This window comes from Pleurodeles waltl, chromosome 1_1 (assembly GCF_031143425.1).
Source record: "Pleurodeles waltl isolate 20211129_DDA chromosome 1_1, aPleWal1.hap1.20221129, whole genome shotgun sequence".
Lineage (NCBI taxonomy): Eukaryota > Metazoa > Chordata > Amphibia > Caudata > Salamandridae > Pleurodeles > Pleurodeles waltl.
Genome location: NC_090436.1, coordinates 450,405,063 through 450,477,151, shown reverse-complemented (window position 1 = coordinate 450,477,151; position 72,089 = coordinate 450,405,063).

Here is a 72,089-nt window from a genome sequence, read left to right as displayed (position 1 = left end):
TTTAGGGGGAGATCTCTCCCCATAATAGCCAGGGTCAACTGGTTCAGAAAGTCTGAGTGTTTCAAGTTCAGTGCATAGATTGCCATCAGCGGGAGGAGATCTCTATCCAAGTGTCCCTCTAATACCACATATTGGCCCTCTGGGTCAATTTTGCATGACACTTCTACATAGGAGACCCCTGGGGAAATTAAGGTTAGGACCCTCTTGCAAAAGCAGAATACACTGTGCCACGTACTCTCTTCCTTCATTTTCTCTGCACTTTCTGCATATCAGTGGCTTCCAAGAATGTCTCAGGTAAGCAAGCTCTATGAATGTGGTGGCATCTGAGATATGCATACACCTCATGCCTTTTCCTAGGTGTTGCCTTGCCCGAATGTTTCAAGTCAGGAAATTATACGTTGGGACCAGTGTCTGTATGTTGTCTCCCATCTAACCATTCCTCAATAAGCCTCCAGTCCCAAAGATAGTCCCACAATGTGTCCAGCTGCTGTCCCTCATTGAGCACCCATTGTATGTGACCTGGTCCAATCTCTGACTCAGCAACAACTTAAGTAAGCACATTTCCAACCCCCGCCACTCCCAACTGGGCACTTATTAGGTACCCTGCCACTAAAATCAAAGGCATCTTCAACTGTGTGTGTATCCATAGGAAACGAGTAAATGTACCTTGCAGTAAATGTGATACAGTGAGGGTACCTTCATAGTGGTCTGGTAGAACTGGCTCCCACCTCCCCCAATGACCACCTGCCTCGCCAGGATCCCCTGACCCCAAGGTGTGCCCAGAATCTGCTATGAATGGCTGGTTCACAAGTGTTTCGTGTATGTTAAAGGTCCAACCTGTTTCATGCAATGTCATCCACCGATCATGGAGTGAGAGCTGGACCATGAACTTCTCCTCCTCCCGAGGCACTTGAACCATTCGTGCCGGTATGAGTCTGAACCACAATCTAATGATAGAACAGTGAAGGGGTTCTTGCTGTGGTGCAACACATCTGCCACTACTTGTTCTCTTTCTTTGGTGGCCTGTTTTGAGGATGGGCTGCTTCCCCTCTTCCAGTTGTGTCTCTGCATCCATGTCTCCCAGCTTCCCTCACGGGAGACTGTCCCTATCCAAGGCAACTTGCCCTTTTCCTGTAACCAGGCCCATACATCCTCTGATGTCTGAAAGGAATGAGTCTCCTCAACCCCTATCACCTGTAGTTTTGTGATGAAGAGGAGGGCATATTTGAGGTTCCTGAGACGGAGTTGCTGTTTGACAGCTGCATGTGCATGTGAGCAGCTGCTGTATCTGTGCTGTGTAGTCTAGGTAAGCTGTAACAGTGGATCCTTCATATTTCCATGGGCCTTTCATTATGAATAGCTGTAAAATAAGATCTGCCTCTATAATTCAGTAGTCTTGCAGTTACTGGGTGGGGGGGTGACATCCCGGGGTGCAGTGTGCTGTTTCAGTAACCAAGAATTTCGGTACCTTCCTGCAAGCACCCCATCTATCAGCTAGCATTCAAAGAACAACTCCATGTTTTGACCCTGTGAGTTTTGGTAATCCTGTGAAACGCATATTATTCCATCTTAACTGCCCGTTGGTGTCTTCTGCTCTCTGTTGTAGGCGCTCTAGTTCCGCTTTCATTGTTTGCATTTGGGAATGCACCTCCCTGAGGGTGGGACGCATTGCAGTTATAGCAGTTTCGACATCATCTCCCCTGTCAGACAACTTTCTGTGGTCTGCACGCAGTAAGGGGACTCCCTGGGGAAAATCTTCATGCCCTGACTTGCCTGTAAGATTTTGTCCAACTTCTCTGGGTGCTTTGTCAAGGTAGTCTCCAGTTGATTCAGTGGACCATCTCCCTTCAACATGTGTGGATGGTGCCCTTTGTGTTTGCACCATGCTGTGGCGTAAGAGAAGGCCTCCGACCAATCCATTGAGGTTACGGCACGCTGGTCCCTCAAAAGCCACACTCAGTCCTCAGCAGCACCTGTCCATCTACGTTGTCACTGATAAGCCATCTGCCATGGTAAAAAGCACAACCTGCTAGTGCTTTAACCAATGGGAGCTGTGCCAGGTCTTCACCTGCCCAGTGTTGTCAGGGGAGTCAGAGTCCTTCCTGGGTCATCACACCAGCAGGAGTGTTTCCCCAAGAGCCGCAGTCACTATTGCCCATTCTGTGCCAAGGCAAACTTTTGCGAGGGAGGTAAGGTACAATGCAGGTATCACAGTTGGCCCTGCTCCCTTGCCTAACAGCATGTTTCCTCAAGGGCCCACCCCTCTAGAACCAGTGCCTAATCACTGTGGTGTAAAAACAACAAGTGATGGACAGAATGCAGAACATTGTCAAACACTCACCCCCAGTCATAGATCTGGGTTTAATCCACCGTTCTTTTGCTCACCATGCCACCCCAGTTTGGACCCAGCCATATGCAAATCAGTCTTGGCCCTGTTCCTCATGGGAACAGTCCAGACCGAACTGCCAAGCCAGGTCCTCACTGGACCGGAAACAAGCATCCTGGGACCGGTTTCGGGGTTTCACCCCTCATCAGCCAGGCTAGCTTGAATCCAGTGGCATGGGAAGCACGGGACCCACGTCTGGGCATACCCGTCCCACTTAGGGCGACAAAGCAAAAACAGCAAGTGGTTGATGAGGGGTGAAACCCCGAAACCGGTCCCAGGATGCTTGTTTCAGGTCCAGTGAGGACCTGGCTTGGCAGTTCGGTCTGGACTGTTCCCATGAGGAACAGGGCCAAGACTGATTTGCATATGGCTGGGTCCAAACTGGGGTGGCATGGTGAGCAAAAGAACGGTGGATTAAACCCAGATCTATGACTGGGGGTGAGTGTTTGACAATGTTCTGCATTCCGTCCATCACTTGTTGTTTTTGCATTAATCACTGTGGTGTGCCATAGAGCTTTACTTGTGGGGCAGCACCACTGCCAGCGAGATCCTTGCAGCACAGCCCCACTCAGGTCTGGATGGCCATAGTGCTGGTGGATCCGATGGCAGCAGTGTGTCTCAGTGTCCTGGGCGTTCCCACCACACACCATTTATTGGTGGGCTCACCCACCATTGATTTTACCACTGGGGGCCCCCATCTCCAGGCATGGAGCTCCCGAATTCGTGGCTTGTCATAGCTTGGGCCCCCAGCCACGGTTGGCAGCAGCCCACACAGCAGCCCCAATATGCTGATCCACGCTGAGTCATTCTTGCAGTCCTCCGCTCAGGCCTGTGATGCCCAGGACACAGCAGGGGATGTATGCTCCTGGGGAACAAAGAAGATGGGGTGATTAAGGTAGGATGATGGAGGAACAACCAGGACAATGACCGGAACTCAGAACTACATGCCTGTCACGGCTGCCATCTTGACCACGCCCCCAGCTAACTGTAACTTTGCACCACTGTCACTCCCTGTTTATGACCTTGCATATTATATCACTGACGACATGTTAAATTACATCATTGTGATGACATAATTGGTCATATCTCAAATGATATTGATGGCATCACTTATGACATAATCCATCAATTGTGGCAGTGTGCTATATGGTTTGTGGACTGGAAGTAATTCAACAACCTAAACCTGTGCCTGATCTTTTATAGCTATTCAACTGATAATGGTTATAGCCTTTGGCATTATGCAGGATACATGGTATTTTTGTCAACTCACCCACGTTTACTGTATCTCAGCTTTTTTGTACAGTTATTCACTCACCTAACAAACAAAATGTCTCTGAATTTTAATGAGGTCACTCACCTTTTAAACTATGAACTATCTAAAAAAGTGTTTTTTCTCTGTTCACATTGAGGGGGTCACACACATGAGCTGCTATTTTGAGTCAATAGGTTGACTGGGTATGTATTAGCCACTGAAAAGACTCCTCTAGGCAATCCCTAGGGACAATCCTCCAACGTTTGGTAAAATACACTACACACATTCTTGAAGTTAGCAGATTGGCATGCAGCCTTAGAGCATTGCTTACAATCACTCTGAGTTCAGCCATTTTAAAGAGGGTTATCCGTACATTGTATGCTCTTTAGCAATGTGGAATGCACCAAAATCCTCTGAGTAGTTCTGCAAATAAATGATCAGACTTTACAGACTTCACATACAAATTATCTTCAGCACAGTAAAACAGCTATTTAACATGAGTATATGCTACAAGAGCAGCCCATAAACATAATAAAACTAGAGAAATGTAAATGATAAGGACAAGTGTCCAGTTATGTAACCTAGTATATTAATTTTAAAAAATGTGTTACTAAAATATCTCCTGGATTTATCCTCTATATCATTCATTGTTTATACTGATACACTTACCAGATATTGTACTTAATTTTACATGTGCACATGCCTAGTGATCCTCAAGTGGATAATCTATTGTGAACAGATGCTTTGGCTTTTTCTCAACAGTCTTTGACTTTGTCACAATCTACTTTGAAACAAGCCTCTGCAACCCACACCCGGTGTGCTCAAGCTTTATCTTGTTTAACATGGAGTACTGCTTAGATGTGGAACTTTACTGGTAGGTAAAACACTTCCATATAACTGCCACCAAACTCAGCCAGACTTGGCTGCAGGCCCTACACTATTTTTAAAAAAAAAAAAATGTTAATTATGCATTTATAAGAACACATCCATTGTACCACATCTGAGAGGTCAGCACTTACATCTTGTTTGCTGATTAAAGCATAAGAAGCAACAAAGGCATATGCCATCTTACGCTACATCAATAGAAGGAGTCAGGGCTTCACTAAGTACAGTACAATGTTTCCATATTCTGAAACCTCCCGACGTGCACAATGAGGAATGAGAAAACATTACAACAACAGAAGGCTAAGTTCAGAAAGATCGAGAATAGGGAAGAGACAGAAAAAGTGGGGGGGGGGAGTAAAGATAGAAGTGAAAGAGGAAAGATCAGAAAAACAATGCAGCCGTCATATCACCAGTATAACTGCAGGCCGTGAGGGATAGCATGGAAGAAAAGCATAACTATTTGCATTCTCAATGGGAAGCATCGAGCCATCAGATGCCGCCAAATGCTTGGGTCTCCAAAAATAAGCGCAGGCCCCAAATGTCTCTCGGCCGGAAGCCCTCAGTCATCAGCTCCCAGTATATCATTAGTTGTTCTTGACCGATGAAGCATTTCGCAGCTACTGACGACAACGAAGAGCTTGGCTACGCCCCCAGCACATCACGACCCTGCACTTAGGCAGCAGCAGTCCTACCAGTCTCCTGTGATCGGAGGGGATCTCCTCAACATAAACCAGAAGGGCAAGTTTAGGGGTATGCAGCAGTTCGAGATCAGTCATCTCCTCAATCATCCGCAACACCTCTGTCCAGTATTCGCGCAGCGCAACACAGCTGCACGTGAGGTGCAAAAAGTCTGCATAAGGGGCCTTGCATCTAGCACAATGCGCATTAACACGCAGACCCATACTTTGAAATCTACAGGGTGTATAATACAATCGATGTAGGAACTTAAAATGAATAAGGCACAGTCTGTAGTCATGGGACAACTCTCTAATATGCATGCAGCATCTTCGCCACACATCATCATAACTGGCCTCGCCGATGTCCACCTCCCAGTGTACTTTAGCTTTAATCTCAGGCGTCTCGCTCTGCATACAAGCATAGAGCTTGGTAATAAGCCTGGGCAGGATTGCGTTTGATGCATGAGTTCCAGCGCTCGGCACACCAGCGGCATCGCAGGGAAACAGGGGAAGCACGTGCGGAACAACTTGCCAAATCTAAGTACATATAGTCGGTGCAACGCAGTATCTCGCCCATCGCTAAGCGCCACCTCCGAGGAGATAAACAGCCCATCAGAAAACCAAGAGCCTAAGGTGGTTAAGCTAGACTTACAAAGAAACTCACGCACATGGGCATCTCCCGACAACTGCATGTCTGCGATATCCAATACCGGCATCGCAGGAGCAAAAGGCTCAGGCCCTACACTATTTGCCTACCATGCAACCATACATTATATTCAGTGAATGATGGACACTCTTTACTATGAACTTTCTTTTTCAAAATGGTGTAGGAGTTTATGGAGGAAGATGAAAAGCAATCTCAAGGATGTGATCAGTGATGTCATCACTGATGTCGTTTGAGATGTGTCATTGAACATTTCATGAGTCATTTAGTATGGAAGATCATAAGCAGTGAATGACTGGGTAGCACATTATAGTTAGTTGACTAAGCTATAACTGGCTAATTTAAGTGTTGTTTTTATTTTAAAGATACTTGTCTCATTCTGTCAGCTAACTAGAACATGACTTTAACCTTTGTTTTTCCATTTAGTACATATGCACATATATTTACGCCTGTGTGTGTGTGTGTATATATATATGTATATATACACACACACATGCATGCAGTACGTCTGTAATTCACGAAAGCCATCAATGCGCCATTTGATGGCAATCCCGAACCAAATGAATAAAGAATCCTGCCACACGTAATACAGATGCCAGCGAGCGAATCCCAGAATAATTCCGTTAAGCAACTTATCTGCTGATATCAGTTGTATCAATCCACCTTCCAATGAGTCAAAACGTGAAGCGCGAGTACGCGTGTGTATCGATGAAGTATCGTCGCTAGCATTGAAAGGAAACTAATACCTCATAGTAAATAGTTGTTACCTTGCAATTGAGTCTAATTAGTACACTAGGATGTGTCTATGACAGTGTATTAAAATTGGTAAGGTCTGATTCTTCACTAATTGCTCTGAGTGTTTCATATATATTTAACAGGATTCTGTTTTATTATCACGCAAAACACTGGGATCACAATTTGAAAAAGTGTAGATATGGATTTTGTTTTTTTGTAGTCAGACGTTTTTAGGTTTCTTTTAGGTTTGCATTAAAATGTATTATGGTGACTAGAAGACAAATTTGATGGTTGCTAGTTGAGCCACGGAAAGGCCTACAAGTTAAAACATTCCAGTGTTTGGCTTGCGAGATGACCTTGACTGTTGCTCAGTTCAATAAATATGCTCTCAGGAAAAGCCTGATGTTATGTGTGACTCTTAGTTGTTGTTTTACGTTTTTAGAAATAAACCTCAGGAGCATGGGAGCCATGATCAAGCCTCTGGCATGAGTTAAGGAAGAGTTAAGAAAGAGTTAGCTATGTTGGTCCTTCACAGTGGCTGCTTTGTGTTAGACTGTTCTAATGTAGTGGTGTGGGGAAAGTGGCATGGTAAGGAAGTGCTTCCTTAGTCAAAGAGTGGATATGAGTTGTTTGCTGAGAAGGATTCTCCTATGCCTTTAACTGCCCTTGTGTATATTTATTTTACTTTTCAGTGTGCCTTTTTTGCTAGGTTCAGAAAACTTGATCGTTCTGCTAACCATTGATCTCTACTCCCTTTTTCTACCCTTCTGGTTACTTTTCAAAGTGGGTCTACGCATCTGTGGGGTGAAACCCAAAGTGAAGGTTAAAATGCACAAGGGTGGGTGGGAGCTAGGAGAGGTAATGTTGCACAGGTAGGTAACTTTTACTTTTAATGGCAACACTGCAGGAAGGAGGTACAGATGGAATCGCAGGCTGTGGCTGACACATCACAGAAGCTTTTAGCCCTGCTGCTAGGTGTGCTGACACGTGCAAACCTAAAGCCCAAGTCAAAGCTGAAACACATTTCTAAAAATTAAAGTTATCATCAGACACTGCTCTAGGGCGCTGGCCCTCCTGACTAAGTTTCCCCCTTCAAAATTGATCTCACGCCAACAGAAGCGGTTTTACATGTGGTAGCACGTTTCATCTTAGGGCGAAAAGGAATGATCATGTACTGTTAACACACTTCTCGTTGAAGCCAGAGTGATGTAGAGGCCTTTCACACATCTACTTCATGTTACCTGACTGCAAAGGTTTAGATTTGGAGGTGGGGTAGTCTGGACCATCACAGAATGCTAAGGCTCTCTGCTCCTGGATCCACTATCCTTTAAAAAGGAACAATTAATGGCCCTGTATTTTTCAGGGAGTGCGAAACAAGTCTGGAACTCTACCTCTGTGCCTACATACCAATACTTTACTTGCAATCTTTATATCGAAACTGAAATCCCTTCTATTCAAAAGAGAGTTTAGCTAATTTCTCTTCTTCCTAAATCATAAAGCTTGGTGTGCTCTGCTTTGATCCATTCCTTAGGAATTGTGATATTATTTGGCACCTTCCTAGTCTTGTACTTGTATTCATTCTGTTACTCAGTATTTATGTCTATGTAATGGATGCATATGATATAATTCTCTGCTTGTACTGTAAAGTGCTCTAACTTCGGGGAATGCTCTCACTGACCCACGTCCAGAGAATTACCTCTCCCGCTCGATATTTGTTGCCACCATTCTAGTCTTTCATTTATTTCATTGTGTCAAATGTTATTCAGGACCATGTAATCTATGTGGCTTAGGCAACGCTCTATTTCATTTGTAAAGTGCTTGTACGCTTTTAGGTAATGTGTGCCAGAGTAAATATATAAATCAGTTTTAGACCATAATATTCCAAAGCTTATGTAGAAAATAAAAATGCTATACAATATGTACGGAAATAGGCAGTGCCCAAGATATACCCCAAAAATGATACACTGGTGAGTATTTTAGTACATGTGCCAGTAAGCTTACTGCAGAATTATAAACAGAAACACCAGAATCATCACTCTGTCTGTTTACTCTGTATTTATGTACAGAAATCACAAATGACGTACTCCAACAGTCTGAAAGCTATGAGTTATGTTCCATTGTTTCACAAGAGAATTAACCATACTATTCCGTTGTCTGTTCCAGAACTACCAAGCATCATAAATTACACTGTATATGTAAATCTGCATAGCGAAGTTCGTACCACTATTGCTCCACATAGTAGGCCAATATGTAATGCTCAGTGGTGGTGGATGCTGATATAGTACTATGTTGGTGTAGCTGCCTTGAGGTGTGGCCTCATAGTAAAGGGGAAAATTCGGTATCACTTCAACAGCTTCAACACTTCAACAACAAGCCTGCCACCAAATGTCTGTGCAGTAGGCTGATCCAAATGGTCAATGGCAGTGGCAAAAAAGCCAATACGTGTAAAGGGTGCCCTATTGCCCCACTTATGTTTGATGTGCTGCAGGCTGAACCAACATGCCAATTATACTTCAGTGATCAATGCAAATGTGCAGTCTATAGACTACACTTGAAAAGGCATAGACTCATTGAAAAATGGCATCAGCATCATATTACAGTCACTGGATTCCCCCAAAATCTTCCTAGCTGAAGAGCTTTTCCACATTATAAATGATTTCCAGACTTACTGTGCTCTGGTACAAAGTACTTCTCACTTTTTCTTTTTGGGAGTGTTTGGTATTTTCTTTTCGGCAACAAAATCAAAACTATTCCCTCAGCCATTTTAGCAGAAATGGTCTGCACTCCATCTTTAACTGAACCCAGTCCATGCATAGTTAGCATGATACTCCCAGGCTTAGCTTCATTATCAGAACAAGAGATCGCAGAGCCACTAAGCCCAACCACCAATCTGGCTGTCTCCTAGATATTAGCCCTGCAGGTTGGCTCCATGGTCTTGGACTCTTACACCTTACTGAACTAACCACTTTGTTCAGCTGTTCCCTAACTTTGGGTATCTTCCCTAATCAGTGGAAAACAGCTTTGGTTACACCTTCACTATAGAAGCTGACCCTTAACCCAGCTAATGTACCCAAATACCAACCATTTCTCATCTGCCCTACTCGTCAAAATATGTTGAACATTCAAAACTACTTCACCCACATCAGACTGGCTTTTAGTTGGGCAGAAGCACTGAATTGACTGTTTTCTCTGTTGTTGATATCATTTGCGGTTTAGTCCAGCTGCCTTGGTCCTTCTTGAGGTATTGGCTGCTCTTCACACCGTTGTCCCTGCTATTCTTTTCTCCAGACTCCATGATACAGGGATTGAAGGTACAGCTCTAAAGTGGTTCACATCTTACCTGTCCAACCCTTACCAAGGAGTGACTTTATCTCCTTTCCAATCAGAACCAAAGCTCCTGTGGTTCTCCACATTGTTCAGTGTTGTCTCTTTTACTGTTTAACATCTACATGCGCCTGTTGCCTGGATTGTTGTCCCATTTGGATGCAAAAAATAAAACTTTGGACCCAGCACTTTTGGCCTCATTTAGAGTTTGGCAGAGGGGGTTACTCCGTCACAAACATGACTGATATGGGGATTGTAATAGGGCAGACTGGATATCTGTCATGTTTTGAGATGGAATAACCCGTCAGCTAAACTCTAAAAGCCCTTTGTCTTTTACAAATCAAGCATAGATAGTGTCTTTGTTGTGCTACCCAGAACACATTCATCATTGACTATTGGTGGGATATTGAATTCCTGTTTTTGTATCGCAGAATTGACCCGCATCGGCTGCTCTGCTAAAGTGGAGGAGCGTCGCCCCACTGGTTTGTGCAGTGAAGAACAAGGAAAAATAAAATACTGATAACGCAGGGTTAGGGTGGGGGTGGGGCGCAGCTGGGCTGGAGGAGTTGTGTAGTGTACCATAAGTGTGCATGACAATTTGGCCACCCAAACAGTCATGCACACTTAGCATTTCTCCACCCGGCTGAATTGCACAGCTCGGGGGAGAAAGTGTTCACGCTCCCACTCCATGTCTGAGCACTGAACGAGGATGCTCAGACTAATCACAACGCTGCTGTCATGCTGGAGACAGCAGTGTCACGTGATTGGCTTAGAGTCTGGGAGCCTGTGTGCTTCCAGGAGTCGGGGAAGAGAAGAGGACGAAAACGAGACAAAACCGCCTGCCTCCCCTCTTCCCCCACCCTCCTGTTGAATAGTAGCCACCACTAGAATTGATGGTGATTAACTTTATTTTGTTGCTTGATTTCTATCTCCTTTGGTTCCACGTACCCCGCAAGTTTGTTATAGGCTCAACTTTCCCATTCCTAGAGGAAATAGGGACCTTTAAAAGAGAGGGGGAGATGTAATACCTAAATTACTTACTTTTTATGTTCTTTACACTGAGTTCTACTTTTATTTATCCTCATGATCAATCTGTCATCCTTTAAAATCTGTTGTACTGCCAGAATACCAGACCAGCATGATTTAGTCGATGGGCAATGTATAGGCATGGCAAAATCACGAGTGGGACCTGAGCCCTTTTATTTACACCTCAAAGATCAGGTGGGTTTTCAAGTTTCTCAAACGTGGACCCAAGCCAATGAAGTAATGTCAATTCCAAGGACAATGCGTAGTGTAGATTGACAGTAAGTAAAGTACTTGTTATTTTCTGGTTAAGTTGCAGGGCTAGGTTTCTTCTCCTGCAGTCTCAGGCAAGGCAGGTAACCCAACTGCTGAAACAAGTAGTAGCCAGAGTGGAGACCCTAGACTGGATTTTCTACGCAGCCCACATCCTCCCTCATGCTTTCAATATTTGTTGATCTTGTGGACAGGCAGAAAGTTTAAGAATTAAAAAAATATATGAACAGCAAAGGCTCATGGTTCAAGCTTTACATTTTTCTCCTCTAGTACCCGGCTGTATGGTTATTTGTTAACGTTCACAGTTAAAATGTATTGCGTATTATTATTATTATTATTATTATTATTATTTTTATTATTATTAACAATTTAGCCAAAGGTTACCAACACTTTTGACTCTATGGATCTTCGGTACTCAGCTCAGGAAATGGATCATCGTTAATTTCATTGACCATTTTTTTAATTCCCGAAAGTGCTATTACTCTGAATAGTTATTATGTTACATCTGGCCGCATGGCTTATATTCTCAACATGTACATAAAAATTCTTGTGAAATCTAGTAATTTAATTCAGCGTTTTAGGATAAATAACCTTATTATTTGAAATATGGATTGTTTTCCGTGTTAAACAGAACAATTTATTTTCTTAACAGTTTTATTTAACGTTTTCCTAGGGGTACGCAGAAGATCGTAAACTACCTTGATCATTCCGATGTGTTCTGTGACACACAATTTTCATAAGAGTGAAAGGTGCAGCAATTGAGGATATAGTGCATCGCAGTGCTGGTTTTCTTTTACTACTAACATGGTAGCAGTTGTCCCCATTTACTTTGCCTGTATAGAGCCCATAACATCCTTGCTTCACCAGTGATGTGCACCCAGTATTTTAAGAGAGCCTGAAGGGAGATAGATTTAATTATGAGTACCTACATTACAAATGCCAATATGTCAGTACATTCATGGGTGAGAATACGATATGAGGGCAATATGACCTTTGGCTTCTGTGGAAAATGGGCTCCAAATTCACCTAGCTGTTTCACCTTATGTTTTTTTCAGAGTACAGGAAATGTGCTCCATTGTTATACATATTTTTATTTACCCTATGGACAGTGGTAGTGTGTTTCGGGATTTCTAGCTCTGTGTTATGGTCAGTTACAATACTAGAAGTAACTGTGAGATGAGTAGGTTCACAGAAGCATTGTGCTTATTCACATCTCCCAGCAAAACCACTAGAGAAGGGTGTGGAGAGTTGGACCCTATTTATATATTTTATGCAATTCACACTTCCTTTCTGATATCTTCAGCTCTGCTGCATGATCACCATAGATGCAACATCATGCTTAACTGCTGGCATCGACTCCAGCACATAGAAGTGCCAAATATAGGGCCCACTGTCGATTTGGTGAGGTTCCCAAAAAATCATAGCTTATTTGTAAGTTTGATATTCGGGAAACTTATCAAAGATTTGGATTCTTCATTATATACTTGAGGACTAGCACCTGGTAGTAGATCAAAACTATGCTATTTGTTGAATTTTGTGCAAAAATGTATTGTGTGAGGAACATTTTTCACTATATTTCTCTTGCATTTGATCTGGATCCAGAAGTGAGTTGGATATATTGCAACCTATCACTTTTCTTCAAGCCAAATTCTTTTTTTACAGGATATAAATCCCCTTGTGGTCATTGATCACAAAATATTAACATTTCAGTGGTACACTCCACCCCCCCCCCCCCCCCAGTGATCAAAGGCACTGTAGCCCAGGAGAAGTACAAAGTAGAGATTCAATGTCATGGGATTGAGAGGGGATGGAATCATGGTTGGCACCCATGATCTTCACACTGTAGAAAAGTACCAGCGAGTAATGCATGATAGCTAAAGAAAATAAAATATTCATCCCTTCTCTTCCAAAAACAATTTTTAATTGTAATCTCCATTCATACAAATTGAGATTTTATTTGAGTGCTGTAAAGGACCTTACCTGGAAATTTATGGTGGGCTAGTTTATACAATTTAGACCATTTGTTACACTTTTGTTTTTCGATGAATGTCTACCATTCTAACCAGTGGTGTCTAATAAATGTTTAAAAAAAAAAAAAAATGGTGGGAGTAAAATAATTTGTCCTCAGTTTGTGTGACCTATTCAGTAGATTTCTATTCTACCTCAGCTAAACAGTGCATTGTGTGGGGTTCTGAAAGTCTTTGTAGTATTGTGGTTCTAGAGATGGGTGTCTAGTGGCAGGTAATGGCTAAACATTTGCCATTTTCCTTGACCCACTGGAAGTTGTAAAATGTGGATAACCTCCAGATTAGTATTTTTTGCTGATAATAGATTGAGTTGAGTCTTATAACCTGAAACATTTTGAAATTGTTCCCATTTGTATATCAGTATGGCTTTACCTAAAAGTACAAAGCTACAATATTCACTTTCTTGTGTAGTACCCCATAACACTTCTACTACTCCCTCTATGCTGGGACACATGATTTAACTGCATAGGTTAAATTTTAAATGCAATGAAAATATACCTGTGTGCTCTCAGGGAGCAAGATGGTGTCGGCGTAGTGGAGAGGCTCGGAAGCCCCGCCCACCGGAACCAAGCACCAAGCCGCTGCTGCATCCCCCGTCTCTGAGGAACGCCGTGCTGCAGCAGCGAGGATTTCCCTTGTCAGAGGAACCCAGCCGCTGCCGTTTGGATAAAGGATTGCCCCTGCTCCCTCGCCGGAGAACGAGTGGACGCGGGGGCTCCTGGCTCTTCGGTTTGCTCGGGGATCGGAGAGACGCAATTAGACGCGGTCAGCATTCAGCACTCTCAAGGCTGAACCGCGTTCAGAGTAAGGACTCTGAATTGCTGCGCGTCTTGCTCCGGTAAGGGGGATAGACGTGATAAGGCATCTGGAAAGCGCACAGTGAGTACAGTACAGTGATTTATTGTACTGGAGGCACGCAGTGACTCCTGAACTTTGCTGCTGTCCCCGGAGGGCTTTTGGGGGGAAAAAAAAAAAGAAGACTCTTTTTTCCTTCTTTTGCTTGTATTCGCACTTAAGAAAAAGAAAGGGCTCAAGGAAACTGGGGTATCTTTTGGGCTCCTTGAAATCTGACTATTTGCCGAAGGCACCAGGCACATGGAGGACGGAAACAGCCACTCTCAAAAACTCACAAAAAAAGAACTGCACAGTTATTAACTAATCTCAGGCCTTTAAAAAAAAAAAAAAAGAGAGAAGAGAAAAGGGGGAGTGAAAAATATTCTCTGCAGCACTGATGTAGTTGTATAAACAGTAAACATTAACGGTTGGCGGTCTTCTCTGACTATTATTAAAGTACTTTGAACACAGGACTACAATATTAACTAATTGTATCAGATTCCCCCATTCGACAAAGCTCTCAGGGAAAACTGAGGAGTGAGGCTAAAATGGTCAAAGTTTCAGGAGGGGGTAACTGAAAAACTGAGAGCCTCAGGTGTGTATGGAATGCAATGTAATGCAGCTTGGTATCTGTATACCCCCTCATGGCTCTTTAAGGAGTGTTATTGAACGAACAATATCGGATGTACTAATTGCAGTGGCCGGAGTCACAAGATTTATTAGATTATTATCTTATGCTGTAAAAACAAATATGGTGCCTAAAACCATCAGGAATCTTGGAGATAAGAGTGGGGGGCTAAGACGACACGTATCGGCAAGGATAAAGGAGAGGCAGCAGGGGCAAATAAACGTCGGACCTCAATAACTGGCAAAGCGGCTGGGAACAATGTGTCCGGATCATTGAGAGATGCCAAGACGGGTAATAGCAATACTCCCCCATCGGAAACAAGGCCGATAGGCAAAAACCAGTCAACTATTACCGCCTTTCTTGCATGCGGGGTGCAAGATAGTCTTCCTGCACATATAACCCCCTCCTTGGAAAGCAAAGTGTTAGGGGTAGAAACCCCTCTCCCATGTGCCGGTATAGAGACTGAAGATAGTAATAAAGAGATAAGTGAGAAAATACCCGGCCTCTCTGGGCTCAGGCAATCTCAAATACAACAATCTGATCAAAATGAGGAGTCCGAGCTTCAAAATAAGGAGGGAGCTATAAAAGCATCAGGACCCGCATTAGAAAAGGATGACCTAACTATCCCTTTAGGAAATGGGAAAAAATGGGATAAAGTAGTTGGAAAGGAACCCCAACTCATGGACTGGGGTAAAGATTGTAGTGATAAATTCTACTCTTTGACAGAAGAGTCCGATCTCAGCAATGTTGACCGCAGTTTTAGTGAATCGGTAGGGAGTGAGACATCTGAGGCTGGCAACAAATCTCCAAGTAATGAACTTACAGTACGGCAATACCGACAACGGAAAATGGTCAGAATATGCCCTGGTTCTCAGGAGGGTGTTGAAAATGCAGCATCTATGAGTGGTAGGACTTTAAAGTGGGACTACTCTGGTATTGGTTTAATAGGTATTCCCACCAGTGGCTCCCAGGGTCTTGTTAATGAGAAAACAGACATTGGAGCCTCTGCTGGTGGCCCTGGCAACGCATTTACGATGGGCACTGAGGCAGGGATCCTGCAGTCAATATATAACTCAATTAAAGAACTGCAAACTGAGACCAGGATCGAAAGCCGGCGTGCAAGGATCGCTACTAAGAGACTGCAGGGGACGGTTCGTAAAGTTGCGAAATCATGCACAGAGATCGAAGCCAAGCTATGCTCAATGGAAGAAAGGATCGTGGCAGTTGAGGAGGATGTGGTCACTCTGAAAGAGCAGAACGCTGAGAGAGACGGACAATTGACGGATGTGATGTGGAAAATGGAGGATTTGGAAAATAGACAGAGAAGGAACAATCTTCGATTTTTGGGCATACCGGAGGGGCTAGAAGGAAATATTATACAGGCGTATATGGTCAATCTCCTGCGTGGGGCTTTTCCAGAGCTGGGGAACTGGGACTGGCATAATGAGTTACAACGGGTCCATAGGTTTCCAATAACCCAACGGGAGGGGGGCCAACGAGCAAAATCGAAATATCCAAGAGCGATCTTGGTCTATTTCGGGAATTATTTGCTACGTCAAGAGATAGCTGCCAAAACCTGTCCTAACACCCCACGCTGTTTGGACGGGGTTACTTTCTTTACCCGCCCCGATTTTTGCCATGCTACCGTGGAGCGGAGATGGCGGCTACGACAGCTTATTAAACCATTCTCCGACCATGGAGGGGAAGCTCATTTGTGGGACCCTGCTAGACTTAAAACAATAATGAATGGAAAAGTAAAAGTCTTTACCTCAGAAATTAAGGCAAAAGAATATTTGATGGGGGACAAGCAATAGAATATAGAAATATAGGGGAGGAAGTGGTGCTTGGGAGACGGATGGGTGGGTGAGCCGCTGTATTCACGACACCAATATTCAGGCCACCGGTGGTCTGATTGCTCAACAAGATGGGGGGCAGTCCGGGGGGGGGCGGGAAGGAGATGAGGTGGGGGAGGGCGGAGACTGGCCCAGGGAGGTGGAGGGGGGATGGGGGAACAGGGAGGAGGGGGGGCAAAGGGGGAGGGAGGGGGGAAAAACGAGGGGAGAAAATGGAAAGGAAAGGATCAAGAGAAGCGAGAGAAATGGGGTGGAAAAATAAGAAGTGGGGAGCAGCCGGAACAGAGAATTCAAGAGAAAGTTAAGCTAAATGTAAGGATCCAATTGAGCAGAAGGAGGGGAAGGGGAAGGGGAAGGAGAAGAAGGGAGAAAAAAGGGAAACAACAAAAATAATAAATGGCTAGGCTTAGAATTGCCTCAATTAATATATGTGGATTAAATGACCCTCGTAAAAGAAGGAGCGTGGCCGAGGAATTGAAAACTTTGAAGGCAGATATTTTTTGCTTACAAGAGACACATGTGGAATATAAAAATTCTGGGATCCTTGGCTCGCTTGGTATGAAAGTGATCGCTCGGACAGAACAAGAAGCCAGAACTAAAGGAGTAGCAATATTAGACCGAACTAATAAACTAAATATTGCTCGGCAGAAGGCAGATATGGGTGGAAGATGGGTAATAGTAGAATGTTGTTATGGACATAGTAGCTTTACATTATGCTCTCTGTACGGGGTGGTTACGGACGATCCAGTAGTTGTAGATACTCTTGCCATTGAGCTAACAGACTGGGCCCCTCCCTATATTATATGCGGGGACTTCAACTTCAACAGATCTTGGGAGGGTCTGCAGGACTTATTAGCACCTACAACCAAGAGGTATCAGGGGCGTAAACCTTGGGTATATAAGGCAATGGTCGCTATCCAGCAAGAATTAGGATTAGTGGACGCTTGGGTGAAGCTGCGTAAGCCAGACCCTGGATATACTTATTATTCATCCCCTAAGCGAAACTAGCACGACTAGATAATTTTTTTATCTCTCCCGTACTTTTGAAGCAGGGTAAGATTGAGCTATATTCACGGATTGTATCTGATCATAATCCTTTAGTTTTAGATTTAGAACTGGATGGGTTAGAGCCAAAGGTTAGTAGATGGACATTTGAACGAGGGCTCCTTAAGGACCCGGAATATTGTGAGCATATGAGAAAGTGGTTAGTGGAATTTTAGGGGTTTAATCAGGGGTCAGCTTCAGTAGAGATAATCTGGGACACTTTGAAAGCAGGATTTTGAGGCGAAACATTGAGTTTTAGTATCAAAAGACAGAAGGATATCCAAGGTAGAATATAAGAGCTCCAAGTGAAGCTGCAGGAGGCAGAGAGGCAACTGATTATAGCTATAGAAGCTGGAGCCGATGTAAGGAGAGCTCAGGAGGAAGTTGCTATAGTAAAAGCAGCAATGAACATGGATACGGCCCAAAGAATAGCGGAGAAATGTTTAGCACACCGTGCACAAGGGTTTGAGTATGGAGCAAAAGTCGGGCGATTGCTAGCGATACGGGCAAGCCAGAAAATAGCATCTGGGGTTATCAGAGAGATTAAAGACTGGCAAGGCCAGATAGTAGCAGAAGTAGATGGAATTAGAAAGGTGTTCCATAGATACTATCAGGAATTATATAATGATATATCTGGACATCCGGAGGAAGAGATGTCGGAGTTTCTACACCCCATTAAGGTGGAGAAATTAGCCAAGAGTGACAATTTACGATTGTGTGAGCGGATAGACATTTCAGAAATTGACAGGGCAATGAGCGATCTACCTACCGGAAAAGCTACAGGGCCCGATTCGATTCCTTTAGAATTCTTCAAAGTTTTTAAAGTATTACTATTCCCTGTAATGGCAGAGCTGTTCATTCAGGTTCAGAACGGAGGGGAAATCCCCCCATCTTGGGATCTGGCCAATATAGTTATGTTTTTGAAGAAGGGGAAACCTTCGTCAAACCCGGCCTCATATCGCCCGATTACATTAATAAATAGTGATGTTAAAATATACTCAAAGATACTGGCTGCACGATTATCACCGGTGATCAAGAAGCTTGTTTCCCCTAGGCAGCATGGGTTTATCCCAGGAAGAGATACTACTAACCATATCCAGAGAGTTATAGCACTCTTGGATGCTACGGAGGTAGCAAAGGAGCCTATGGCGGTTGCTTTATTAGACACAGAAAAGGCGTTTGACCGGGTGAACTGGAATTATCTGTGGTATGTTATGGAATATTATGGGTTAGGGAAGAAATTTATTACAGCAGTAAGGGCTCTATATAGATCACCGGTCGTGAAAATACAGTTAATGGGAGGACAATCCGAGAGTATTGTGATCAGGAGAGGCACTAGGCAGGGATGCCCATGCTCCCCCCCTCTTGTTTGCATTGTATATAGACCCTTTGCTCAGACAGTTGGAGGAAAATAGCAAGATTCCACTAATACATAGGCTGGGATGGGATACAAAAGTATTAGCATATGCAGATGATAAAGCCATTTTAACGCCCTCCCCCGACTCAGCATTGAGAGAGGTTGAAGAGGTGACAAAATTTGGAAAATTTTCTGGATACTTGTTAAATAGCGCTAAAACGCAGTTGCTGGCTAATCAATACTCAAACACCAAAGACAGTCGGAGGGTGGATCATGCAGTATATTTAGGTATCAATATTACACCAATGATAAATGAAATTGTTAATCTGAATATAGATCCTATACTGGGGAAAGCCAGAGAAGATATGTGCAGATGGAACAATTTACATCTGACTATTGTGGGGAGGTGTAATATGGTGAAAATGATCCTCCTTCCTAAACTGTTGTATCTTTTTCGGGCCATACCATTGAGCTTTAATAATCTTAGATTTAAAGAGATAGAAAGAGTGATTATGAGATTTATTTGGGCATATGGTAAGTGTAGAAGAGCAAGCAAATTTATGTCTTTTCTCGAGAAAGGGGGGGTGGTCATTACCGAATATAAAATTATATCAAATTGCAGCAGCTTTTCAGTACATGCGTCCATTATGGGGTCCCAAGAAAGAAGGAATTACGGAAGTAGATTGCCCTAGTATTTATGAGTTGCAGATAGGATTAGACACCAATGGGTGTCTGGTAACATATCATGAGCCTGGATATTATAAGAAAACTAGATTTAAGGTTTTGGGAGCAGCATATAAGTGCTGGCGAGTATGGTATAAGAAGAAAGGACTCGGTAGATATAATCATTATACCATGATTGAGAAGAACCCATCGCTCCCGGAGATTTTTCAGGATAAATACATGGCAAATTGGGCTTCTTTAGGCATAAGTAGGTTAGGGAATCTCTTTGATAATTTCGGGGTGAAGGCATTTGGAGATTTACAGGAGCAGTATGGTCTTGAGCAAAGGGACTTTTTTAAATATTTACAGATACGGGATTTTTTAGGGAAAAAAACAGGAGGTGTGCAAGGATTTAGAAGTAACCAACTGTTGAACGATATCCTGGCCAATCCTAATATAACCATCAGATCAATTTACCCTTTAATGCTGGCGGATCAGCTAGATGATCTAGAGAAGTATAAGGAGAAGTGGAATAAACTACTGGTGGATGGAAGTAATAACTTTATGAGGTCATTGGAGCTGGGATGTACCATTTTATTATCTTCTTCCTTGCAAGCGCAGCATTATAAGACTATATTTGACCTGTATCATACTCCAGCTCACCTTGCCAAATGGGGGTGTATGGCAGGAACAAACTGTCCAAGATGTGGGAGGTATGGCACGGATATCGTACATATGATGGCTACATGTCGGGAATTGGAGGCCTCGAGGGAAGGTATTCAGTCGGTCTTGAAGGAGGTTTTGGGATGTGATTTCATCCTTACTCCCGAGATTATGGTTCTCGGGGTAGCTGGCAATCTGTATGGTTCACATAGAGCATTTATTTTTGTAGCCATGGCAGTGTATCGAATATGTATATCATCCGCATGGCTGAATGTACGACCCCTGTCTTGGCAGCAATGGTTGGCTAGGCTGCTTGCTGTATATCATCTGGAGATGGCATTATATGAACGCAAGGGGAAACACGCCAGGAGGAAAGGGAAGGCAATATAGGAGCCACTTCAGGTCTGGATTCTGACTCATAATGAATAGCGTGTAAATAAACCCCCCCCTATCTATCTCTCTCTTTCCCCTGTCTGTTTCTCCACTATCGGCTCAGAATGTTATGTTCTCAGTGTAAAGTGATGTAAGAATATATTTGCTGTATGATTCTTTCCAATAAAAAAAATATATATATATAATATACCTGAAAAAGAACTTTATACAAGGGCGAAGAAGGTCAAGTGGACAAGGTGAGTTTTTGCATTCATCATGTATCTTTGTAAAGGCCTGAGGACAGGTGGAAGCGAATTCTAAACACAAAAATCTGCATTTAAAAATGCCAGACCAAATCCAGCAGTCTGAAGATCTATTATTCTATTAGGTACCCTCGATGCACTGCAAGCTTGCTTTCTAATTTGCTCTGGAGATGTGAGGGGTTTCTTAACATGTCCTTGGTACTTTGATGGCCTCTCTCATGCCCTCCTTCTCTCAGTAACAAAATGTGTGCTAGGATGGAATAAATGTGCTTGGTATTTTCATAACCTTATACCTGTTTGTTTTATATTTTTATTAAAGCACATTCAACTTAATTCATTGTTAAAACTCCTGGTTCTGGCTAAAGAATGATAGTTTTCTAACACAACTGCAGTAATTGGTCATACAGCAAATATCAAACTTTAGCTTTCCACTGGGAGGCATAATGTATGCAGGGTGTGCTGAGGATGTATGGAATAAGAAGTGAAAAACCTACAAAGTTTTTTTTCTTCTTGGTTTTTCAGTGCCTTTATAGAAAGGTGTGCTTTCAATTGTTCTCTTTGGCACAATGGGGCACATTTGGGAAGGAGGATTCTACTGCACTCAGTTGCCAGACTGACATGTGATGCATTTTACATTTGTTTTAAATCTCAATTTAAGAAGATCAAAGTTATGTTTGCGTGCAGGAGGTTATCCGAACTGATGAAACTTTCCTTTTTTTGTGCCTCTCTGGACTGAAGTGAAGGGTGAGTATATCGCCTCTGATTTTTGTGAGTTTGTGCTTTGCATGAAACTTTGACTGGGCCAGTTTCTGAGCATGTCTGAGTTTGTTATATGTTATTTATGTATGTGCTGTTCACCTTCACTTCATCTGTGTTCACCTTTTCTTCTTAATGTAGATAACAGACTCCATGTCTTGCAACTAATTTGAATAGTTAATAGTAATCTTAACTGGCAAATCAATTGCTGATGCGTAGCAATAAACACATTTGATTTCAAGGAAATCAAATTATAACTCGCCATGCTATATTATATGACCTAAAACTTTCAGCTCCCAAAAACTGATATATACATTTCTAACAGGAATCTGTAAAATAGCATACATGTTTGATGCTTTAAATTGAAAGTTTAATTTTACAGAGAAGCTATTTATTTGAACTTTTGCTTTCTCTAATCAACATTTTAAAGGAGTTTTTGTCAGATCAGTTTCACATGCCTTTGTATTATTTGCTCAAGTTTCAGAAACAAGTAAGGTTAGTTGGAGCGGAGACAGTGGAAAAAATGGCAGCAACTTTTGGAGTCGTTCTTGGTTCACATAGGGTTTGTTTAGGATCTTCCCCTATGTAGACGATCTTCTTTTGTTTTGTTATATTCATTAAATTTCACTTTTCTTAAGACCAGATCCTTATGGAACCTAGTTCTTTTCCAAGTGCGTGGGCAGTGCAGGAGCTCCCTACAGCCCGTCTGTGCCAGCCTTTACATGCCGGTGCTACAGCCATGTAAAAGCTGGCGGAGGTGGGGGGGGTTGTAAGATCCAGGGCAGCTCTGGAGAATTATGACCGCCAGCACTCCCAGTCCCTCTTGTGGAGGTGAACTGGCTTGTATGACTGTAGCGCAACTGCCACGGTCATAATGTGGTGGTCAGACCACCGCAAAAGCGGTCGGACCACTGCTATGGTGGTTAGACCACCACCGCAACCTTAGCGTTGTAATGAGGCCCTTAAAGTTCTTATTTTTCTCTCTTACTTCCACTTTACAACAACATGTTATGCTAGATCTTTGTCCAGAGATGGCAAGTAAGTCATACTTTGTAAGGTCATAAAAAGGTTTGTCTGTTTGTTTCTGTGTTGTGGACAGGTAGCCTCAACCATTAGAGAATTGCCACTCCATTATTTATGTGTAGGATGCCTGTGTTCACATCCTGAATTGGCCAACCACCATAAATATTTTCAGAGTAGTGCTGATTATTCTCACCTTCATTTTGAATTCTTTACCACGGATCTTTATCCAGGTTATATCATGTCCATGGTGGTAGCTAGAAATGAACAAGCATTCCTCCTTGGATAACAGTTTGATCTATGGCTTTGTCATTCCTGGATTGAGATGGCTTGGTTTGGTGACGGTAAGGATCTTTGATTCTTGGCCTCACAATCCATCACCCTTCTTTTTGCGAACCCACTTTTTCAGGGCCCTCATTCATTCCTTGGAAAGAACCTTTTTCCTCTGACATGTATTTCACACTTCAGGAAATTGTATCCTATTTACAGTGCTGTGCTCCACACAACCAGGAATTTCAAAGAGCAGGGTATCTTAAGACACCCTGTTTCCCTGTTTAAAAACGGTGTGTGTATCCGGTTGCACATAAAGCAAATCCACCTGTGCTTTTTTTCTGGAAAAAAAAAAAAATGTCCTCATCCCTGTCCATTTCCTGTTTCTTACCAACTTAAAAAGCCTTTCCATGGCAGTTCTAGACTCTAGAAGACAAGAAATTCACAAACTGATCTTCAAAGTGCAGTAAGCTTCATATTGATATTGTCCGGCCTAAAGACATGTTTTCGGTGCTTTTATGTCAAGATTTGTATATGGAAGATCTCGTTGATCCATCCGAGATCATTGAGAAGCATGCTCAGAACCTCCAAAGTTGTCCTTTATTGATGAATGGGAACAGGGACAAGTAGGCACCATCTATTTACTTATTTTTAATGTACTATCTTTTGTCGGGAGGCACTTTAAATCATTGTTGCTAAAGTATATGTCAAGTTTTAATTTTGACCCAATCCTTTCTTGCATGTTGTGAATCTGTGACTGTGAGAGCTACATGTTTCTTAAGTTGATATTCAGATCCGAGGGTCAGCAAGGGACAGGCTGAACTATATGCAGCTTTGTTTCTTTGTAGAGAAGAGGTACCCCCATGATATAGTGGAGGGATAGAAATTCATTCTTATAGAGCAATGGTTTCAGTTTTATCTTGAAGCCAAACTGATTCGGTTGGGCCCAGTCCATTCCTTGGTTTTGCTCTGACCAAATGAATGGCATCAGGGTAGTATTACTAGATATAAATGTTTGATTTGGAGTATGGAATATGTAATTTGGGTAAAGTTGTTGTACACATGTGGTGCTATGATCTTTTGAGCTCTCGAGACGGTTTAGAGATGTTTGAACTTGATTTGGTGACCCACCAGGAGCCATGAAGAGATTTGAGACTCCGGGTTGGTAATCCTCAAACATCTTAAAGCTCAAACAGTCCTAAAACATGGTTTTATGGTCTTCATACTTTTATAATCTCTTACTTTGTGGCTCCTGTCTAGATAATGTTATAGTAGCCTAATCTTGAAATCACTAAGTCCCTGGTCAGTTTGATGCCATGTGGTAACTTGCTTAGTGTGATAAACGTTTTGAGCACATTAATTGGTTTTATTAACCACCATTATGATTTGAAGAACGAAGAAATGTTTGAGTCGAAACACCTTTCTTTTCTACTACATCAGATGGCCTGGATAAGTCTCTTAATTCTCCAGGCGACATGAATGGCAGTAGTCTGTGGATATTCGCAGAAGATTTTAATCTTTGAGCCGTTAATGAAGGACCAACTTTCCTTCAGTGACTTATGTGCTTCATGCTTGTGGAGAAAATTCTGTGATGAACTTTCTGGCTGATCAACCTACGTACTGTTGAATGTCAATCAGATATGTTTGGAAGAGTGTGATTAAAAATTACTTGGGCAATGGGTCTCGTGTAAGTTTTGAAGATTAATGCTAACAGTGGAGATAAGTGAGGTGGGACCAAAGAAGAGACCTGTTCTACTTTTGAAGAGGCAGATATAATCAATTTAAATTGCTGGATATAGTCTCATCAGGATGATTGGCACCACTCAAGGGCATTTCTGGACCATTTTCCAGGCTTTCTAACAATGTTTTATCATCCACTCTCTTATAAACAGTGGATAGGTTCTTTAGAATAAATAGCCCCTTTAATTAGACCTGAATGCAGACCATTCTGATATTGGCTATTGCCATTTATATACTGCTCTTGGGTGTGAAAACTGATCCTTTTATTGAGCGTATTATTTGATACTATAAAGTATTGTGTTTAGTATGCTACCACAACATCCACAATGTTGCTAGTAGAGGGCAGGATAAGTATTAGTGAATAGTTAGAGGAATCTAATGGGTCTGGCTAGTGCTTCTTTGGTAATGGAGAAAGTAGAGCTTGTTTAATGGCAATGATCACTGAACAATGTTGGTGAAATTTATTTATAACCTTTGTTACATCTACACCCAATAAGCTAACTTAGTTATTTATAGTGATGGCTATATGGTGCTCGAATTGTGTATTTGAGGCTTTCAAATTAGTGGGTGGTATGCACACTTTCTGAAGGCTTAATTGACGTAATAGTGAGAATGTTGTTTAGATAGTGGCGGTTTGATAAAAACGCAAAATGTTTCTTGCTGTTCTGAAACTTATGTCTCTTTTCAATTTTCCCAAAGAAGTGCATCAAAATGTAACGGTGTTGAAAGGAGAAGAGAGAATTGCTCTTATGTACCTCAGGATTTGTAATAGCTCAGGATCTGTAATACTTTAACTAGTTCACTAGATTGGTATAAAGCCTAATTCATTTTTTTGCAAATCAGGCTTTTCTTCGCCTTCTGGAATGCTTTGTAATATTCCACCATGTGAACTTTATTCTGCTTTTTGTCAGTAGCTGCTTGTCAGTATCTCAGATTTAATTTGGCCCATTTTATTTTCTTGTTTGTTTGGTATAAATTAAACCATTTTATGACAGATTTCTGGGCTAATTGTATTTCTTTAGCTGCAGTTGAGCAACAGCATCAATTGGTATGGATGTTTTTGGTGGAAGATGTCAAGTAGAACAAAACCATTGGTTATTGTTTATAGAGATCAAACGATTAGCTGAAGTGGCAAATACTGCATTTTGTTTGGTTGACCATTTTGTTCGTTGTGAACATTGTTGGCTTGGTTGAAAATATTGAAGGAGTTTTGCAGCCTCATTGTTGCATTCCAGATATGTCTGTAGTGTAGTCGGGGTCTAAAAGGAATGGATAGTAAAGAAAATGAGGAAATCACACCCATGGCATGTGGGTAAGATCTGGAAAATGCAACTATCCTCCAGCTACAAAGATGGAAGAAAAACACATGTCCTGAAGGGATTCTTTGACATGGGGTTATGGTCAAAGTGGCATTAGTAGCTTTCCAAATGCATGTTCTATTTACAGTGATCTGCAAGGCACCAGCTTTTGTACCACAAGCTTCTGTGAACCAACTGTGTTTGTAAGGCTTTTTCTTCATGATCCTGCAAGGAATTACTGGGCAACATACATGTTGGGTGCTGTTACTTATCACTGGTGCTCTAGGGCCCTGGGTACCCTTGCAGTACAATTTTTTTATTGACCGTGGTACTGTCTTGTAGGGAATACTCTGTCCTATGTGCAGTGGTGATGAACCTTTATCTGTCCTGGTTAAGCTTCCTGCCCTCCAAAAAATAAAAAAAACACAAGTGGGCCATTGAGGGCTATCAATGCTCCTACAGCCACTGAATGGTTACACAGAATCTGGGAGCTGATGGTATGTGGCCTGAGTGTTTGCAATGTTCATTCAGGCTAGGGATGGATTGAGCTCAAACTGCTAAGTGCCCTCCCACAAACCTACCACAGAGTATTTTGATGGAGCACTCAAAATAAATGCACACGTTTAACATTTATCAGTTTTGGAAGAATTGGACAAAACAGTGTTCAAGGGCCCAATGTGTAAGCCTCCTGTCTCAGAGAGATGGTGGGTTTAGTTTCTGAAACTATTTGGGGGTGTAGTAATCTAGTTAGGCAGTGGCTAGTTGCTGTTCTATTCTGGATGGTAAGAGGGTGCTAGGAAACTCACCTCACAGTTGGCACCCAAGTTTGTTCTCAGTGTAATGTGCATATATATTAGCAAGAACCAGGCAAAATGTACGGTGTTAAGGGCATGCAGGGAACTAGAGGCACCCACTGATCAGAGTGTCATCATGGGAGTACAAATCTTGTAACAGTGATGAGTCGGAAAGTGTAGGTCATAGCAAGATGGTTCAAACAGTTCTGTAGCACTGGGCACGCATGGAAGACATCTCAAGGATAATGGATTCATATGAAAACTTAATTCTCTTGAACTCACGGAAGGAAGATACTGATGCCCACTAAATGATTAGAGGTCTCATTGACTTCTTACATTCCACATATCTACCTCCGGTAAATCAACCCAGGTACACCACACAGAACTGCAATGGCTAGTGTGCAGGGGGAAAGTTAAGTGGGTAGTGCAGACTGGTCAGCTGGCACTTTTCTTCTGAGTCTGTGGAATGTCATCAAGCCTCTCATGATGATGCATTAGTCCATGTCAAATGGGTTGCAGAACCTCGGAGTCTCCAAGGCCAACTCCTCTCACAGGTGTCCGATAGATCCAGGGTTTGTTATCCTTTCAGTCACTGATGCCCGTCTTCTGACAGGAGAGTCTATCTTCTTGTCTTTCAGGAAGCGGCCGCAGCTTGAATCTTATCCCTAGACTGCACCCACAACCCATTTCTCTTTCCATTCCAGTGAGCGGTTGTGGGGTAATCTTCTATCCTTAAATCATGGCAACAAATTACTAATGCCTCAGCATTAGTTTTCAGTTGTCTTTATATGTTGATTTTATTTAATCCTTGCTAAGTATCAATAATCTGCATATTCATTTTTAGCACAATTAGTAGTTCTCATAGTTTAATTGTACCAAGTTTATTTTGGCTGTTTTGTCACAGCGGTGAATTTTCCACGTGAAGGAATGCTCTTTCATCCGCTTTCTGATGACTTTTGTGCTTCACATTTGAAATGTAGCACTTAGCTTCTGAAACAACAAGTTTTTGTCTGTAACTTCTTAAACAAAATCATGTCCGCCAAGTTCTGTGCCACTGTTACAGGTCTTCCTTCTCATGTGCAGGCTATGCAACAAGGAAGTGCCCATGAGGCCTGCGCTGTAAACCAAAAAACAGTCCTGGCAAAAAATGTTACAAATCAGTCCCACTTTGGAGAAGTGTTCCAGAAAAAGAAGGCCTTGAAGGCATCTTGGAGTCATGGCAGACCATTTCACTATCAAAGCGGCGTGATAGTGGCCATTCCAGGTCTGGTGCCCATCTAAAATCAATGAAAAGAACGAACAACAAAATGGCATATCTGCACCCTACTTAAAGGCAGCTTTTGAGGGCATTATCCATTAACCTTAGGAAGTTCTCTAACTCGGGAGACTGTGATTTCTGCTTTCATACACTGCTTAAATAGTGGGATATAGCAAAGATCAGTGCCGTTTCTTCATTCTATGATAATGATGGTAGCACTTCTTCTATAAACATTACTGCTGGAGTCCACTGACTTGGCCTTTGCAAGAATTAAACGGTCGGTAACCCAGCACACACATTACCAAAAGACTAGCAGTGTTTCACCTCTACTGAGCATGAGCAAGAAGCACTATTTCCACCTCAATACTTTCGTAAGATACCTGTTACATGATAAATTTGGTCTTCACAATTTGGCGCACCTACAGTCCCACTGAGAAACACCCATCTCTTCCTAAATAGTTTAATATATAGAAAAAGCGAATATTTTATACATGACTAGACAGTATGGCTCAACATGTTAAGCACTCACTGGTGGTCTCTACAGTAAACTTCAGGGCACAACTTTGAATGCCAGTAAGACTGACTCAGCCTTTTATTCTTCCTTGTCTGGTATATTAACACCGTGTTTTATACAGCACACAGAAACAATCATTGTGTGGAATGAATCACCACACTGAAAAATGTATTATAAATCTGTATTGGTGATCTCACTATCACAGTATATGCGCCCCTAATTTTTTTCAAGTACCAAATCTCATAATAATTATTTTACTGATGTCTAGAACAAATTATGTATTAGAACAAATTAGGGACAGTGCCCCTGCCTTCTATCAAAATGTGTTGTTTTGTCCTTTGCTTGTACTTTCATCTGCCTTCTGAGATCCTCTGCTAAAGACCTCTGTCTCGAGTTCCTTTACAGAGAGAACCTCCAGGGAACCATAACTGACAAGATGGTGGCAATGCACATAATTTAAAAAGGGGGAGTTTATTGTGCCAAATGATTACTAGAGAATTTAAATACAGTGGTTGTAAGAATTGTACTGCAAGCCACATTATGTAGTTCCTTCTTGCTGTCCGATGCTTTCTGATAAAGCCAATATTCTGGACAGAGTGAACCTTCAAAGACCAAAGTTGCTTAAAATGTGTACTGTTAATCCTTTCTACATATGCTGGTGGCTTAAGGCCAATCTGAGTAGGTGGGCTTGAGTGCTTTCCTGAAAGAAAGAAGATGGTTGTTTTTCAATCAGAGGTGACTAGAATTTAGGAGACTGGGTTTAGACCAGTCCTTTCTTTAAAGTGAGATTGTTTTCTGGACACGAGTAGCCTGTACACAAACTGGTTTATAGAGGACTTCTGCATTTGCTAACTTATAACTGTGTACTTCATTTTAGACACTCAGTTTGACTGAGTTAGAGTGGCAGTTCCAGTGCACCACATCTAATGCTTGTTAGTGACACTTCGTGGATCTACTTTACTCACTTATGAGATTCATATTTTTGGTTGGAAACCCATTTACCATTGCCAACCATTTCAGATGAGATAATGGAAACTTTAAACACTTACAGAGCCGGAAAATAGGTTTCTTTGCCCTTTAACTTGACTGAGCTCAGTTAGGTTGATAACCCCAGTAAGGATGAATAATTTACTCCTTACTGGCACTGGGTAAGTGCCTATTGGATAACTTTTGGTTTCACCTCAAGGGTCATGTTGATTATTCTGACCTAGATGTCAACTAGATCTCATGCATGCTTGTCTATTCCAATACAGATGATAACAAATTCTGTCTTTACTGTGTTGATTTGTGGTGGGTCGCAGGCCTCTTGTTAGCCTGAGAGTGAGTCTGGCTCTTTGGTAGTTAGTGGTTTGCGCTGAGATCACCTTGACCAGGGTATTGTCAGAATATTGATTGATCGTGACAGTCTATTTGGCCAACAGTGTCTTCAGGGAGTGCAACCTAAAGAACACCTAATTTTGGAGAAAGCATATGATCTTGTCAGTGGTTACTATCAGCACTGTTCAGCAGATCATCATGTTTCCATGTGCTACTGGCTCGTAGATTTTCATTGACACACAAAGTGGTCGGAAGATTGCTCAAGACTTATTGAAACATCAGTAGCAACTAATGCAATGTATCAGATTAGTCTAAAACGTGTGTTGTTAGTGATAGCATCTCCACTGTTAATGGAACAACTTGCAGGAAGCCAGATTGCTGTGGAACTGTGACCTGTTGTTCATACATACCAGTGTTTCTCCTCTCACTTTCACTTGTTCATTAATTAACCAGCTGTATTGTAATGTTCAATGGCATGTGTAGCTGTGGATACACATGCTTTGCATAAGTCCACCATCTAGTGTTGGGCTTGGAGTGTTACAAGTTCTTTTTCTTCGAAGAAGGCTTTCGAGTCACGGGATTCCTCTCGGTGATACTGTGCATAGCCATAGAGTCCTTTTCCCGCAGTTGGGTTCGGACGTGTTCCCTCTTGCTCCTGTACATCTGAGTTCGGTATCTTCGGAACTTTCCTCTAACTTTCTATAAACGTTGGTATAGTTTCAATTGCATTTTCCACTCACATAGTCGATCTGATTGCAGTCATTGGGGTCGATTACACGCCCATAGGGGCGACCTCGCCCCTTCAGGGCCTACTTCGACACGTAGTTGAACAATGTTAGGCTAATGGAATGGACTCTGTTTCGGTTCTGTCCTCGCTATTGCTCCAAATTTCCCTACACTGATCAGCATGTGGTGTGCAATCTCTGCCTGTCTCTGGAACACAGAGAATAAAACTGCAAAGCTTATAGACGGTTTCAATCCAAAAAGACTCTGCGTATCATAAGGTACAATTACATACAGATCCCATTGAGGATGATTTTCTATTTAATACTTTAACATCTACTCTTAAAGAGTACCAGTACCTCCCTATGCTTCCAGGCATGCTTAGACATGCTGGAGACATTTTTAAAGAACCTGTGAAAGCAAGAATCATTACACCCAGGGTTGATTTTAACAAAAACAAAAAAAAAAATAGTGCACCCTCTGATCCAGTATTCTTTATTTTTTTTATTTTTTGGTAAACCATTTTTTTTTGTTTTACGTGAAATGGCTTAACAGTCCAATAGGTCACTGGTACAATCAGCACAGGTAAAATAATACACCATATAGATCCAACGCATGATACACCAGTGCACACGCAGGAGCCACTGCCCCACTTGTCAGATTGCACACATCCCATTATGGTGAAACTAGGCTTCTTTCCCCCTCCCAGCTCCTCCACACCTTTGTGTGTTTGGCTGGGCACCCTCATGCTTCATAGACCACTTTCTCCTGCTGAGCACACCAGTCCACTCCCTGACGCCATTTTACGATCGCGGGAGCAGCCTTGGCCTTCTAGTTCACTGCAATGCCCCTTTTGGCCACCAAGCAGGCCACCCCCACGAATGTCCGATGTGCTCTACTGCAACCCACCCTGTTGAGCACCCCTAGGAGAGCTAGTAGTGGAGCCACTTCGACTTCTACCTGTATAACTCTCGATCTCTCCGAGCACCGCCCTCCAGTAACAGGCTATATGGGGGCAAGTCCATACCATATGAAAGAATTCTGCGTTGGGGCTTGCACAACGAGGACAGTCTACCTGGGGCTGCAGGCCCACTCTATGCAACTTGTGAGGTGTAAGGTATGCTGTGTGAAGAAAGTATACCTGTACCACTCGGAGTCGGGAGGTCATAATTAGAGACCGTGGGGCCAACAACGCTTCCCTCCAGTCTCCATCGTCGATCGGGCCCATCCACTGCTCCCATCGCTCTCGGACCTTGTCAAGTGTTTGGGTGGTGTTATTAACTAATGAGCGGTAGATGCGTGACACTCCCCCTCTGTCCAGGGCACCTATCATAGTTTTGGCTTCTAAGGGGTTCTACAGATACTTATGAAATTGGGACTCATGCAGCTCAAATTGCTCCTGGAGCTCCTGAATTGATCTCATGCGGGAGAAAGTCCAAACATCACCCAGCTGAGAAATACTTATAAGGTCCCATTTATGAAATCCCCGAAGTGCTGAGACCTCCCATAGCCACCGTCCCTGCCACAGCGGCGTCTGCTGGGTAAGGCGGCGCTACCACCCCATCATTCGCTGCGCAGCCCTCCACCCCACCAACACCACCTGATTCACTTCCGGAGGTCACCATACAACCTCCCAAGCAAGCCAGAGAAGCCCATCGTCAAGAGTTCTAGCTGACACGCTGGATCTGACCATCCCCCTCCCAACCAGTCGTGGATGACCAATAAATGCATAGCTAAGTAGTATAGATAGAGGTTCGACATTCCCAATCCCCCTTCATAAACATCCCCTTGACAGGTAAGGAGCACTAGCCGGGGGTGCGAACCATGACATAAGAACTACCGCACCACCACCTTCATCTCGCTAAACCACTTCCTAGGAATATGGTGAAGAAAATGTTGAACCACGTAGAGGAGCCGAGGAAGCACCATCATTTTATATAGCGCAGTTCAGCCGAGAATGTTGAGGGGGAGCGACCACCAGTGCTGGAGTTCCTTGACTCTCCGAGTCAAGGGTGTCACATTGAGGGGCCACGCTAACTCAGGCAAGAGTGCTACATGTATCCCAAGGTACCGGAAGCTATTACGGCAGAGGGGGATATCCCGCTGCCAATCATAGCTATCCCTGGCCGGGCTCAGCGGGACCAGGAGAGACTTACCGGGATTTAGTACCAGACCCGACACTTCCGCGAACAGGCCTAAGAGCTGCAACACCCGCGGCCCGCTTCCAGCCGGGTTTGCTAAAAACACCAGTACATCATTTGCATACAGCGCTATGCGATCTTCCTGCCCAGTTGGCCAGGCCAACCCATCAATCCAGGGATCCTCCCTTATCAGCCTCATCAACAACTCCATCGCCAGTGCGGAGAGAGAGGGCAGCCCTGACGAGTCCCCCTCCGGATGGGGAGCGAATCCGACCACCCCATTCACCTGCACTCGGGCTGTAGGGTTAGAATAGAGGAACTTCATCAACGCCTGAAATCGCGGGCCGAACCCAACCCTCTCCAGCACCCCCTCGGAGATAGGACCAATCCACCATATTGAACGCCTTCTAGAAATCCACGAGAAGGAGTGCCAGTGGGGGGGGGGCCAAGAGGGCTTTGTTAGCCAGAGCTACGTGCAGCCGTCTGGATTTATGCTGAATAGGAGTACTAGGCATTGTATCAAACTGGTCTGAAATGTATTAGTGAGGGCAACACCTTTCTCAACCTGGTCGCTAGAACTTTAGAAAAAATCTTAATCTCTGTGTTGAGGAGTGAGATGGGTCGATACTCTGAGCAGCTCTGCGATGGAGGCTTCGTCTTGGGAATTACTTCAATAGTTGCCTGGTTAAGCCCCGGCGGGAACCCCCCAGTCCTTTGTGCCTTCTCAAACATGGCTAGCAGGGCAAGCACATCTCTAAACTCACTATGGAGCTCAGCCGGGAACCCGTCAGGACCTAGAGTCTTACCCGCCGCTACCTCTGAGATGGCAGCTCCAATTTCCTCAACACCCAACGGCTCATCCAAGTCCCGTCTGTCGGCCACCGGAATCTTCGGAAAGGACACCTCATATAATAGGGGGTCGTCCCTCTCCGCCAGAGGTCTGGGGTGCTCCTCATACAATCTCGCATAATAGGTGGCAAAGCTCTGCGCAATATCGCAAGGCGACCTGGAGATCACCCTGACTCATCAATGACCTCCAGAACGATCCTCCCCGCCATCGGGCCAGTTGCCAGTCAATGCAGAAGCTTGCCGTTTTTGTCTCCCCACCCATAAACCCGGGCCACGATAGATCGCCACACATGCCTTGCTGTCTCAAGGGTAGCGTGCTTAATCTCCTACCGAGTCAGGATGAGCTGCCTTGTGATTACCTCACTGTCAGCCTCCACGAGTCGGCCCTCCAGGCGCACCGCTTGGGCCTCCCACACTGACACCGCCTGACTACACGCTTGCTCCCTCACGAAGAAGGTATTTGGCATGCCCCCAAAGGGTAGCTTCACAGGCAGCCCGAAGTGTACCCGGGGACGACACCGAGCCGAGGTTAACAGAGAAATATTCTGACAGGCATTCTCCTATGGCCTGAGCATAGTCGCCATCACGAAGAAACCACGCATTAAGCTGCCACATTGGGCGCCAACCCGCATCAACGTCATCCAGTCGAAGCAAGAGTGGCGCATGATCCGAGACCACGTGTGGGAGCATTTCCACCCCGTGACCCGAGGTACGTCGAGGGCTAGAACAAGAAAGAGGTCTATCCTGCCTTGAGTGTGATGTGCTGCCGATGTGTGGGTGTACCGCCGCAAACGGGGATGCCATGTCCGCCAGACATCACAGAGACCAAGACGTTCCACCCAATTAAGCAGCCCTGACGCTCTGGCAGCCCGACTCGAGGACAACGGTCCCATAATGTCTAACTCTGGGTTCAGCATTGAGTTAAAGTCTCCTCCCAAAATAGTCAGTCCTGGGGAAGCCCCGGCACCACATCCTTAAGGGTCATAAGAAGACTTTGTAGTGCTCCCGGGGGGCATTCACAATAAGGATGTTGATGGGGCACCCTCCCACCAGCCCAGAGATCACCACATACCGGCCCTGCGGGTCCGAGGGAGAGATAGCCACCACCATGGATAGAGAATGGTGCACTAAAATGGCCGTACCCCGTGAGCCCCTGGAAAAGCCCGCATGATAGACCCTGTCATACCCCCCTCTCAGCAGCATGGGGCATCGAGTGCCAAGTAGGTGGGACTCCTGCAACAGGACCACAGAAGGTGCGAAACGACAGAGGGTGCTAAACACCGCTGACCGTTTGATTTTATCCAGGAGTCCATTTACATTCCAGGATAATACTCGCTTTGCAGACTCGGACATAAGCAAAAGAGCAAGGACAGTGCACCCCATGCTCCCACCAGACATTTCCATTGTGACCTATCAAGCCAACCCTGAAAAATGAAACACTGAGTCAACCTTAGCAAAAAAACGTTAAACAACACCTGAACTCCCCCCAACTCCCCATACTTCCACCCCAGAAACATCTGTCGCCCCAAACAGTAGATACAGAATGTCTACAGTGAATGTGGAATGGTGGACCCCTCCATTTGAGTCAGAGTTGTGCAATGCGGCCAATCACTGTCCCTCGCCTCCAGGGGGGAGCGTTCGCTCGAACTCTCCCAAATACTTACAGCACCAGGAATCAGTCAGGAGAGCAAGGGAGATTGGCTCAGGTGCTCCCTCTCCACGTCTCGAGTCGGCCTCTTCTCCTCAGGACCATCTGGCACAGCCCCTCATCCAGCAGGGGCCCGGTCCGGCCGTATATCCTCTGCTGAATCTCCACGAGGAATGCTCCTCCCTCTCTCCGATGGGGCCGGGTGTGCCTGCGGCCCCCCACCTCCCCTGGTGGGGGTCAGCCCAGCCCATCGCCGGCAAACCGCTCCTCGGCTCAGGGGGCCCCCCTCGAGTCACACAACGCTCTTCCGTGAGCCATTCTCATGCAGCCTCCGGCGAGTCAAAGAAGGATTTCCCATCCATCATGCCTTTGAGCTGTGGAGGAAAGAGGAGCATGTATGTCAGTTGCATTGCCCGCAGCTTCTGTTTGACTCCCTCGTATGAGCAGCACCTGGCCTGCACCTCACAATAAAGTCTGGGAATATCAGGATCCTATGGTTGTCCCAGTGGAGATCCGACTGGGCCCTAGCCTCTCAAAGGACTACATCCCGGTCTTTGAAGTTGAAGAATCATGCTATCATCTGCCACCCAGCGGCGGCCGCGGCATCGGAGCCCTATGGGCGCGCTCTATGGCAAACCACGGGGAGAGACGCTGTTCCGGGGCCCACGATCGAATCCAAGAATTAAATCGCAGAGCTTGTCTCCATTCCCTCCGGAAAGCCCACAAATTGCAAATTATTATGCCTGGAGCGGTTTTCGGCATCTTCTGTTCTGTGGTGCAGTTCACCGGCACCGGTCTGCAGCTGGGCAACCCTAATCTTAAGGTACGCGATCTCGTCCTCAGCCTGAGAGACCCGGTCCTCAACCTCCTTGATGCGGCTTACCGCCTTTCGCAGGTCCTGACGCAGGAGGCCCACATCCTCCTTCACTTCACCGACCTTGGATTCTACTGCCAACTGTGAGGTCTGGATAGCTTGTAGAATCGTGTTCACTCCCCTGGCCGCATTCCCCGAGAGGATCCTTGCTTAGTAAATTGGTCTATATGCTGCTGCGATGCCAGCTGCTGCTTGGCCGCTTTGTCTCTCCCCATCTCAGGTGTGTGGTCAGGGCAGTGCCGCTATCGCCAACCGCCCTCCACCCATGTGGTCTCAAGGGAGCCCCAAACCGGGTCTCCAGCTGCACACTCCAGCCCCGGAGGGTATCTCTGGGCCAGTGGGCAGGTCACAGCTCTTATCTCCCGTGAAGCGCCAGCTCAGCCCCAGATCGTTGTCTCCACAGCTGCAGTCCAGTGCCCATTCACACCTGACCACCAATCTGAGCTCACTGGTTGTTCATCGCTCCGTGGTCTGATCCGAGAGTTGGCCCGCCCACCTCTCACCGGGGCGCCACCCTGCCCAAACACCCTCCCCCCGGTCCACACGACTCCTCCAAGGGCCTCTGTCTCCACACCCGGACCACCGCCACCTGCGCCCGACCTCGGTCTCTCCGGGGGGGGGGGTGGGGATGGGGGTCGGTGAAGCAAGCCAGGGGTCCCAGGTTGCCTCAGGTCCACGGAGGTTCCCCACCGGGCGAGTCCAGCCCAATCAGTCTACTGCTGCCAGCCACTCACAGATCAGCCATCACCTTCATGGGGCCCCGTCTAGCTCATGTCCCCCCGCCGCCACAGCTTCCAGAAGGGCCACGACCGTGTCGACGTCCGCCCCGGGCTCCCTATTGCCAGCGTCCAGCCCAATCAGCCTGCTGCCGTCGGACCTTCAACAACTTCAGCAGTCTTCACTTCTGTGGGGCCCTGTTTCCTTCACCGCCACTGCTGTCCCGATCAACGGGGCCCCAGCGCTGTCCACCCCGGGTGCCTCGGCTCTCTGTCTCCACCCGGGCGCTCCCGGACCCAGGATCGACAACTGGCCCTCAGTCTAGGCCCAGTCTAGGCCTGGCCGGGTTGGGGGTCCGCAGCGCTTCCTCCACCGTGGCTATTTTTTGGGGGGGGGCTTGATCTCGGGGAAGCGCCAACTCCTCTTCCCGTGGCTCCTCCCCACCCCATGCCGCAGCATGGACCACAGGGCGCGGCCTGGGGGGTCCAAATCACTAAGACTTTCCTTGGCTGCCAGTGTGGCGCACTCACCAGCCTAGCAGCGCCGCCCTGGCGCACCTCCTTCGAAAGCGCAGCCGCTCTCACCAGCCTCCAAGGCTCCGCTGTGGCCCTCCTCGTCCACGAGGCTGCAAGAAGGCCCGCTGCAACAGCCTCAGGCAGCAAAGCCCGTCCGTGGCTCCGCTGCATCGTCCACAGCAGGGGATCGGCTCCCCGGCCCCCCCTTCACCTTCCCCGCGCCCGGGGGTCTATGGGCGAGCAGTGGGGCACCAGGACAGTGGGCCTCTCGCCGGCGGATGATGGAGGGGTCCAGAGCGCTCCTAGAGTGCGACCGCCATCTTGACGCTGGTGCCACGCCCCCTATGATCCAGTATTTATTAGGGTACAATTACCACCTGACTCCATAGTGGTAAGTGCAGCAAGAAAACATACCAATAGCCAGTGTACAAGAGATGCTTCTCCTCCAGACAAAGAAAGTCGAAAATTTGATTCAGCAGGCAAAAGAGTTGCCACTCAGGCTGCTAACCATTGGAGGATTGCAAACTACTAAACACTCCTATTAAGATATGACAGAGCTCATTTGGATCAGATTGAGGACTTGCTACAGTATCTTCCACTGGCCCATCAAAAAAGGGGACAACAAATAGCATAAGTACAGGCTATTTCTAACAATGCAATTAGATGCACCATAGATGCAGCTGATACAGCAGCAAGTGGAGTCAACACAAGCATAATCATTATGAGACATGCGTTGCTAAGAGCTTCCGGATTTAAGCCAGAGATACAGTAAACATGCCCTTCAGTAAAGAACATTTATTTGGGCATGAGGTTGATACCACAATAGATAAGCTTAAAAAGGACTCAGAAAGCTAAAGCCGTGGGTGCCTTATACACCAGACCCACTAGGTGCACTTTTCGTAGGCCACAATTTACAGGTGGTTTCAAACCATCAACCATAGAACCATCCACTTCATAACAAAAACAATGGCCACACTTCCATAACAGAGGTTCATTCAGAGGCTCTTACAAGGGATCTAATTATAGAGGAATAGGTAAATCAGCCACTCCCAGAGGCTCCTCCAACTCAACAAAACAGTGACTGTTGGGAGGAAGATTGCTAAATTTTTACCCACAATGGCACGACATCACCACAGATCAAGGGGTTTTATCAATTATCCAACATGGCTGTTGTCTAGAACTCATCTCTACTCCAGGAAACATTCCCCCCTTGTTCACACAGACTTACTCAGGAACATCTCACTTTATTAAAACATGAGGTACAATCACTACTACTCAAAGGAGCCATAGAGATAGTGCCTATATCCCAACAAGAATCAGGAGTATATTCACAATACTTCCTCGTAACAAAGAAAGATAGTACTGAGACCAATTTCAGAACGCTTTCATAGGTCACTCTGCAAGACATAATTTCCCTACTACAAAAACAGGATTACATGACCGCATTAGACTTCAAGGATGCTTATTTCCACATTCCCATCCATCCAGCACATGGAAAGTATCTATGATTTGTTATAGCAGGAAAGCACTATCAATTCAAGGTGCTACCGTTTGGGTTAACAACAGCACCAAGGGTGTTCACCAAATGCTTAGCAGTGGTTGCCGCATTCCTCAGAAGACTACACATACATGTCTTCCAATATCTGGACGACTGGCGTATAATCCAGTACAATTCAAATTTGTCAACAACTTACTCAGTATACCATCCTACTCAATCTAGGATTCCCGATCAGTTACCAAAAAACTTGCCTGCAGCCATCACAGATACTATCGTATCTGGGAGCAATTCTGAAAATTCAATCAGGATAAGCATACCCAAACCCAATGAGGATTCAAGCATTTCACAATCTCATATCTCAACTACAATACAACAACACTTATACAGTAAAGTTGGTGATGAAACTGTTGGGAATCATGGCTTCATGCATAGCAATAGTACCCACTGCAAGACTACACATGCAACCACTCCAGCAGTGTCTTTCTTAACAATGGTTTCAGGCACTGGGTCAAATTCTGGAGCTAGTGTTGTTGGACCTCCATACCAACCGCACTCTGCAATGGTGGAATTACTCCAACCTATCAGAGGAAAGGGGCGACCCTTTCAGGACCCTGTACCTCAGACCACAATCGCAACAGATGCATCGATGATAGGTTGGGGAGCTCATCTCAACAACCTCACTATACAAAGACAATTCAACAGACATATCATATAAACAACTTAGAATTACTAGCAGTATTCCTAGCACTCAAAGCTTTTCAGACACAAATCACAGACAAGATAGTGTTAATAAGGACAGACAATATGACCACAATGTATTATCTGCAAAATGGTTGGGGGGGGAAGGGGGAAGGAAAGGGGGAGGAGGAAGGGGGAGGGGCAGGGGAAACACTCATTTCAATTATCCCTCTTAGCATAGACAATTTGGAAATGGGCAATTCACAACCAGATTCAATTACTGGCAACTAGCAGACCTCTTAAGTAGGACACAGCAACAAGTCCACAAATGGGAAATTCACCCACAAGTGATTCAACAATACTTCCAGATCGGGGGAACCCCAGACATAGACCTTTTCACCACAAAAGAATACGCAAAATGCCAAAGCTTCGCATCCAGGTACCCATATCATCAATCCAAAGGCAATGCTCTATGAATCAATTGGTCAGGGATATTTGCTTATGCTTTTCCACCTCTCCCCCTAATTCTATATCTGATAAAGATGAAACAAACCTCATTCACCATGTTCTCATAGCTCCCACATTGGTACATCAACATTGGTACACAGCACTATTGGACCTGTCCATAATACCACATCAAAAACTACCACTCAGACCAGATTTGTTAACTCAAAGGAGAGGCCAAATCCGACATCCAAATCCCAACATACTCAACCTGGTGATTTGGCTCCTGAAGTCAGAGTTTGGCTATTTAGAAATTCCATCTGAATGTATGGATATTCTAAAGGAAGCATGCAAACCCACAACTAGACAGTGTTATGCAGCTAAATGAAAGCGTTTTGTCTACTATTGTCAACCCCATCAACCCCAAAATATTGATCCACTTAAAGCTTCAGTACAGGATATTGTTTATTTGTTACACTTACAAAAAGCAAATTTGGCATATTGCTCTATTAGGATTCATTTAACAGCGAATACTGCTTACCTCCAAAATAGACAACATAATTCCCTATTCAGGATTCCTGTTAGAAAACCTTTTTTGGAAGGTCTTAAAATAATTATTTCACCTAGGGTTCCTGCAACCCCTGTATGGAATCCTAATATTGTACTCACAAGACTTACGGGGCCACCATTTGAACCCATGCATTCATGTACTCTACAGTTTCTATCATGGAAAGTTGCTTTTTTAGTAGCAATTACTTCTTTCAGAAGAGTTCGCGAAATTCAAGCATTCACTTTAGAAGAACTTTTCTTTCAAATCCATAAAGACAAATTAGTTCTTAGAACAAGTCCAAAATTCCTACCAGAGATAGTTTCACCTTTTTCTTATCAATCAGTCAGTTGAATTGCCAGTTTTCTTTCCACAGCCAGATTCAGTGACTGAGAGAGCTCTTCACACCCTTGATGTTAAAAGCCCTCATGTACTATATAGATAAAACAAAACATTTCAGAAAATCTAAGCAACTATTGTGACATTCTCAGAACCTCACAAAGGTAATCCTATTTTAAAAAATGAATTAGCCAGATGGATAGCAAACTGTGTTCAAACATGCTATGTTAAAATTAAGACAATTACCAGTAACCCAAAAGCACACTCCATTAGAAAGAAGGGAGCTTCAATGCCATTCTTAGGAAGTATACCAATGGCAGACATATGTAAAGCTGCCACATGGGCTTCACCACACACATTTACTAAACACTACTGTGTGGATGTAATATCTCGCCAACAAGCAAATGTTGGACAGGCAGTGCTTAAAACACTATTTCAAACTACTCCAACTCCTACAGGCTAGCTACAGCTTGTTTTAGGGAGGGGACTGCTTTAGAGTCTATGCAAAGCATATGAATCTACAGCTACACATGCCATCGAACGGAAAATGTTACTAATCCAGTAGACATCTATTCGTGGCATGTAGTGCTGTAGATTCACATGCACCCTTCCTGCTCCCCAGAAGCCTGTGGCTGTTGTAGTATTACACATTGTAAATATGGATATACATTGCATGGAGATCTCATCTTCTTTTCTATATATCTCCTAAATACTTATACACTCTTTACTTTACCCTCCTGCGAGAAATCAATCTAACAAAGCACTAGATGCCCATGCTCAGTATCGCCGAGAGTAGGAGTTGCTTGATCCCGTGACTTGAAAGCATTCTTCAAAGAAAAAGAACTTGTAACACTCTGAGCCCAGCACTAGATGGCGGACTTATGCAAAGCATGTGAATCTCCAGCACTACATGCCACAAACAGATGTCTGCTGGGTACGTAACATTTTCCATATCAACCGAGCAGACGTGTTGAATTTTTTTTTTTTCTTTTCTACTTGCTCATCATATTAGAGCATTAAACAACTTGTAAGACTTTGACGTACAGTCTCCCCTCTTCTGCAGACATGCATTTCTATGCCTCGGGGCATTTTATGGGTGGAGTAGAACAGCAATGAGTGCCTAATCATTTTGAATTAACATCTACATTATAGCTGTTCTTGCCCAAATATCAACTTTATTTTAATTATAATTTGATATTCGGACCTTGACAATAGGAACCAAATAATAATAAATGTGTCTGTGGAGCTCAACAGAAAGACCGCATTGATTTTGCCAGAGTACTCCTCATCATCAGCCCGACTCTTTATCACGTGCATGTGTAGACTGGAACTGAACAAAATATGATTTGTAATGTATATAGACAGCTGCCTAAAAGCAATCAAAGATTGTTGGACTGTTTTAAGCACATTTATCACTGGAAGAAGGATTAACTTTTTTGTCCGCGTTGAAGACAAAATTTAAACACTACTCTTTTGCAGAATGAGATGCTCATAGATACCATTGACATTGTCTCTTCTAGTGGTATTAGCCCTGAAACATTATAAAACCCTGAGGAACCTAGAAGTAATTTTTGATTGCAATTAATAATTCAACCACTGAAGGCATCACTACTCTGCAAAATCTGAACACTTATTCAAGCAAATGAGACCTGGTGCAGCATTTCAGAGCACACCTTATAGCCAGCTCTGACAGCTGTTGTGTGATCTTCATGGCTGCAAGTTTTCTGACTCATCACCGTTCATACAAAAGCAAGCAGCAAGTCTAGGTCTTAGTTAGAAGAAATAGGGCCAGGTTCCTGGAAGCTTTCCACTGGCTCTTGAAGTAATTTTGAATTGCATCCAGAATTCAGAGCACCCTACACAGAAAATTCATATTGAAGGGCACAAGTTACATGCCGAAGCCAGCAATACATTGTTAAACACGGGAACCTTCTTTCAACAAATCTGCTAACCATAATACATAAATATATAGTGTGGAAGCAGATTCTTTGACCCACAGGCACAAAGTTGTGGACCACTCTACTACCAGACATAGGGGCAAAACCCAACCAGCTCCTCTTCAGAAACAACAGAAAACAGAACTTTTCTATTAGCGGCTTATCGATAATAAACATACCCAAAATCAACATTGAGTTAGACCAGATGGTCAACTCATGGCTATGTGCAGGCCAAGTGAATTGTATCTACATTTGAAGCAAACATTTTTTTTTCACTTTTACCTACAAAGATGAACTTAAAAAGCCTGGTTTTCTTCATCAAGACAGGAAAGACTTGTTTTAAAAGTGTCGTGTGTATTGAAAATCCCAATTCGCTAACACCTGTAAGCAACAGTTACAAATTCCATATTCACAGCCTATAGGTAATCCAGTTTAAAAAAATACAATGGATTCATTAGAGTTGTATGATCTGTGCTTCTTACACGTTTAAAATTCATACTCTCACCTTATTGCAGGACTGAAATAAAGCAGCTCAGAACTTTCCATATGTGTGGGCATTTTTGTAAGGCCAAGTGACTTTTGACCGATTTAGTTCCTGTATCTTTGATTTCCTTTTTCAACCTATATTTAGCAGTAAAATACTGAACAAGTTTCAAAAAGGTAATCTCCTTTCATTTAAACAATTAGTACAGCCCAATTTTCACTGAGGTGATCTCATGACATCATGAGGGTTGACTTTCATTAAAGTTCTTCAGAGAAACCTAGCCTTGTTAGCTGGTGCTGACTTTGAATGCTGCAGAACAATCCAGATGTACAAAAATGCAACTCTCAATCAAGGGAACAATTAGCCACTGTCCACTGGCACTGAAGCCATATGTGAAAGACATGAATATTGTGGTAGCGCCCAAAAAAACAAAGAACACTGCACAGGAGTGTCTTCAGTAAGCTTCATTGTTTTCCTTACATCTTTCATTTTTAATGAGCATCTTTGCCATCAGAACCCCATAGCCTGCGGGCATATCCTGCAGGACTGCCAGCTACAAAGCATCAGATGCTCTTCCCTATTAAGATGGACCTTCTGACACTGGTGTTGTCTTTGTATCACTGTCATGCAAGACAAGACGTTCGAGAACAGCAAATATACATCCTCAACGTCCCAAGGCCCTGGTAGAAATCTCCTCACCAGTCAAAGACACCTTTTGTTTCACAAACATAAAACCTCTGCTGTGGGACTTCGTTTTCATAGAATAAAAAATACCAACTGGACCCCAATGGGCAATCCAGCTAGCATCAACACTTTAAGTGAAACTGAACGTTTGGCAAAATTTCCATGCCACACAGCGAGGAACTTTAAATATGCCAGACTGGTCTCCGCTGCATCACATGCAAATGGATCCTCTGCAGCCCCAGCTGCTTGTAATATGCTTCTCCGAGTTCTAAATGAGCTACTTTTCTCAATAGGATAATACTTTGTAAGTGAAGACTACTTACTTTTGACAATCAACAATGTCCATTTAGAATCCAATGTGTACCCAGATGGTCTTTAATTTTCATCACTTCGCACCTCTGGCAGTGGATCAAGGAATGTCAACAAATGATATGCCGTTCTTTGATACATATGAATATAAACATTAACGTATGTAAAAAGTCTTAAGAAGACATTTGACAGAACTCGCCGTTCCACACATTCCACATCTATTTCATATCCATACTTTCTTATGGTATACTATTTTAATCAATGAGTTTAAAAAATATATATATATACGTTGCTGCCACTTGATCACACAGAGGAGAAACTGGGCATTTTCCTTCCTCACACCAAGGGTCAAGGCACTGTAGACTTCTTGGCACCTTAATTTGAACATATAGAGCATGCTTCTATTCTCTCTGTCAGCAAATGTCTAGTCCTTCCTATGATATAAACTTGGGCGAAGTTTTTGCATGAAAACGTTCAGGAAGAGACTACTGATGATTCTTGCCTGTCCATGTGAAGCTGGATATCACGTTTGATGCCTGGGCTTTTTATTGAACTGATGGGAATGGGACAGAGGGGGACTAAAATAAACTGGCTTGAGGGTTTAGTTGCCAGAGATTCTGAGTACACTCAGTCTCTAAGAAGCAATTGTGTGTCATCAGCGTGGGAATATAATTTAAGGCCATATGTACAAATTCGCCCCTCTAGAGGGCTCGTGTAGGCCATCAGAACCCCGTTCAGAGGGCCATGGCCAAGCAGGAATTACTGAGCCCAATCTAGGTGGTTGAGGCCTTTTACTTCTGATGTCCCAGGACCCACCCAACTGTGAATCCCACTCAACTGGGTAAAGCACCCCCTCCTGCACCTGACTGTCCGTTAGGTAGCGTCGCTCGAACAGTCAAGGCTCCCTCGGAGGGAACTGTAGATACAGATCAGTGAGCACGACTCATAACTCAATGTTAAAGCAGCAGACACAATAAATCAACATCTCATCAAATACTTATTTTGTATTTCATTATTTTGTATAAAAGAAGAATTTTAATTCTAATTCCACACATGCAAAGGCAAAGAACACTCAAAAAGCAATAACACGGGTCCCCCTTGAGGTGGACACACTAGTTGTCAGGCCACTATCCGAGCTACTAACGCCTCTGTAACAAGTGTTCTGTTATTACCCATTCACATGCAGCAACATCCAGGGAATGGAAACTACTCTGCTTGTTCACAGGGTATCCCGCTCTCAGACGCAGTCAATAAGATGTAGTCACTTAGTGTCAAGTAGGGTTCTAAAAACTAAATGAGATATATCCCCCAGGGCTCCGTAGACCAAGTTCCCAGCTTACCTGCTGGCATGACATCTGTCAGCAGTGCAGTGTGGTCCTTGCCCAGATCAGAAAAGTTGGGCTGCTCGTGTTCACACACAGCTCCTGACAGGTGTTGGCTCCATGTTTAGCTGCGCTCACCAGTGTCCTGGAGATCGGAATTGCATGGCTACAGCCACACGTGGTAAGTCGTTTCTCTCTTGTGTAGTCTCCTTGCTCTGGCGGGGCTCTGATGACGTCTTTTCTGTCCTTGGACATCCTTGGGCATGAATCTCCCCACGTCTTGGTCATAGCACCACTTGCGCGTCACGGGCAATGGCCTGAACCTCTGGCCTCAGCGCTTCAAGTGACCCCTCCTGGCATACGGGGTCACTCCAATGAACATCCCTTATTGGGTCTCGCTGGCCTCAGGATGCCTCTCCCGCAGGCCCTCCTGGGATATGGCATCATTGCAAATATTCTACACACAAACTACAGCCTGATCAATGCGGCCTGGACAGTTCCCATGCACACGGTGTAACTGAGAGAACAGTGCACGATCTGTTTCTACCAGAACTTCCCAGAGGGGTTAAACCACTTCTACCTACAGGATCTATGAGGTGCTGCTACCTGTCCCAAAGGGTTAGGCCAACAGCTGCCACATGGTTTGGGACTTGACTCAGTTCCTCATAATCGGTGGTGCTGGAGCCCAAAAGTGAGCAGTCTTTTTTTTTTTTTGAGAGAGTCTCATCACAGCAGCACTTGACCTTGGTGCACGGTGGACCCTTCTGGCTTACAGGGTTACCAGACTCACCATGCTGCACCCAAACAATGGTCTTGTCAGTGTAGCACTAGACCTCAATGCATGGTGGAACCACCTGGCATACATGGATGTCAAACTCACAATACTCCACATGGGGGACAGCCCAATCGGTGCAGCACTTATCCTTGGTGCACTATGGCACTTCCCGGCATATTCGGTCGCCATACTCGCAAAACTGCACATGGGAAGACGCCCGGATTAGTACGGCACTGCTCTTTACACCTTGCTCAGGAGGCTCTCATGCCTGGGCTTCAATCTGTTTCTTGCTCCCTCCAACACGCTCCTCTCCCTCACGGGCACGCTGGTCTTGGCGAGCAGGCAGTTACTGGTGCTCCAGACTCCACGGCAGGTGGTCTTGGTTTCCCTGAGTGACGTTGCCTCTTGGTTGAGAAAGATCCTGATGTCATCTGTGGCGGTGATCAGTGCAGTGTCATTGCTGTGGTTGACTGAGAATCCAGGTTGTGAGGTCTAGAGAAGATGGCTTTGTTCTAGGTGTTTGTGGAGCTGCTGATTGAACTCGAGTACTTTGACAGGAGAGGGGAGCAGGGATATCTGTCTATAATTTTTGAGGTCACTGGAGTCGGCAGAGTGTTTCCTTACAAGGAGTCTGACCTCTGCATGCTTCCATCTGTCCTGGGAGGTTTCCAATGAAATGAAGATGTTGAGGATACTGGTTAGTTCTGTGCTTATGGTTTTGATTCCGAGGTTGAAGAGACATGGGGGCAGGGGTTCGGTGGTTGTCCCTGAGTCATGATGGTTGCAGTAGACTGCGTGGTAATTGGAGACCAGGTGGTTATCCTGGTGCTGGTGATATATCCGATTGTGGGAGGTGGTCAAGATTGGAAGTGGTCGGTTAGTGAGGGGGGTCAAATTTTTGTAGATAGTGGTGATCGTGCTGTGGAAGTAGTTTGAGAGGGTGTTGCAGAGTCCCTGAAATGGGTGGGTGGTGGTTTCTGTGGCTGTCGAGTTGGAGAATTCCTTGATGGTTTTGAAGAGTTCTTTACTGTGGTTGGCTTTGGTGTCAATGCGGGTGGTGATAGCTGCTTTCTTGGCTGCCTTGATGTGACAGAGGTAGTTGTAGATGGCCGCCTTCTGTCGGAGGGGTCTTTGGTTATGCGCCTTGGATTTTTGGGTCATTGGCAGTTGCTTTTGGCCACTGAGCTCTTGTGTGTACCATCTTGCTTGCTTGGAGGTGTTGATTTTAGCTGGTTTCAGTTGGACCACTCTGTCAGCTCATTTGGTGATCAGGTGGTGAAGTCCTGAATTACCTGGTTGAGGTCTGCAGTGGGCTCAGGTTGTGAGTTGCCTAGAGTCTGTGTTCATAGGGCATCACTTGCCTTGCCCCAGCTTCAGTGGGGGTGCTTGGAGATGGTCTGCGCACTGGAGATGGTGAAATGGACAATGTCATGGCCAGTCCAGGTGAGTTCCATGATGTGGGTGATTTTGTTTCCCTTGCTGGATGTGAAGATGGCACCCATTGTGTGCCCTGCTTTGTGCGTGGGTTTGGTAACCAGCTGGGCAAGGTCTATGTTGCTGAGGTTCTCCAGAAGGGAGGTGGAGGTGGAGTTGGGGTAGTTGAGGTGGAAATGGAGATTGTCGAGCAGGAGGAAGTAAAGGGAGTCTGGTGAGGTGGCAATGAGGTTAATGATGGAATCTCAGAAGGCAGGGCGTGGTCACAGGGGTCTGTACATTAGAGTGCCTCATATTGTAGTGCTGGCATCGGTCTGGAGTCAGAAGTTGAGGTGTTCCATGAAGGCCTTATCGTTGTCGTCGGTGATGGTGCATTGGATGGATTCCATGAATATGATGGCGATGCCACCGCCATGCTTGTTAATGCGGTCTCCGTATATCATCTTGTAGCCAGCAGGGGTGGCGGTGGGGATGTTGGGGTTTGAGGAAGTGGGTAAGTCATGTTTCGGGGATGAAAGCAATGTCCAGGTCGTAGATGGTGATGGTGTACCAGATTTTCTTGGCTTGCTTGCATAGGGAGCAGGTGTTGAGCAGGATGCACTGGAGATGTTTTGGGCTGGTCGTAGTCCTCTTTGAGGGTGCAGTGCGGGCATCAGTGTAGGTCAGTGGGTCCCATTTGCAGGTAAAGTGGCAGTGCTGTCAGCTGAAAGGTCCTTTAGGCGATCATGGTGAGGCCGTGAAGCAGCTGTTGTTGTGGGGTCCAATGTTCAGGACCTGAAGCTCCTTGGTGGTGTAGCAGAGGAATCACAAGGGATTCTTGGGCTGTCCAGGTAGGGACGGGCACAGATGGACTTGCTTTGATGCACAAGTGGTGCGGCCGCACGGCGGCCTACATTTTATTTCCTGGGGTTTGGGAGAGGCTTGGGTGGGAAGACATGCTGAAGAGAATGTGGTTAGAAGGCGGGAAGGCTGTGGAGCGGCTGGGGGGTTGTGACCGGCCCAAGGGGTCAGACTGCTGATTGTCTTCATCTTCTTGTGCTGCAAAGATGAAGAAAATAGATGAATACAAATTAAAGTTTGATATAATAATAATAATAATAATAACAAAAGCAATAATAATAATAGAACATCTGGAGCGCATAGCTTCCTCCAAACTAGGTGTCCCACAGTTAAACGTCAGGCTCCTATATGCCAAACACTCACTACCTCAGAAAATCAGTATTGTCTAAACAAGTAAGTCTTCAATCTCTTTCTGAAAAGGAGTTCTGAAGGGGCCTGTTGAACAGACACAGGCAGCAAGTTCCAGAGTTTTGAAACGCTGCATATACAGAGGGCCACTGTTTGACAGAACTTTATAACATTAGCATAATTCCTTAAATGAGATCCTCCTATTCACCGGGAGCCATTATTACTTGGCAAGTGAGGATCCAAGGGAGACACGATTTCAAAGATTAACCAGTAAGTGAGCTGCTGCATTCTGCACTCATTGAAAGACGCATCATGCAAGACTGTGATTCCCTTAGATACAGCAAGTTGCAGTAGTACAGCCTCGAAATAATTAAGGCCTGGATCACAGTTTTCCTTGCAGTTTCTGGGAGCACATCAGGATCTTTTTCAAGGTTTTAAGGACTCCAAAGCATTTCCAAACCAAAGCTGTGATCTGGCTGTCAAGGGACAGTTTCTGATCAAACTATATGCCCAGGTTGTTCAACTTGGGTTGAGGACCAGTTAACAGGCAAAGGGTTTGGGACCATCAAGAGGTCACCCAAATGTTGGGTTGTTTGCCAATGATCAGGATCTCTGCCTTCCCTGCGTTCGGTTTTAGAGAATTGTGCTCCATCCACCTCCTACAAGTATCATCCGCATAGGTGATTACTGTAAACACATTGTGTTACATAATCTGGGGCAGGGAAAGCATGTATAGTTTAAATAATGTAGCACACATGGAGGAACCATGAGGAACTCCTTGCTGTAGATTGAATACCCTCAAATAGAATGGTTTTTGACACACCTGTAATGTGCGTCCCTGAAGAAAGGATGCTACCCAGCATAAGACTGTGTGACCAACACCTCATCTCCATAGGCACTCAATAAGCGAATTGTGTGATATGGTGTTGAATGCCGCACTGAGATCAAGAGAGTGACTGTCTCATGCAACCAGAATTTGATGAATGGATTCTGAGGCTAACAGCAGGGCTGCCTCTGTGCTGTGGGATGGGCAGGCAGATTCTCAAACCTCTACTGGGAGTCATAAATCCTTGCCACTTTGTCCAAAAAACTCTGAGCGAGGGTGTTACGGCCCTCCTCTGAAGGTATGGTAGATGCTGACATTCTGGACAAAGAAGTGAGCGACTTTACAGTGGCAAACACTTCTTGTGAAGACTTCTGTGCTGATTGAATTTTATTGGAATAATAGTGTCGACAAACCTGCTTAATATGTTGCTGATATTGCTTGAGTGCCACCATATAGTTTTACTGTCTGGATCATATGCCCACCTCCTTAAGCTTTCCAGCCAATTAATAAACTTTTTCCACCCAATGAGTTCTTCATTAAACCATTCAGCAGAAAAGACCATTGAGATACAGGGGAAATTTGATCTAACGCACCAACAATCCAGTTTCTAGAAGGAGATTATCTTCCACACACCCATCTAAACTAAGTCTGCTATCCATTAAAGCTTGAGTGAAACTGGAAGTTGTCACTGACTGGTTATCTTGCACAGGCTGGGCCTGGGGATGAAACCCAGTAGGTGTTGAATAGAAGACCGAAAATGGAATAGCCAGATGATCTGATCATATGAGTGGAATTGTGCATCGTGAATTGTGCCTAATGGCACTATGATATTGAAATCAACCATTATTGCCATCAGACTCCATCACATACATCCGTAGATCATTCCAATAATTTGTTGTGGTCATACTACATTTTTACACACTAGCTATCTTTGATGTTTTTGGTAGTTATATATCATTATCTAGTATGAGAAATAAAGTACACCCAAACAAGTATGTAGTGCAGATATTGCAAGCATATTGGTAAAATGTGTGTGTTGCTAGTCGGAAGAGGTTGCAGCTTAGCCTTGCAGTTAAAGAAGAGCAGTATATTGATATTCTATCACTCTGCCCACAAAATGACTGCTAATCTAGATGTTCAAAAGCAAAAAAGATAATTAACAGCATTTAATATTATTTAAGAAGCTTTGAGAAATAGTTGATGACACTTTACTGCTATCGAACAATGTTTTCTGCTCATTCTGTTTTAAGTGTTTGTAACCAGTGCTGTGGTTTTCTATTAAATTAAACATATTTTCAAGACCAATATATGCATATTTTCGCACCCTATTTAATTTGTTCTTTGCAATCATATAGTGACCTTCATTATTTCATGACATCCCTTGATTAAATTGTGTTCTAGGCTTTCTCGTGGCAGTTTTAGCCCTAAGGCTCAGTGTGACCATCTTAGTACTTTGCCTGAATTTACTGTCACTCCTTTGAATGCTCTTCTGCCATCTTCCATGTTTTTATAGTTTCAAAGGAAAAGCATCAACATTTTTTTTTCTCCAAAAAAGAAAAAATGTTTGTCTTGCTAATCGAGCATCAGCATGCATTGAGACTGTGGGATTGGTAGAACGTAAACAAGATCATTTATCAGTTATTGACTGGTGGTGGTTTGTAGTACTTTCAGCACCTTCCTTCCCTTCCAGTGTGATTTTAATTTTGGCTATATTTATTTTTAGGGGTTTGGCTTTTTTGCTTTCATTTTTACATGTTTGTGCTTGATGCTAGTTTAGTTCGGGGTTTAAAATGCTACATATTGTTGACTTTCTTCAAAGCACTAATGGTACAGCACTGTACATTTCATTCCTCACACAGAGAGGAGGAGTCGGGACAAACAGAAATGAATGCAGCAGCAGAGCCTCAGGACTTCAGCAGAACCAACGTTTTAGGGTGAGACTGAGGCACTGTGTGTTCTATGTGAGTCCTTTGATCCATAATGTAATTTGACATTAAAACTATGGCTGGATAGTATTTAATGTCTGCTTCACGTTTAAACTATCCCTTTAGTTTAGTTGTGTTTGCTTTGGATTGTCTTAGTTGAGTGCCAGCACTTCTTTTCACTGTTTGTTGCTTCCCAAGCTAAAATCCTCTGGTGTTTCCTGTTTGTTTTCACAACGTAATAAGTCATATGATGTATGTTCAGCTTTCCTGTTTCAAGACTTTGTAGCGATTGGTACCACAAAGGTATGTTTCACTTAAAACTCAGATGTGCAATCAAACTAGGACGATAATTTCCAAAATGTGTAAAAAGCATGTTCTTTCTCTCGGGGAGATAATCATGTGAATATACAGCCTATATACTGTTCCTCTTCCCCATTCATACATCATCATGAGGTGAGTCTACACTGTGGCGAGTGATACTCTGCTGCCTACGGGGCCAACAAAACCATTTATGGGTGCCTTTAAAGGACTAATTACATAAAATACTGATGAGACAACTACCAAAGCAGCCCTACAGAATGTGATGACGTTTAGGTATTAGTTAGGCAGAATGTAGCTATCAACAGTGCAGCAGGTGCAGTGGCACAGGGGACCAGGAGTGTTATGGGCCCACTAGACTAAAATTAAGGTTGGCTTTCACTACTAAACAATGAGACGGAGGGCATTTCATTTTCTTCATTGGTGCCCATGGCAATTTGGCTATGTCATTGGCAACAGTAGGCACTGTACAGCTAAGGTAAACCAAGCACCAGGCCAGCAAGGAGCACAGGGTAGCCCTCCACCAGAACCCACAACAAAATGGCAAATTGGGATGCTAGTGTGTCGAACCAGAAAGGGTGGAATGTCTAGGGGAAGCCCTCTTAGGGCAGTCCATAACCAGTTACCAATGTTGGACACACAACCTGACCCAGGACAACCCAAGGCCAGCCAGTCTACCTTGAAGCATGAACAAATCCCCTCAAAAGGACAAATGGGCCTCACACACCTTGGTGAATGTCCAGTTCCAACATAACATGTCACCAGCCCACATGACATAAGCAAAAGAAGGTAAGGTCAACTTACTGAGAGAAGCAATCCCTTTGGAAGAGTCAGACAACTGTGGAAACATCACAACCTCCCCATCTACAGCAGCCAACACAAAACTAAGGTGAAGGGCAAGAAGATTTACTGAAGAAAACAGGCTAGTAGCTAAAATCCCAGAGTCAAATAGGGATCACGAAAAACACAGACAGGTGACCAAGTAAGCACAAGGACACCCAAATAAAACATCCCTTTCCCAGCAACCCAAACTAAAGGAGCAAGACATAGCACCTCTGAAACCCAAAGCTCAAAAATGGAGTCAAATGGGATAGAACCAAAGCAAGAAGGCTGAACCAGCATGTCGTAGCAGCAAATAGTTGGGAATCAACCCTGAGTGGAAAGAACAGGTATGCAGCTTAGAAGTCCAACAAAAATTGAGTGAAAATCTCAATAAAAAGTCAACTCCTACACTAGTGTGCACCATTACACATTCCTAGCCACAGCAGACACCAATGTCCACCCAAGAAAAAGGAGACAGAAAGGCATTAAACTTCATGAGCATAAATATGGCGTGTGTCTAAGTATAATAGACCTTGAGCCGAATAGGGAGCAAGCAGAAAACATCCAACAAGCACCTGGACACCCAGCAATACCAATAGAGTAGTTAAGGACAAGCCTAATAGACAAAATGGACAGAAACAACAACATGGCAATCAGCACACAAAGACCAAGCCCATTAGGAAGTGAAGGTGTCTTGCCTGCACCCAGTCAAGGAGTGCAACCATAATCCCAGTCCCAATTCCAGGCAGGTGCCAGCAAATGGTAGACTAAGGGCCCCATTATGAGTTTGGCGGGCAGAAAACTCCGTCCTCTAAACTCCCAATGGGGTGGCTGCTGCCTGTGCATCAATCTCCCTGCCAGAGCTATTATGGGTTTCCTGCTAGGTCGGCAGGCGAAACCTAAGTTTCCGCCCACCAACCTAGTTGGAAGACGCTACACATAGTCTCTGGCTCGTAATCGAGCCAGCGTCAATGCTGTCACCTTCAGGGTGCACCAGCACTCTCACAATGTTCACGATCTGCAGAGCAGACCGTGAACATTGCAACAGTGCTGGTTAGGAGGGCCCCTGCACCCGTTCTCACCAGCCTTTTCATGGCTGTGCTACTGCTGGTGGAGCAGGGGGTCATAATCCCCAGGGCAGCGCTGCCCTGGCAGATTAGGACCACCACCATCCTCCAGACCTCTGGGATCCAAGATCCTAGCATACCTGATGGGTCCCTGGCAGTTTCGACTGCAAGGCTTGTAATGTGGCAGTCTGTACACCACTACGCTCATAATAAGGCCCTAAGTAGCACAACCCAACTCTCACCAAGCTCAGCACTGAGACAAGGAGACGTGGTCCAGGAAGACAAATAACACATCTCACCATCCCAAAGGTAACTCGAAGCTCAAGGAAAAAAGCCTGACCTCCACGAAAATTGTGGGGCCGCATGGGGGTTACCTTTCCTGCATCCTCTAGCACCACAGAGTAGGCACACCCTGGGGACCAAGACCAGCATGAAATAAGGGAAAAGTAAGGCAAACATTTGAACTATTACTACACAACCCCTTCAAGCCCAGCAGAGAGGCAGTGATGCATCAAAACTAAACAAGATGCCACGAAACATGGAGACATGATACTATCCCACAAGCCATCAGGGAGCACAGGTGATGGCCAAAGCCTACTCTCAACAAGAAATAAAGAACAGCAGTCACCTGACCTGTAGCAAAGGTGCTCTAGAGCCACACTTAGAGCAGTGACACTTCAGTTCCAAGCCCAGTAAAGAGTATCCAGGAAAGAGGGCCTACAACCAGCCTCCCATCTCAGGAGGTATCCATATCTAACATGAAAGGTCCACAGCATTGTCAAGGATAACTAACCTAAACACTAGCTGCAGACCCAATAGGGATCTAGAGAAGGCACAGATAAAAAGCCCATCAGGAAAGCTGGGCCACACTCTGGTCAAAACAAGAGGCACCAGCATTGTGAAATGAGGCAACGTCCCTCAAGTCCAAAGACCAGCATGGCGCAGCACAGGTTTCGTCCACAATGCAGCCTGGACTCCATGTGTCATTTTAAGGAACATTATTGCTTAAAGATATATTTTGTAGTAATTATTTTTTAATTGCTTTTATTAACGTCTGATACATAGCTTCACTTTAATTCATCTTCTTTTCCCCTCATGGATTAAGGTGATTGTCCCCCTTCATCTCCCCCTTACAGGGAGACAACTCCATACTCGTCCCCTTTTTCATACTTCTTTTTCGTAATCTAACAGTTTCCCATAATCTTATTTTATAAAGCTATTTGTTTTGCATACTTGTGCCATCCTGATGTTTGGTCAACTTTTATTACCCTCCCATTACCTCCAACCTACCAGCCCCAAAGCATTTGGCCAATATCTATCTGCGAAGGAGCATCCATCACCTCACACAGAGAATGTTTGCCCCAAGCCCTGCAGATGGCACACTGGTAAAGGCCCAACCTGAGGTGACAACCCACGTAAACTGACGGAAGTCCCACTTTGACATCAAGGAAAATAATCATAGCCCAATCCTGTTGTGAGCTGGAACAGCCCATGTGAGACTCCTGTACCAGATCAAATCGGCCCCAGTCAAACCCAGTAGAATGAGGTGTGTGTGCAGCAAAACACGTTGCTGGCAGAACCAGGACCATAAGCCCAGCAGTGGCCCAGGAAGCTAGCAAATGCAGCAACACAGTGAACAACAGAAACAAACTGCAAGCAACAAGGAAAAAAGGCACAAACAAGCCCCAAAACTTAAGCAGGAGGCTATAGACAAGAAGCAGCTTGTGACTGCCTCCTACCAAGGACTGACAAAAGGGAAATATTTTGGTAAGAGGTTGTCCTTTATAGGTACTCCTAGACGAGGAAGAATTTAAACTTTGTTTCTTTTACTTAGGCAGTTGACTGCCTAATGGGTCCAACTGGGACTGACAATAGGCCCGGGCATCAAAATAAATGTGGCCCCACTAGTTAAATAGATAGCAAAAATAGGTGCCCATGTTTGAAAATGGAGGCAGTTTTGAGCTTGTAAAGACACACTGTAAAGGTTTTTTGCAAAGTATGGAAGACGGCGTGGATTTGAGTTTGCTGCAGGTGATGTATGTTTTAATATGAATCTAAACAACAATAAAACCGGCACAGCAAACCATAAGCAGGCCTGCAAACAGCCAGAAAATTAGTCCACACACTGGCCTGTCAGACCACCCTGTAGGGCACTGTCAGTCCATCCCCGACTGCCTGTCTCTAGGATGTGAACACTGATGATGATGTAACAACTGGGACAAGGAAATGAAGAGGAGATAATAAACCTTATGCAAACACCCTTTTTAACCAATGTCATGTTCCCACCTAAAACGTGAAAGGACCCGACAACTTACACTACGATTAGTTGCAGTAGAGTAGGTATTGAAACTCTTGATGCCTAATTCATAAAGGCATTTTTTTCATTGTGAAATTATTTTTACTATGAAACGTATCCGGACATACGATGGTTAGGCACTCAAAATATAAAACCTCTTTCTCTTAAGCATTGATGGAGCCTGGGACCCTATCTTTTCATCTGGGGTCTGATTAATCTTTTCTTCTCTGTCCCAAGGGGTGAAGAAGTAATTTTACCAAATTTTTCAAACCAATCACAGTGCAACTTAATAGTCACACTTTAAACCTCAGAGTTCAAATTTAATTTTCAAAGGCCTTTATTGCAGACTCAAAGCCAAAGTTACATAGGTGAATCTCAAAACCATAGTATATATCTACAAAACCACCAATGGAGAATTAAGATGTTGTACAATATTGAATTGAAGCAACAAAATGAAGTTCTCTTGCCAAACCATTGAATCTAGCACCTAAAGTATTCTAATACTAAAGGAATATTCTGATAGGTTAGCAAACACATCTTCAGTAGAAGATTCTGTTCAGGAGAGGTGCGGTGGAATAAAGCCACTTAGAAAACATGAGGTCTGTACCGCAGAAGGTCCGCTCTAACCAAGGGGCAGAGAGAATCTGAATCGCTCTCCTTCTAGCCCCACTTAACTCGTAGTTTTTCCCAGGTTTGATGATATCATAACAAAAACCCTCATTTGGAAAAAGAAAGCTGCAAATCAATTATCATTAACCGTTCAGTCGTCCGAAGCCTTCGACACCCGACCTTGATACACCCCTGCATTCTCAAATCTAAAAAGCTATAGCTATTAGTGCCAGGATACTCCTTTCGTCTGGTAGCGGTTCTTTCAGACCCTCTGATCTCTCGTGCACAACGAGTTCCTTGTTAATGTCAGCACCTGCAGCTTTTGAAAAACAAGCTTTCACGTTGAAGATTAGAACGTTAAAAAAGAATGCGGCCTTCACTCCAACCAACTATAATGAACATGAATATACTTTAGTTCAAATATGTTTTAAATGCCTTCCTTGTTGATTTAAAACAATTATGATGGCTAACATTTACTATAACATTGTCATTCTTGCAAACGAGTATTAAATGTGGCTTGCATAAAACACTAACTTTCATTGTGCACTTTTACTGATCTATTTCAGTGCACTATGTTTAACTATTTGTCTTACATGTTACATGTTTTTAGGAAGCATAATGGAGTAGCCAGTTTATGCTCCTTCAACCCTACCTCTGACGCGTAACATCATCACAAACCCACTTCATTCTTGAATGAGACTCTAAAACCTAGTAATTCTGAACAGCTTTCGTCTGGGTTCTTCCAAACGCTTCATGTCATTGTAATATTCACTCTGACTTTCTTCCAACTCAACCTCCTGCTTTCTTTCTGCTTTGCTGAATCCTCATTCCTTAGAAAATGTTGTATCCAATCAACAGAATTATTACCACTATGGAAATAATCAGCAATGGTCTCAACACAAGCCATACAATTCCACTTCCTAAATTTCTGAACCTTCTATCTATAGCAGAATATCCATTTCCATTTTTCTCATGCACCAGTCGCTTCCAACTCTTTCAAATCTTTTATCAACCCTGAAATATTCTGGATATACCTCTGCAAATCCTTACTTTTACGCGGGATTAAGGTACAACATTGTTAGACCTTAAGCATCCGACAGACTCCGTCTTCTTTTGTGAGCAATATGTCTAAGGCAAGTACATTTTGTAAAACCATTGATCTGATCGCAGTCAGCTCAGACTCTATGACCAGTAACACTCCAGTAGTACTACTGGCTAGTTTATCCACTATATCTTTCAGCCTTCTAAACTTTAAATAATTCAAAATCACTCCAACAGACAGGATCAAAGCACCAAAAAAGTCTCCTTCCACTTCTCCTGCACTCACACCTCGCTTAGATCTAGAAACTTGAGTCCAAAGAGGATCGTCAAAGTGCTCCACATGGTAAGTTTTAGGAAAAACAATCCCCAACTAACATGTTCCATATCATCCTTTTGGCAATCTAAAATAAGCATGTTTTCCACAAACAAAATTAACTCCAGGTTTAACAGCGTCCTCCCCATCCAAATGGAACTTATAGTTCCCTCTGACATCAAAAGTGTGTTACCATTCACCTTTTCCCACAAACACATTATCCGTTTCAGATCCTTCCATCCGGATGCACAATCTTCCTTTCTTCTCCCAGTCTAGAGGTAAGGCAGCTAGGTTTCGAGCTAACTGATGTTCCATTTCTTTTGTCTACTTTAAGTCAAGTCAATTAACTTTATTCGGGCTATTGGCCACAAAAGTCATGCAAATATGCATACATACATTTTCCTTCCTTATTACATATGTAAAACATATGTTTGCTAAAATAAAGATACATTTTTATGAATACAAATTTTAAAACCATAATAAACAAAATCATAAGTCACAGCTATCAGCACTACACCAGTCTTGGAGAAAATACCTCTTTACCATGTAATCATAAAGACAATGATTCATATATTTTCCTCCATTCACGAACCCTCCTAATAAAGTTTATACTGCAAGACATATTTCTGTACTAGAGATTTTCTGTAAAAAGATCAAGTGTTTTTTATATATTCTTAAATTAGTTTTCTATAAAATAGGAATTAAATACTCCCGCCTAAAAACTCTATATATAGGACACAAATGTAAAGTGGCTTGTGCTTTGTGAGGAAACATGGTCACAGTTACACTGAGGTAAAACATATTTACAGGTATTACACTGGGGGAAAATTACCTTATAGTGAATCAGACCACCTAAAAAGGTTAAGATAACTATGATATATGGGGTTCGCTATTCAAAAGAGATATACGTTCCACACAATTTGTAGTCGCAATCTCGATATGCCTTTTTAGTGAAACCATGGACTGGGCCCTCCTTAATCTTACATCTGTACAATATATTAGAAAGAGTGAATTAACCTCCTCCTTACATGAACTGGTGATTTGATAAGGGTGGTTGAACAAATCCTTGAGACCTATGGCCTCGAGATTTTGTCTCAGATAAGTAATTCAGGGGAATGTAAGCCACACCATCTAAAGTGAGACAATCAATAATACAAGACCTAACTAACCGCGTCTCCGGAATTAAACCAAGAATTGATCCATAGCAAAAGCGGAGCAAGTGTCGACTGATCTTCTAGATACCCCAATCCTAATTCTACATGGCATACGAGGGTTGCAGCTCCCACCGGAAGCATTTAGTAGTCTACAAATGAAACTATTCTCTGCCTGTTGAAAGGCAGACTGACTTGGGTATCCCCATAGACTTTCCCCATAGGACCTGGCAGAAATGCTTTTAGTTTTATATAGTCAGCATTTATTTAATGGGCTTCCTACCAAAACTGTGTGAAAATCTAAAAATAGCCTCTCTGTGTTTTTGAAAGGGTTGCACCTCATTTATTCAAAAGTGTGTTCCATTTAAAACTGAAACGAAAAATAATCCCCAAATAATTCAAATCTTTCATTTTTTTCCAATGTGGCATTCCCCATGACGAAGGTAATTCACTTTTAAATCCAAATCACCCATAAAAGAGTGAAAAGAATCTAATAATATTTGAAGACTGTTAGCCGTGCGGTGTATGAGGACAGCATTGTCTGCAAAGAGGTGAATGGAGATTGGTTGGGAATCTATATAGGGGATATCCTACACAACTTCTGCCTAATATTTGGCAATTCCATTCATATATAATGCAAATAAAAAGGGGGCAAGAATGCAACCCTGTCTCACCCCACAGAAAGATATAATGCAAGAAGTTGTTTCACCCGAGCTACCACAATAGACTTAAGCATTGGTGTAAACATTTGATTAAAATAAGCATTTCCAATTCAACCCCATTCTTCTCCATCAGTGACCAGAGCGTTGACCGATTCACAATATCAAAGGCACAGGATAAATCAATAAATGACAAGTGTAGCTACCCTTCCTTCGCCATTATGAATTTACCTGTTAGAAGATACAAGTTTAGGCACTAATCGACAGCACCAATACCAGGTATAAAACCATATTGTATGTTAGACAAAATATTATGCTCTGTGACCCGAGATTCCAGCCGACCTAGGAGTACATTTCCCAGGATTTTCAGCTGGAGGCTATTAAAGATATAGGCCTATAACAAGATGGTAATTCCCAGTCTCCTTTTTAAAGATTGTCGAAATTATGGCCATTTTGCAGGACTCCGTTATTTGACATGAAGATATACCCTTGAATGCATTTGTCAGAAGAGGCGCCCAGAATTGATTTTGATTTAATACACCAACTGGTACGCCATCTGAACCCAGTGCCTTCCCTCCACCACATTTCCCTAGTGCTGCTAAGACGCCTTTTACCTCAAAGGCTATGGTGGATTCCTGGGTAAGGTCAACCTGCCACATGGGATCAGCTTTATCAGTTACATCAGATGTTAGACTACATTGTTTCTTAAACATATATTCATAGTATGCCACCCATTGATCTGCTGGAATTTGGGCTTCATGTCGTGCAACCTCTTGATAGAAAAAAAGGGTGATTTAAAATTCCCCAAAAGGCTATCATTCCGATTTGCTGCTGCTATAAGGTCCTCCAAGGCCTGTGTCTGAATTAAACGGTCTACAAGGTTGCTTATATTTTTTGGGGTTATCAGTGGATAATTTTTCTGAGCTAGCTCTGCATAAAATGCTAAAATCTTTCGAGATTGTGGATACATCTAAATTATAGTTAAGATACCGTAATACAGTAGGTACATTTTGTAAGATTATTTGAGCATTAAGTTTATCCCACTTGATTCTAATCCCTCTTTGTTTGGGATAAGTTATCTTATTACCTTTATTTTTGGTAGGTTTAATTATATATAAATTCAGAGTTAACACTAAAGGATTATGGTCACTTATGAATGCGCAACTACCTTAAAATCTGTATAAACTTGTATGAGTTCAGGGGACATAAAATAAAATCAATAGTGCTGCACTTTTTACTTCCCGTAAAAGTTGGGATTAAATTTCCACTCAGAGCTGCCATATCATTTACACACACAAGATCATGTTTCAGAATAATAGTATTCAAGGTCTCCCCATAGGGAATGTGTTTGAAATGGGAGGTGTCTAGGTTCCACTGGTTTCTAAAGTTACAAACCCATCTCCACTGTGATCACACAAAGTAATATTGAAGTCCCCCCCACCGAAATCAGACTAATGCGTTTTGCATTTGAAAATCCTCAAAAAGGACAGTAGCTTCTGTGTCCAAATGATTAAAATTATTGTAATAGAAGTTAACCAATAAAATATTGTACTCATTTTAAAAAGGAGAGAAGCATGACCTGGAAGTTAGATGAAGACCATATTTTTGATAGGGTTGAGGAATATATAAATATGATTATGTATATATATATATCTAATAATATATTGGGCTCGGAGTGTTACAAGTTGTTTTTCTTCGAAGAAGTCTTTTCGAGTCACGGGGTCGAGTGACTCCTCCTCTTTGGTTCCATTGCGCATGGGCATCGACTCCATTGTTAGATTGTTTTCTTTCCGCCGTCGGGTTCGGATGTGTTTCCTCTCGCTCCGAGATTTCGATACGGAAAATTTTGTAAAGCTCTCTCTTCGTCGGTATTGTATTGATCGGGTTTATCTTCTTACATCGACACAGCAGTACCGTCAGGAAAATAACTTTGTACGCCCTTTGGGGCCCACGTGCCCAACTCAGGCTGACCGCGTGGAAAGCCTCATGGATCGGACTTCATTCCGATTCTGTCCTCTGTGCCACGCGAAGTACCCATACACAGATCAGCATCTGGTTTGCAACCTCTGCCTTTCCCCCCCAGACCATCGGGAAGAAAACTGTGAGGCCTGTCGATCTTTCCGATCGAAAAAGACTCTTAGAGACCGAAGAGCAAGAAGGCTCGAAATGGCGTCCAAGAGTGGGGAACATCTCGACGTAGAAGAGGAAGAATTGATGCAGACAGCAGTCTCAGTTCGAGATTCGGAGTCGGAGCAGGAATCAGAGGAAGACAGACCAGTCACAGCAGGACAACATGTGAGTACGTCTGCCCCTGCACCCTCACAAAACAAAAAACAAAAGGCCTTGGGTACGCCACTGCCGGAAGGCCATGGCTCGGCCTGAAAAAAGACTGTCGGTAACCGACCTCCCAGTTCAGCACCGAAAAAGGCCAAGCCTCCGAAAACCTCAGAGACGACAAAAAGCTCAGTTTCTGACTCCAGTAGACATCAATTTTTGGAGTCAAAAATAAGAAAGCAAGTTCGGAGCCGAGACCTTCGGCGTCCTCATCTTTTTCGATCCTGAAAAAGCATGCTTTGGAGCCCAAAAGGCCAACATACACAGAGGAGCATGGACTTTCAAAAGGACTTAAAGAAAGCCCCAACACCTCTGAAGAAGAATTAGAGGTAGAGCCAATTCTAGAAATTATGGATGAAAGGCAATCCAGGATCCACATCCATAAAGAAACAGGAAGAATTCTTACAGTACTTCCTTTAAAAATAAAGAGGAAGCTAGCTTTTTAGGAGGAATTGGACACTATGCAGCCTCCAGCTAAAGTACAAAAGCAGAAGGAGAAACCACCACCTCCTCAGTCTTCTCCTCACTCTCCTCCTCATTCTCCCCACCTACCTACCTCTCCTCCTACCAGCCCTACACCAATGCATTCACCCACTCATTCATATGATTCACAACAGGACAATGTTGATCCATGGTATCTTTATGATCCTGATCCCATTCCAAGTAATGATCCACAAAGCTATCCCTCTAAACCATAACCACCTGAGGATAGTACTGTCTGTAACAAGTTGAAAGCTAGGGCCTCAGCATATCATGGTGTTATCATGCATACAGAGCCACTAGAAGAGAATTTTTTATTCAACACTCTATCCTCAACTCATTCTAGGTACCAATGCCTCCCAGTGCTCCCAGGCATGGTAAAACATGCAGATCAGATTTAACGAACCAGTAAAGGCACGCATCATAACACCTAGAATAGAGAAGAAATATAAACCTGCACCCTCTGACCCTGATTATATCACCTATCAGGTACATCCTGACTCTGTTGTAGTTAGCGCCACCAGGAAGAGGGCAAATAGTCAGTCATCAGAAGATGCGCCCCCTCCTGATAAAGAAATCAGGAAATTCGATGCTGCAGGGAAAAGAGTTGCATCCCAGGCAGCAAATCAGTGGAGGATAGCCAACTCGCAAGCACTATTAGCTCGCTATGATAGAGCCCATTGGGATGAGATGCAGGACACAATACAGCATCTCCCCAAAGAACACCAGAAAAGGGCACAACAGGTAGTGGAGGAAGGGCAAACTATTACAAATAACCAGATAAGATCTGCCCTAGATGCAACAGATACTGCTGCTAGGAGTGTCAACACTGCAGTCACTATACGTAGACATGCATGGCTCTGATCTTCTGGATTCAAGCCAGAAATACAGATGTCTGTGTTGAACATGCCGCTCGACAAAAAACATATTTTTGGGCCAGAAGTAGACACAGCTATCGAAAAATTGTGAAAAGACTCTGACACAGCAAAGGCAATGGGTGCACTCTACTTTGCACCATATAGTGGGTCATTTTGTAAACCTCAGTTTCGAGGTGGTTTCAGAGCACAGCCCTCAGAGGCATCAACCTCTCAGACAAAGCCAACCTACCAACCGCAATACCAACGTGGTAGTTTTAGAGGCACATATAGAGGACAATACCCCAAAATAGAGGAAAATTCCAGGCCTCTAAGCAGCCGCCACAGCACCCAAAACAGTGACTTCCCTCATTCCCTTCCACTCCGCACCTCTCCTTTGGGGGGAAGACTACAACAGTTCCACACAAATTGGCAAAATATTACCACAGACAACTGGGTGCTATCAATTATCCGCAATGGCTATTGCCTAGAATTGATAAACACTCCTCCAAATATTCCACCACGGTTACACAAACTATCCACAGAACACACAATTCTGTTACAAGAAGAGGTCCAATCTCTACTAATCAAACAAGCAATATAATTGGTTCCACAGTCTCAGATAGGAACAGGAGTTTATTCACTATACTTTCTAATTCCCAATAAAGATGGCACCCTCAGGCCAATATTAGACCTCATGCCTCTCAATCTTTACATCCTGTCAGAACATTTTCACATGGTAACTTTACAGGATGTCATCCCACTACTACAAAAACAAGATTTCATGACAGCCTTCGACCTCAAAGAAGGGTATTTTCCCATACCCATCCATCCTGCACACAGAAAATACCTCTGGTTCGTCATTCAGGGAAAACACTACCAATTCAAAGTGTTACCCTTTGGAATAACAGCGCCAAGGATATTCCCAAAGTGCTTATCAGTAGTGGCAGCCTACCTAAGAAGACAACATATACATGTCTTTCCATATCTAGACGATTGGCTAATAAAATCAAGCAGTTCATACACAATGCCAAAATCATACGCATTATGTAATACAAACCTTACAAACACTAGGCGTCTCAATAAACTACCAAAATCACACCTTCAACCAGCACAAATACAACAGTATTTGGGTGCAATACTAAATACTCAACAAGCTCTAGCATATCCAAATACACAAAGGATACAAGCTTTCCAAAATATAATCACACAAATACGAACAAATCAACAATGCACTGTCAGATTTGTCATGACAGTTTTAAGAATGATGGCATCATGTATTGCAATTGTTCCACATGCAAGACTAAACATGCAGCCCTTACAACCATGCCATGCACAACAATGGTGACAGGCACACAGTCAACTCCAAGATCTAGTGTTGATATACCTCCAAACATACATGTCCCTTCAGCGGTGGAATTCCATAAATTTAATAAAAGGACGGCCATTTCAAGGCCCTGTGCCTCAGACCATAATTACCACAGATTCATCAATGATTGGTTGGGGAGCTCACCTAAACAATCACAACATTCAAGGGCAATGGGATGTCAAACACAAACAGCTACACATAAACCACTTGGAGTTATTAGCTGTTTTTCTAGCACTCAAAGCTTTTCAACCTTATCTCACACAGAAGAATGTTCTTATCAAAACAGACATGACAACATGACAATCTCGGCAGAAATCACCAACAAACTCACAAATGGGAGATTCATCCTCAAGTACTTCAAAAATACTTTCAAAAGTTGGGAACACCAAACATAGACCTGTTCGCAACAAGCAAAAACACAAAATGCCAAAACTTTGCATCCAGACACCCATATCCCCTATCCAAGGGCAATGCTCTATGGATCAATTGGTCAGGGATATTTGCATTCACTTTCCCCCCTCTCCCGCTCCTTCCGTTTCTAGTCAACAAGTTGCATCAAACTTCACACTCAACAGGATACTCATAGCACCAATATGGGCATATCAACCATGGTACACAACATTATTAGATCTGTCGGTAGTACCACACTCCAAACTCCCATCCAGACCAGATCTTTTGACACAAAACAGAGGTCAAATCAGGCATCCAAATCCCAAGACACTCAACTACTAGACAGTGCTATGCTAACAAATGGAAAATATTTGTATATAACTGTCAATCCAAAAATATAGACCCTCTTACAGCATCAATACAAGATATTGTATATTATTTACTTCATGTACAAAAATTAAATTTGGCATTCTCTTCAATAAAAATTAATCTTACTGAAATTGCAGCATATTTACAAAGTATACAACATAGCTCTTTATTTAGAGACACATCATTCCACCCAGAACCCCACCAGTTCCTTCTTGGAATCTAAATATAGTGCTTACAAGACTTATGGGACCACCATTGAGCCTATGCACTCTTGCCAAATTCAATTTCGAACATGGAAGGTTGCCTTCCTAGTGGCAATTACTTCTTTAAGAAGAGTAAGTGAAATCCAAGCCTTTACTCTTGAAGAACCTTTCTTCCAACTACACAAACATAAGGTTGTACTGTGAACAAATCCAAAATTTCTACCAAATGTTGTACCACCATTTCATATAAATCAAACAGTGGAACTGCCAGTCTTCTTCCCACAGCCAGATTCTGTGGCAGAAAGAGCTCTACATACATTAGACCTCAAAAGAGCTTTAATGTACTATATAGACAGAACTAAACCGTTTAGAAAGACTAAACTATTTGTAGCTTTCCAAAAACCACATACAGGCAATCCTATATCAAAACAAGGTTTAGCACGGTGGATCGTAAGGTGCATCCAAACATGCTATATTAAAGCAAAAAGACAGCTTTTAGTTACTCCCAAAGCACATTCTGCGAGGAAAAAATGTGCAACAATGGCTTTTTTTTAGGGAATATACCAATGGCTGAAATATGTAAAGTAGCTACATGGTCAACACCACATACATTCACTAAACACTACTGTGTAGACGTATTATCATGACAACAAGCCACAGTAGGTCAAGCTGTTCTAAGAACATTATTTCAAACAACTTCAACTCCTACAGGCTGACCATTGCTAATTTTTGGGAGGACAAACTGCTTTGTAGTCTATGCACAGCATGTGTATCTGCAGCTACACATGCCATTGAACGGAAAATGTCACTTACAGTGTACATCTGTTCGTGGCATGTTCTGCAGATTCACATGCACCCTCCCTCCTTCCCGGAAGCCTGTAGTTGTTTAAGTTACAAAATTTGTACATATGTAGATACATTTACATTTGCATGGACATCTCTTACTTTATACCTATATACTCCATCACTCCTTCCTTTACCCTCTGCTGGAAAACAGTCTTAACAATGGAGTTGATGCCCATGCGCAATGGAACGGAAGAGGAGGAGTCACTCAATCCCATGACTCAAAGACTTCTTCGAAGAAAAACAACTTGTAACACTCCGAGCCCAACACTAGATGGTGGACTAATGCACTGCATGTGAATCTGCAGCAAAACATGCCACGAACAGATGTACATTGGGTAAATGACATTTTCCACACACACACATATATATATATATATATATATATATATAATATCCCCCTTTAGCTCTACCCACGATAGAGGGGATTGCCAGTTTCAAAAAGGATTGGTAGCCATTTAGATTTGTTGCCTTCCGGGACCAAGTCTCTTGACAACATAAAACATCAACTTCATTTGCAAAGGCGATCCAGTCCAGATTTTCAATTTTTAATTGTGCACTTGCAATTTTCCACAAAACAATTTTCATTCCTTCCTTGGAGCAGATCAAATTGTATAGTTGCCCCTTCAAGTTCCCTCATAGGAGGAGGAGAAAAAAGCCTAAGAGGACTAGAACATGAAGTGAGCTATTGAGATGAAGGTCAATCCATTTGATCCAAGGTTGAGAGTGATTCAAATCTGTTTTGTGTGGGCACCGAAAAACGAACATAATTTGAATTTTGATAATTTACTGCAAGTGCTACAGGTGGTCTATAGAAATTACCCAAGGGACAGACCTTAGTCGACTTTGCACCATGATTTGAATAATTGGAACTAAGTAAACTATGCTTCACCACATCTTCGTTCGTAAAAGTAACTACAATGCAATCCTTATTATCAGGCTTAGGCGATGATCCCACCCATAAGACTCTTCTTACATGATTCAAGTTAAACAGCTGCCCAAAGCGATTTATTCTTGTTCCTAACCCATGTACACCACCACATTGACCAATACTAAAAACACACACCTGACACTCATGCACACACCACACCCAAACACACCACTATAAAACACACACCTACATTACCCACAACCCCTTACGAACACCAATTGCTACCAGGAGACCGAGAAGAAGAGCACGGAGACAACTAGACTCACACACCACTCACACCCATACACCACTCACACCCATATGCCCCTCACACACTCCAGATCACACATCCCACCACATTACCCAACACACCCTCACCAACACACATCACCCATGTCACCACAAAGGCACCCCTGTTTCACTGAGCAGGAGTTAAGGGTCATGGTGAAGGAAATTGTCAGGGTAGAGCCACAGCTCTTTGGAGCACAGGTACAGCAGATTTCCATTCCAAGTAAGATGGAGCTATGGCCGAGAAGCGTGGACAGGGTGAACGCCATGGGACAGCACCCTAGTACAAGGTTGACATCAGGACGAGGTGGAACGACCTACGGGGGAAGGTATGTTCCATAGCAGCAAGGCACCAGCTCGCCATACAGAGGACTGGCGGTGGACCCCCACCTCCTCCCCCACAGCTCACAGCATGGGAGGAGCAAGCCTTGGTATTACTGCATCCTGAGGGTCTCGCTGGAGTTGCTGGAGGACTGGACACTGGTGAGTCAACATTTATTACCTATCATCCCCCATCTTCCCCACAATACCTGCATGCCATCTCACACCCTCCCATCACTCCACTCCAACCCACACACTGCACCTAAACATCTCACTAACCCCAATGCCAAGCTCTGCATGCCAAACCAATGCATGGACACCCCTCCCAGCCCTGCATGGACACCCATCACTAAAGCGTGCACAGCATAGGGAAACTAACATACCCACAATACATCACCATACACAAGCAAAAGCTGGCAGGGCAACACCAACGATAGAGGGGAAGCCAGGGATGTACAAATGTCATACACTTGAAGCATAATACATCATTACATTCCCACAGGTACCCCAGCCGATGTCAGTGGAGAGGAGGTGCCACCACTATCCAGTCCCCCAACAGAAGAGGCCCCCAGTGGTGACAGTAACTCTGGACTTCTGGATCTGGAGGACCTACCTGGCCCATCAGGGACCACTGGACAGCCGGTCACCCAAGCACAATCACAGACCACCAGAGAGCCTCCCCCATCAGGATCCAATACCACAGCACCAACCCAGCATACCTATACCTCTGTCCCCAGGACACGTCAATTAGCAGTGTGCCCACCTGTACAGGGACCCCAGGCCACACCTCATACCCAAGACAATCAGGGACCTGGAGTGAGTGGCAGTGGGCACAGCGTTCAGGGGACAGGGGCACAGGCCAACAGGGAAACTGGGAGGACTGCTATGCGCCAGGGGAAGGACAGGACCAGGGAACCGACTCTCCAGGAGGCACTCTCCGAGATCCTGGGAGCCTACCAACATTCCCAGGACATGATGGGCCAGATCCTTGACAACGTGCAGGAGAACAGGCAGCTGCAGGAGGGACAGTATCAGGGGATCAGGGATGACTTGCAGGCCATTAACAACACCCTGATCTCCGTAGCAGGTGTGCTGGCAGACATGGCCAACATCATGAGTGAGGCAGCAGCACACCAGCGGACCCCTACCACTAGCCTGTCAACTGAACAGCCCTCCACTTCCACTGCCACGAGTGGCCAGGAGGCCCCACCACAGGACCCACAGGCCACCAGCACCTCTCCCCCTGCAGAAGGTGAACCACCGTGCAAATGTTCCCTGCAACCCAGACAGAAGCCAAAGACACATGCCAAGACCACCGCCAGGAAATGAGACTCTCCTGATTGTCCCCCTTGTGTCTCACTCAGTCACCTTGTCCACCTTGAACTGTCATTGCTCCCCTTCCTATGTCCCCTTGGACACTGCACCTGTGCTACAAACAGACTGAAACAATACCCTGGACTTTCCTCCATCATCAACCCATTCCATTGCACTTTGCTCTCAATTTCTTAGCACTACAATAAACACCCTTGGACAAAACTCAACTACTAGTATTTCATGTATTGAAAACTTGTATTGATGGAAACAGCTACATCCATTGCAAATGAACTGTACATTGTGAGAGCATAGAAATGATGACCTATAGCTGGCTGTAGTGATCACATCAGGACATTGTTGTCCAATCATCAACATCTGTAAAATTATAATCCACAGGTGACAGTAAGTAGAGATAAAAAGTGGGTAATGCCTTCATGCCACACAGAATACACCAATAGTCATAGAAATGTGAAGTTGCGCTTTCTCAACTGTGTGTCATTGGAAGTAATGATGGATAACTGATGTTCTGTTGTCCACATCCTCATCCTCTGCCTCCTCATCCTCACTGTCCTCAGGGTCCACTGCTGCCACAGGAGCATTTCCAGTTTCCTCCTCTTGCAGAAAAGGTACATGGTGCCTGAGGGCCAGGTTGTGCAGCATGCCACTACTGTCTGGCAGACCTTCTCGAGTGAGTAGCACAGGTATCCACCTGTCAGATGGAGGCACCCGAGCCTGGCCTTCATGAGGCCAAAGGTCCTCTCAATGACCCTTCTGGTTCGCCCATGTGCCTCGTTAGAACATTCCTCAGCCCTTGTCCTGGCATTCCTCACAGGGGTCTGTAGCCACGATATGTTTGAGTAGCCAGAGTCACCTGCAAGATAAGTGAGGGACAACATTTAGCCACACACTATCCTATGAAGTTAACATCAGAGGCATACACTTACATACACTGTGTGGGAACCAAGGCTCACCTATAAGCCACACCCTGTGCCTCTGTAGGTGGGCCATCACATTTGGAATGCTGCTATTTCTCAGGACAAAGGCATCATGCACTGACCCAGGATATTTAGCATTGATGTGGGAGATGTACTGGTTCGTCAGGCGCACCATCTGCACATTCATGAAGTGGAAACTCTTACGATTCCTGTACACCTGTTCATTCTGGCTGGGGGGGGGACAAACGTAATGTGTCCCGTCAATTGCCCCAATATTATTGGGGATGTGTCCCATTGCATAGAATCCGGCCTTCACAGTGGCCAAATCTTCCACCTGGGGGAAAGCTATGTAGTTGCACATGTGTTTTACCAGGGCAGCCAACACTGAGAACATAAGCTGTGACATTCCTGCTGCCAAGCTCACTGACACTTGGAAAGAACCAGTTGCAAAAAATTGAGAAATTACACAAAATGGGGGGGATCCCAGTCGGGTGATGGATGGATGGATGAGATAAGGTCTGGCTCCAACTGGGCACATAGCTCTGTGATTGTGGCCCTGTCCAGTCTATAGGTGAGGATAATGTGCCTGTCCTCCAGTGTAGTTAAGTCCACCAGTGGTCTGTACACGGGGTATGTCTCTATCTCCTATTCACCCGCAGTGGTAGGTATCTAAGGGACACAGGAGTGAGTGGGCTGTCGCAATTTGAACAACTAAACCACAACAGCAGTCCACATTGTGCACTTATGTATTGGGATAGTGTAAATTTAGAAGAATGTGCCTATTTATCCTGTGATGCATCAATTCTCGATAGGCCTGCCCCCCCCCCCCCTGAAATGCCCTATCCTGTCCTGTGTGGAGGAACAGGTGGAAATAAGGTATTTCCACCAACATTCGGTGTCGTGGTGGTAGGTGGTCATGCACCGCCGTTCAATTCCTCATTCGATAATATTGGGCCCTATGGAGTACAGTGGCCAATGGGGGTGTAAACCGCTGCGGACATGACAGCCATTTTCTGATTCCCTACTTGTTTCCTGACCTTCAACAGGATTAGACCTGCACTGCATGTGCTGCTGTGACCTGCATCTGGGACCTACCATGCCCTGTATGACTGGGGAAAGGGCCCCAGCTTTCACTTCAGAGGAGTTGGCGTGACTGGTGAATGGGGTCCTACCGCAGTACGGACTGCTATATGGGCCTCCAGACCAACAGGCGTGTACACTGTGGGCACGATGCATGTGGCATGGATGCATGGAGATGTGTTTGAAGGCATTGTGTAAGTGGGGGAATTATCTGTTGGCAGTATACATGTTGTCAGCTAGGGTATGTATGTGCCAATGGTGATGGAAAGGTGTATGGTGGGCCATGTGTGTGACAGGCTGGACTGTTACTGTAATGGTGTTCTATCTTTATTGCCTCTGCAGGTCAGCTCCCATCAAAAGAAGGGATTATGACATG